Consider the following 60,948-nt stretch of genomic DNA (forward strand, 5'->3'; position numbering starts at 1 on the left):
CTCAGCATGAGAGACCCCAGAGGTGTGGACAAAGGGATTGTGATGACTGATGGTACTTGTGAGGGGAAGAAACCTCAGAGTCTAGAGGTGAATTTTAAGCCTTGTCAGACCTCATTGCCTTATTGATGTTAACTGTTGCAGTTTGTTCCCCTCCCCAGAATGAAGAAGTCTATGTAACACGATTCTAAATACAAGATGTATTTAATTTAATGTTAACTACTTCATAAGTTATCAAAATTGAAAATATTCTGTTACACTGTTATATTGTCTTTATTTGTACCTCCCCTATGATTCTACTGTAGAAGAATATCTTTGCAAAAGCCCACAAACAACATTTTGTTCCTTTTTTGCCTTTGTTAATTGTCATGCAGACCTGATGGATGAACTCCATTGAATTGGTTTCAACCTTTTTAACAGTTTTGGAGAACGTACTTATTTATTAATTTAAATTGATTTTAATGAGTATTCAGACATGGTTTTCAGATATATGGGAGCATCCCTACCTCTGATCATTTATTTGCTTGCCTCTTGAGTTGTTTGTAACAAGAGGCAAGGATCTATTTGTAGTTGAAGTAGAATGCAATGGAATTATTGTATTTTCCCATCTCTGCATTTATTGTAAATGTAATGGATGACATATCTGCAGTGATTTTCACTTTTTAGTCCTTGGCTCCATGTGAAAATGGGGACATATTGGAGACAGTTCTGTTACATTGTCACAATCTCATACCAAGAGGGAGGGAGGTGCCCAAGTGGTTTATTTACCCTATGATGTATTATAATCCCATACGGGAAGTGGGCATGATGGGCATGATTTTTCCTGTGAAGCCTAGTAGCTTTGAAATGGATTTCTTATATTTGTAATTCTTCATCACCAGTACAGAGGTTTTTCTGGGTTTCTCTCCTACCAAATTTTGGAATGATGGTAATAATAGACTTTGTTAAAATTAGCTTTGCCAAAGTTGAAACATTGGCAAAATCTGTAGAACTTGTGATAAGTATTCATGATTTCAAAAGTTGTTTACATGTCATACAGCAAGTCATGTGAATCCTAATGATAGTGGATTTGTTTGCTATGGTCATAAATGGGCTCTTATCATGTTGGGGATTTGGGTACTTTTTAGAATCTGTATTAGTTGTTGTACTACTGTTTTTAAAAGGTTTTTACCTAGTGAAAAACTTATGTACACTCACACTGTGGATCCTGGCCAAGTTAAGAGTGATATACATTTCATTTTTGAGTGAGCACCTTTTGTTTTGTGCTTCTTCTCGGCTAACACATTGTCACATGGAATGTGAACTGTGAAATTATGTTTTTTTAATTATATTTTTCTCCCTTTATGTTTGTAATAGGATATTTGATTTTTTTTCTTTCTTTTTCCCTAATATTGGTGATACTTGAAGTATATTAAATCAGTATTAATGTTTTTTTTTTACTTGAAGGATAAAGTTTAGTATAAGTTTACAGTATCTATTAGCCCTAGTAATATGCATACCCAAAAGGCTTTCATTATGAAAACCTGCCATTTATTGATAAATATTATGGGATTATGTTTAATGATTATGTCTGATTCCAGGAGAAGGGAACAAAAGAGCCACTATACAGTGCCAAGTAACATGAGGTCAAAACAGACCAAATCCAATCCAGGGAAGATTGATGAACTTCTATGCCAATACAAAAGGACTTGAACCTAGTTGCAAATCGAATTTGCAGCATATGACATATGTTAAGATGCAGGACTTCCTTGAACCATACGTTGAGTCAAGTGCCTCAGGTTGGCTATCATCCTGGCTCCCCCTATCTCTGACAGTGAAGGTACAATCAGACCAGGGAATGATTTCTCCATTTGCTGCTGAAACTTAGTCCTTTCTCTTTTATAGTTTGGCAATTTTCTTTAGTCCTGGCTGCAAATGGGTTAGGTGCTATATTGCTGCTATTGTCCTACAGCTTGTGGGACATAAGTGACTTTAATTGGTCCTTGCTGTGATTCAAGAACCTGTTACAGGTTTATATTATTTTTTACTCAGAATCTTATACATGTAAGATTTTTATTTTATTTTTATCATTTCTGTATTTCTTATTTTTATACAGAATTTAATTTTTACTCTTTTATTTGGGATTTTGGGGGGGGTTTGTTTTGTTTTCTTTTAACAATTGTTTCATATGCCTCATAACTCAGTCATATATCCCAGTGTGATTCTGGTGTTGGTCAACACCCTCTGCAGAGGGGATTGGGTAATTATCCTAAAACCCCAAGGTTTAAAATTTTGGGGAAAATTTCAGGAAAAGAAACTTGCCAATACCCCAAAATCAAGAAAGCGGATCCTTTTTGAGAGGGTGCTGTAAAGATGCCTGAAGAAGCTACACACTGCATCAAAAGATCCAGAATGAACTTTGGGATATAATGAACTGAATTGAAAGGGGTTGAACATACTTATTCTGAATGTAAACACTTATACCAAAGAGGACTGCCCCCTAATTGGCATTTTGTCAATGTGTCTATCAATCAGTTTTTGTATTTTACTCCCATCTCTAACTCTTAGAAAAATGCAATATTATATGTACTTTTAGCTAGATGGTATTTAGAGTGATAAGATAGTTATATTTAAATGATCCATGGGGAGACAAGTCTCCCAAAGGATCACAGAGAGGATTGTGTCAAGGAAGCTATTAGCCTCCCCCTCCTAAGTAACTTTACCTGTCTATCAAACATTTCTGACATACCACAGTTGTGCCAGGGTTGCATCAGTGTACATTCTGTACATCAATAAAAGTTAAGGTTTAGGGCAGAATCGGGAGAACCACAGGAGAATTGAAAGGGAGAACCAAGAAGATGCAGAGCAGGCAGGTGAGGGGGAATGAGGAAGAGACTGGCAGGCTAGGCACCATGTGGTCAGGTTACTTATAGGAATGTTGTCTATCCTTCCAATAAACTTTATAATATATATATATGGGTAGAAATATTATTTTAATTATTACAATACTAAGTATTGGTTCTAAGACAGAGGAGTGGAAAGGGCTAAGCAATTGGAGTTAAGTAACTTGTTCCAGGGTCATACAGTTGTATGAAAGTATCTGAGGCCTGATTTGAACCTAAGATCTCTAGTCCTAACCCTCTATCCACTGAGCCAGCTAATTGCCCCTCTTTTTTTTTTCACTTTGCCCTTGTTTTTATATGTCAGGGCACTTTTCTTTCATGATTTTTGGAAATACGATGTCCAGACTCTTTTTTATATAGCTTTCAGATAATCAAATGATTCTTAAGTTATCTCTCCTTAACCTGTTTTCTAGGTTGATTGTTTTTAATATGATGTATCTTATATTTTCTTTCATTTTTTATTTTGATTTTGTTTTAATATTTCTTGTTGTTTTATAGAATCATTAAAATACTAATTTCTGATCATCTGTTACTAAGAGAGGTTTTGTATCTTGTGCTAAGCTGTTAATTCTCTTTTTTTATTCTTTCCTCTACTACTACTTTCATTAATAATGTCAGTGGGAACTCTTTTTTTTTAAGGCTCTTACACAATTTCTTCTAGGATTTCTAATTGATTTTGTGATCAAACTCAGTTTTTCTTCAAAGCTTACATCTTGTAATAAGAAAAAAAAATTGTACAAAAATATTTATAGGCTTGCTCTTTGTGGTAGCAAAAAATTGGAAAATTAGGGGGTGTTCCTCGATTGGGGAATGGCAGGACAAATTGTGGTGATGGTGATGGAATACTACTGTGCTAAAAGGAATAATGAACTGGAGGAATTCTATGTGAACTGGTACGACCTCCAGGAATTGATGCAGAGTGAAAGGAGCAGAACCAAAGAACATTGTACACAGATACTGTGCCACAATCAAATGTAATGGACTTCTCTACTAGCAGCAATGCAATGATCCAGGACAATTCGGAGGGTCTTATGAGAAAAAAATGCTATCCACATCCAAAGAAAGAACTGTGGGAATAGAAAAACAGAAGGAAAACATGATTGATCACATGGGTCAATGGGGATATGATTGAGGATGTTGACTTTGAATGAACACACTGAATTAATACACAAATATTAATAATATGGAAATAGGTTTTGAACAATGATAAATGTATAACCCAGTGGAACTGCTTGTCAGATTCGGGAAGGGGAGAAAAAAGTGGGGGATTGGGGAGATCATGGATCATATAACCATGGAAAAATATTATAAATTTTAAAAGGGAGGAAAAGCTTATGTCTTGGGGATTCCTGAAATCACAATAATTTTTTATCTTTTTTTTGTTTAATCATTCTTGGAGATAGGACATTTTAAGGTCCCTCCTTCACACTTGAAGAATAAATCACAAATTGCAACTCCTCTGGAGCCATTCCCAAAACTTGTTCTTCACCTAAGGAACAAGTCCCAAGACTTGTTTCCTTCAGGGACTGAGGTCAGAGTGATGGAGTAGACTCTGCTCCTCCAGGGACTGTGAGCCACTGATATCTTCTCCACTGAAGATCATGGATTGAGTCCAAAATCTCACTAGGGTTCGTCTCAGATCTCACCAGTTTCAAGTCCCGAATCTCCTTTCCTCTAGACCTATAATTGGAGCCCTGGAGAGGCCTGACTTCTTTGCCTTCAGATCACAGTTCTCCCTTCCTCCAAGCCCAGGATCAGGTGTAAATATCCTGGATGCCCCATGGCACTAGGATTATAATCAATCCAAAACTTGATTTTTATCTGGTAGTGAGTTCCAGATCTCCACTATGGGACCAACATCCATCTCAGAATTGCCTACCTTCAAGCCCTCAGGAATAAATACAAATGAGCAATCAGAAATTACTTCATAAGAATGAAATGTTTGTATTCTAATGGTGGAAGAAGAGGAAAACAGGAAGGGATAGAAGCAACCCCTGAAAGAAAAAAAAAACAAAATGTCAGCAAGGGCCATAGCAGGAATCAAGATGGAGAGCCTAGGAATAAATTTTGTTGTTTTAATTATCTTAAAAGAAACAAAGAGGGGAAGGGTTGGAGATGGGGGAGGATATACCAGAGAAGAAAAAGGAAGGAATGAAAGAGATAATTTATTTTCTCACACAATTAGTGGGGGGAGAATACAAAAAAAAAGAGATCTATATAAATGAAGAAATGGTATGAGGAGCACTTGAATTTCACTTTGAACTGATATAGAATGAAGTGAGAAAAATCAGCAAAACCATTTATGTATTAGATTGTTTCTAGTCATGTCTGACTCTTTATGACCCTGTTTGGAGTTTTCTTAGCAAAGACACTAGAGATATCCCAGCTTATTTATGAGGAAACTGAGGAAAAAAGAATGAAGTGACTTGCTCAGGATCACACATCTATTGTCGGTCATCAGATATGAATCAGAAAGCTGACTCCAGGCCCAGTACTCTATCAACTGAACTACTTAGCTGCCCCTGAACAATTTGTACTACGATAAAAACTTTGTAAAGACAAACTATTTCAAAAGATTTAGGAATTCTGATCAGTGCAAGAATAAACCATAAAGGGGGCAGCTGGGTAGCTCAGTGGATTGAGAACCAGCCCTAGAGACAGGACATTCTAGGTTCAAATCTGGCCTCTGTAAGATTTAAAATGGTTGAGGTTGTAAATTGTGGCAGTTAAAAGAGTTGCGGTCATAAACTGTAGTGAGTAAAATAGTGGAAGATATAAATTATGCTAGATATAAGAGTGGGTGAGTAGATTTGACCGCAGAAAATATGTTTCACTGCAGTGTCTTGGTTATTAAATCAAATATAAGGTGGTCAGCAGGGAAATATTCCCAATTATTCAAATACCCAAGTCAACTGGGTTTTATAGAGATTTTAATTAATACAAATGTGGAAGTAAAGAAAAGAGAGAAAGAGAGAAAAAGGAAATAAGTATGAAGGGCCTTAAGCCAACATGGCCTAGACCTGAGTCTTAAGAGACTCTTAAGAGACAGTCTTTTATCACTCACCACAAGGTCTGTCTAAGCAAGGATTCTAGTGACACCAGGCCAGCTCCATCTCAACTGACTTCACCAGAGAGTTCCAGCCAGAGTCCTCCTCAAAGAGAGATCCAGCCAGAGACTATTTCAAAGGGCCTCTCTCCAGAGCCTCCAGAGGGACAGAGTCCCCTCAGAGGAGCTCCATTGAGACCTCCTTAGAGATTGTCCTCCAAGAGCTTCCCTTCTCCAAAGCCTTTCTCAAGAGACCTCAGACACTTCCCAGCTGTGTGGCCCTGGGCAAGTCACTTGACCCCCATTGCCTAGCCCTTACCACTCTTCTGCCTTGGAGCCAATACACAGTATTGACTCCAAGATGGAAGGTAAGGGTTTTTTAAAAATAAAATAAAATAAAATAAAATAAACCATAATTCCGGAAGATTGGTGATTTAGAATTTCTGCCCACCTCCTAACAAAGGGATGATAGATTAGATCCACAGAATGAGATATCCAGTTTTGGACATAGCTAATATGGGGATTTGTTTTGCTTGGCTATGCATATTTTTTGCAAGGGTTTTGTTTTTCTTTTTCCTTTCCTTGTTTGGAGGTAGAGCTGCGAGGGAGAGAGGAGAGATACTTGTTAATTTTTAAAGAAAAATTTAATTAAGAGAGAGAGAATTTTCCCCATGCCAAGGACATGGACTTGCTGACTTCAGCAATTAATAACTTCTGGTCAGTTTTCACAGGTCAGCACTTAACTGAGTTATGGTCTAACTTGACATAGTGGCACTCTCAGCAAATTTGGAATCAGAGAACCCAGGTCCAAATTCTGACTTTGCTAGTTGCTACCATTGTAACCTGAAGCAAATCATTTACATTCTACATTTGCTCATCTGTAAAATGAAGGTTTAAATGATCAGCTAGGAATGATGATAGTTAGATAAGGGCTAGAGATCAGTTCTCACATTCTGTGTTCTTACATCCCCTTCAACTCTAAGGTTCTATCCTCTAAGGGCCCTCTCAGTTCTAATAATCAGTGTTTCTAAGTTCTTTCCCATTTGAACATATTTTTCTTTTTCTTTTTTTTTTAGAAGCTTTTACCTTCTCATATTCCAAGTCAGAAAAATGGTAAAGGCTGGGTAATGGGGGTTAAGCAACTTGCCCAGGGTCACCCAGCTGGGAAGTCTTGGAAGTTGGATTTAAGCCCATAATCTTCCATCTCTAGATCTGGCTGTCTATGCTGCCCCCTACCTTGACGTTCTAAATTCTAAAATCCTGTCTAGTTCTGACATTCTGTGTTCTCAGATCCTCCCCAGCTCTTTCACTCTGTTCCTTCTGCACAGGTTCCTTCTGCACAGAGGGAGCCAAGGGATTCAGTGCATAATATGCAGGGACTGGAATCAAGAAGAGCTAAATTAAAAATATATAGCTATATAACCCTGGACAAGGCATCTAACTCTGTTTGCCTTAGATTGAGGATAATCATAGCATCTACTTCCAAGTTTTTGTTGGAAAAAAAAATCAAATTAAATAACATTCGTAAGGTGCTTAGTCCAGTGCCTGCCATATGGTACAACCCCGTTCCCTTTAAATCAATTTAGACCCTTTTCCTAGCGAAACTTCTCGCTTGCGAAATTGACAGGTGTCATACCGCAGGCTGACCACACTGTGGCGCCAAAGGCCAATGCTAAATCCGACGTCATGTGACGTCTTTGCCGGCTCCCCAATTCCACTCGGGTCTCTTTCCTTTTGACAGGAAGGGTTCATCTCCACAAGGACTAAATCAACGAGAGACGCTGTCCCGAGGCTCAATGAAAAAGCGCTGGATATGTAGTCAGAAGCTATTGAATTGATCTGGTTTGGAGTTCTATTTTACACTCTTACTAACCGCCTTGATTTGGTCAAATCCTTTCCTCGCCCTTCCTTGTCCGTTTCCTCCGCTGTAAAATGAAACTCTGGGCTAAAGGACATAAACTTGAGGATAACCTCGCTTGGATACTTCATCAACTCCCGTTGCTTTCATTTTTAACTAGAAGCAGATGACTCTCCGGTCTAGAACTCAGACTTCTCCCGCCTACAGACCCCATCTCCATCCGCCTCTTGGACTCTTTGAACAGAATATCTCACAGACATCTCAAAGTGTAACTTGTTATCCCTCCTACCTTCCCACCTCGTGCCTTTCCTCTGAGATTGCCTGGCAATTATTGATCGCTAACCCTTATCATTTTCAACCTTACAATGACCAAAGCACTCTACGAAGATTATCTCCCTGGATGCTCGCAACCCTGGTAGAACGTAAGCGCTTGCCTGGCACATAGTAGGTCCTTAATAAATGTACATTGACTGATAGATTTCCCAGGTCCCTTCTAGTTCTAAATCCCACACTCTTTTGAAATGCCTTCCCCTATCGCTCTTTTCATGGCCTCAAATAGAGTCCCGGCCTCAAAACAGTCCAGCCTACATATAGTTGTGGGGAACTGGAGGAGGCTGATGTGGATCGAGAGCAAGGCACAGCAGGCTGGCCAGAGGGGAAAGGGCTCCCCTTCCCCAGCCTCTGTAAAGGGCATCTGTTGCACCCACCCATGATACCTGGTGTATGGTAAGAGAAACCCTTCATATACTATCAACACAAACACACACAATGGAATACCCATGAACACAATATAATGCACATAGACACACAATGACATTCTCAAATGCAACAAGCAGACACATAAGGCACACCACGAAGGGAGAAGGAAGAAAGGGCATTTGGTCCCGAGAATAATCCAAATGAATTGAAAACTAGAAAAATTCTTCCTCCCACGACCTATGTATGAGTGTTGTAGAGGCAGCTAGATGATGCAGTGGATAGATTGCTAAATGGGAGTCAGGAAGGCTTGAATTCAGATCCCACCTCGGGTACTTACAAGCTGTGTGACCCTGGAACAAGTCACTCAACCTCTCTGTCTGCCTCAGTTTCTGCAACTGTAAAACAGGAAAAAAATAACACCCAATTCCAGGGTTGTTACAAAGAAAAACCTTGATAATATTTATAAAGCATTTTGCAAACGCTAGATATCATTATTAATATACGATGTATCTCATGGAGGCACTATTCTCAAAATTTGTACAGGTAGACAGTTACAGGCATTGTCCTGCTTCTAACACTGATATGCACACTGACCCAGGGATACTAACACACAAACTCATGCTAAGAAAGGAAGAAAGCCCTGTCACAACCCACAGAGGAAGGCAGTGTAGTACGTTGGGAAAGATGCTGTATTTGGAACTAGAGGATCTGACTTTGAATCCTGGTTCTGCTACTTTGCAGCTATATGACCTAGAAGAAGTCATTTCATCTCTCTAGCCCTGTTTTCTCATCTATAAAATGAGGGGAGACCACCTGGTTGTCTTGTGCCTCAGGACTGATGAAGGTAATTTAACCTAGTACCCAGGTGCTTAGTAAATGCTATTGAATTGAATTGACCACTAAGTTCCTTTTCAGCTCTAAATGTAAGGTTCCTATGATCATTGAACACACCAACACCACCACTATCCCCCCAATAACTGGTCTCAAAGAGTCTTTGCACCACCCTTAGTGGTGAAGGAGGGGAGGGGAAACTGTCCTCAAAGTGGGTAAACAGCCCCAACAGGAAAAAGTAGGGACTGGTCATTGTGTCCCATGTCCTCAGAGTTGGGGAACAGGATGGGGAAGTTAGGAGGCAGAAGCCAGGACCCAAACACTGAGTTTCGAGAAGCCAGTACTATAGCAATGGGGGAAAGGGCAAAATGGGTATACAAATTAACTGGGATAAAGAAAGTTAAGTTTATTCATTTCTACAATAACACATTCAACTTTTTACATCTTTTTTTTGTCTTTACCTTCTGTCTTGGAATCAATATTAAATATTGATTTCAAGGCAGAAGATCAGATAAAGACTATGCAATAGGGGTTAAAGTGACTTGCCCAGGGTCACACAATGAGGGAGTGTCAAAGGCCAAATTTAAACCTGGGACTGTCAGTCTCTAAACCTGGCTCTCTATTCTTACATCTATTTTTTTTTAATCTTTAAATATATAGTGTGTCATCCTTTGCCACACTCATTTGTTTTAAATTATTGGCGTTGAATTTTTAAGATTTTAACCCAATTTCTTTAATTCTTCAACATGAAATCACATTTATCACAATGAATAGTAAGCATACAGTTAATAGTCTATTTTTCCAAGTCTATCCTTGATTATACTCCACAGATTTTTTAACATTAAATTTTATTTTATTTTCAAAGATCAACCTTCTCTCCCTTTCACACTTCTTCCTTCTCACTCAAATAAAACCAAAACCCTGTGACAAACATGTATAGTTGACTATAACCCAAGGCCCAAAGTCCATTGGTATGGGAGACTGCCCTCAGTGGAGGAGATCAATACCTAGAGAATATTGATCAGGGTTTGGAAAGAGTTCAGGAGAGAGAGAAAAGCGAGCTCCTTGGTCTTCTTTGGGCTCTGCACAGAAGATAGATGATACCAATCGCACTTCAGGCTGCTGAAGTTAAAGGCTCTGGGAAGAAGACAAAATGGCAAGAGATGGCGTTCTCCATCTTGTTCCTATCTCCAGTTTGTTTGACCTGAGATTCTGAGGAGCTTCCCTTTGGCTGAGATCTAGGACTGCCTCTCAGCAGAGGTGAGTTACCTCATGCCAATAGAAGATCTTCACTCTGTATGTCTGCTATATATTCTCTCATAGATACCTTCTCTCGTTTCTATTTTGCTACCAATTTAGATAAATGGATTTCTTTCCTATGTGTGTTCCTTGTATTCACAAGGTGAGAAGAGAGTCAAGCATCGGATATAACTTTTAGGGTCCTGCTCCCCCTCCCCACTCCCCATTACTCAAACAGCAATCAGAAGTTAGTTTCACCTGAAAAACCACATCCTCTAGATTGGCAATATTTAAAGAAGCATAGATAGAATTATAACCCAGTACCCTCTCTCTAAGGAGAGTAAAGTGCCAAGCTTTGAGCCCCAACCTCCTGCTTCTCCTCATTGCAGAAATGAAAAGCTCCTTTGGAGAAGAATGAGGGGAGTAGAGGCTAGAGATATCTATTCTGCCTCCCCTCAAGCTGCACTATGTTATCTGTAGGGGATGGCTCTCACTACACAAGGGAAATGAAATTTCTCATTGGCCATGTCTAAAAATCCCAACAGATCTCTCAAATATATAGAATATATCTCAATCTGCCCTCTGAATTCATCATCTCTCTGGAAGGCAGTGGGCAACATGTCATCATGAGTCCTCAGAAATTGTGCTTGGTCACTGACAGAATTCCCAAGTTTTCTTTTATTTCACATATACACAAAGCAAGCATTAGTGTGGAAGTCAGAAGAAGCTCTAAAAGGACACTCTCAAGGTCTCTCTGAAGAATTTTGGTATTGATCATGAGAAATGGGAGACAAGGCATAGAACTATTTTTTATTTGTATGTATGTATGTATACACACAAAAATATATACAGGTGCATATGTGTGTGTATAATATATTATTATTTTAGTCAGCCAAAATCTACCTTCACTCTTCCCCATCAAGAATACAAGAAACATAAACCAATGAAAAAATATGTATAGTCAATCAAAACAATCTTCTATATTGCCTATGTCCTAAAAATGCTTGTCTCCTTTTGCATTGAGTCCTTCACCTCTCCATCAAGAGAAGGGTTTCATGCTTCATCAGTAGTCCTCTGGAATCCTAGTTGATCATTATGCTGATAAAAGTTCAGCCCAATAGTATTCCATCATATTTATGTGTCATCATTTGTTCAGCCACTCTTAATCTACTCTCCTAATTTCCCATCCCCATTTCTCCTTCTTTCTCTTCTATTTCATTGTTGAGTTAATCATATTTCTACATCCAACTATGTATATGTATCTACATTCTTCCTTCTTTTGCCCAGTTCAGATGAGAGTGAGGTTCAAGTGTCAGCTTCTTCCCCTTCACCCTCTCCTCCTTATTTGAGCACCAATTATTTAAGACAGTATTCCCTAACTTTGTCATGATTAAAAATCTCTGGAGATTGTACCTTAATTATATAATTATTTATTAAATAATGAAAAGCAGGCCAGAGAAAGAGATGACAGCAGCCATGTGTGGCCAGCTGCCTTCCCTTCCCAGAGTCAGCCCTGATAGCATACCTGCTCATTCTGATTCTAAGGAAAATGCCCCCACTTCTTCCCAGTGCTCCAGTTTTATGCTCTTTCCCAAGACTCTTTGGTTGGTACACTCTGGTCTCACTCTGGACAAGAGATGGGTCTTCCAGACACCAGGAGTCATGAGACCTTTAGAATGTCTGCACAATGTACATGCCTATTTTTTCTCCACTATACTACCTTATGAGGTTTGTTTACAGATTAAAAAAAAAAAAAGAAGTTTTTTCTCCATCATTATTCAACAAGGGGGTAGAGGGAGATGCATATTGTAGCTTCAATTTTAAGATTCAATCTTAAGATTAAACTTTTTTCCCTTTAAAATCCAAAAGTTGTCTTGGGATACAAAAAAGGGGCACAGGTTAGTGTTAAATTTCCACATTTCCCTAAATCTAAGTGAATATACCTCTTCCACTCTTTCAGTTCTTAAGATTATCAAGATATAACAGAACTGTTATTCCCAGGCCTTGTCTAATTAGACTCCTTCTATGAACCCTAATTATAAAAAGTTCATATATATCACTTCACCATATTTGAATATAAACCATTTCTCCTTGTTTTGTCTTTTATCTTTGTTCTTTCATGTTTTCCATATTTCTTTTTTCTCTCCTGTGTTTTTGCTTCAAAATTTCTCCAAAGCTCTAGTTTTTTCCTCAGGAATGATTAGAAGTTCTTTTTCTCTATAACATTATACTCCATTTTGCTGAATAAATTATTCTTGGCTTTTATACTAGTCATGAATTTCATATTTCAAGTTCTCTCATCCTTTATAGTGATGGCTGCTACATACATAATCCTCACCCCTTGGTAGCCAAAATCATTCTAGCTATTTGCCATATTTTTTCTTTGACCTGAAGACTCTGGATTATGTCTATAATGTTCCTGGGAATCTCACTTTGGGGTTTCTTTTTTCAGGAGGTCCTTGGTAGATTTTTTTTTGTTTCTACTTTGTACTCTGGTTTTAAGAGATCTAGGAAATTTTCTTTTAAGATTTCTTGAAACAGGATATCTAGGCTCTCTTTTTGATCATGGCATTAAGATAGTCCAATAATTATTTTTTTCTCTTTGATCTGTTTTCCAGATCAGTTGTTTTTGTTATAAGATACCACACATTTTCTTCTATTTTTTTCAACCTTTTGACTGTTTTAATATTTCTTGTTGTCTAATGGAGTCATTTACTTCTGTTTGATCTATTCAGATTTTCAGGAAGTTTATTACTTGGGCAAGGATTTGTAGCTCTTATGAGCTTTTAATGCCCTTCCCAATTTTTTCTTCTATAGGTATTATTTTTTCCAATTTCTCCCTCAAGTGCTCTCATTCCATTTATAAAAATCTTTTTTAAAACTTTTTTTTATTCTTGCTTCATCTATTCCAGGAATTCTAACTGATTTTGTGCCCAAGCTGTGTTTTTTCTCTGAGGCAAAGCTTGTAGATGTTTTGGAGTCGTTCTTGCCTTTATTTGTGTCCTGAGTGTCCCTGTCACCATAATAAATAGCTCATTATGTTGAGGTTCTTTCTTTGTTTGCCCATTCTTCCAGCCTATTTCCTGACTTAAGATTTAGTGTTAGGGCCAGGCTCTGTGGCACTTCTGGAGGGAAAGTCTGGGCTGATTTCTTGGGGAATTGAGTGTGGTGTTATTCCAGGATGGGCTGGGGATCTATAAGCTTTCAGTGATCCCACAGTGGTCTAATACAGGACAAAATGAGATTGTTGCTCCTCTGATCTGATCTCTGCAAGTTCCTAACCTTTGGTTTGGGTCTAATCAAGAACTGCCTGCTGCTATTCAGAATTGCAAGCTCTCTTTTGATCTGTTATTCCTACTCTAATTATTCCTCTTCAGGTTGAACAGGGATGGAAATGAGATCCTGCTTTGGGCCTGAAGTCTGGACCATGAAGCTACTACTGCTGTTGATTTTCTGAACTTCTTCCTTTCTCTATAATTTGCCTGGGGATTTCCTGCCAAAAAACATCACTGCCCTACATAGATCCCCTACTCAATTTAGTCAGAATCTTTGACCTGAAATGAAATAGTGGGCAACAAAACTACTAATTACCACTTGTCCCTCTCATGGTGCCCTGGTGTGGGTCTAATGATGCTCCTCTAAGGATCTGAGGCATCCTCCTGCCCTGGTACAGGGCCTCTCCCTGGGAGTGTTCCATGTGGTGAGTGCTTATAGCTAGACCCATCATTGGTGTCTGTAGACCTCTCTGTCTCTCTTTCATACTGTGCCAAGATGGACTAGACAAAGGACTCATTGTGCCTTTTTCTGGATTTCCCCATCATAATTCAATCTGAGGCATTTTTTAAATTTGTTGGGAGTCTATAGAGTGGAGGAACTCACTGAATAATTTTCTACCACTCTTCCATCTTGACTCCTAAATCTAGCTCAGAGGTTTTCAATGATGTTTAAATCGGGCAAGTTCCCAGGCAAATGAAACATGTTTCTCTCTATTGCTTAGGGTTTTTTAACTTTTGTGATATGTGGGATTTTGTAAGATCACATTGTGACATTCTATCTCTACTTAGGAATATCTATAATTCTAAAACAATTTTGTTTCTCAGCACATCAATGTATTTTTCAGAATTTATCATTATCTCAATAAATAGAACTTCAAGATCTACTGGAAGTAAAAAATCTTCCCAACTTGTTTTTAGGGGGGATATTTTACAATCTAATGAAAATGTCCAGAACCTTTAGGTTTACCTGTATTTATTCTGACAACAGTTTTAACATATCTTTGCATGATTAAACTTTCACCAGCAAAAATTACCTTTTTCCAGCCTTCAATATTCTAGTCTTATATTGTCTTACCCATGAAGATTGGGGAGCATTTCGTTCATAGAATGCTTAGTATCCATTTTTTTTCTAGTCAGTTTCTTGGGTTTTAAATATTCATTAAGCAACTATGTACCAGGTACTCTGCTAAGTACTATAGATATGAAGAAGATATTCTAAGTATTCATCCAACTTCAAGAAACCTATGCTTAGGGGCAGCTAGGTAGCTCAGTGAATAGAGAGACAGGCACAGAGACAAAAGGTCCTGAGTTCAAATTTGATCTCAGAAACTTCTTAGCTGTGTGACCCTGGGAAAGTCACTTAACCCCGACTCCCTAGCCCCTACCACACTTCTGACTTGGAACCAATACACAGTATTGATTCTAAGACAGTAGGTAAACAAAAAACACTTAGAAGAATATGGAGAATAAAGGCTGTCTGTCATTAGTGCCAAATAACTGTATAAAGATCAAAGAATCACAATTGAAAAAATACACTAGTTTTAGCAATTAAGATATCACTGGTAACTTTAGAGAGGGCAATCAGAAGTCAGACTTTAGAGATTCTTGAAGAAAATGAATAGAAAGGAAGTAGAGACACTAAATGTAAATGACTTACTCAAGGATTTGACCTAAAAGAGGAAGAGAGATATAGGATAATAGATATCAGAGATGGTAGGATCAAATAAGAGTATTTTTAAGGATAGGGAAAACATGGACATGTTTATAGGCAACAGGAAAGGAGTTAATAGATAGGAAGAGATTAAAAAGAAGAGAAAGAGTAAGCATATTAGTGGGGGCAATTTGAAGGAGAAGCCTGGAAGGGGATCATGTGCTGAAAAGTTCTTCTTTGGAATATGTGTGGCAAAGGTGTTGATGGACATGAGCATTGGACAGTGATAAAAGCAAAACCCTCATGTTCTCAAATCTTGTATTTCTTACCAGTTAGCACTATTTAAGCACTAATTACAAAATTTGCAATTTCAGCATTAGTCAGTCATAAATTATAGAATCTGTATTATTAATCAGTTAACCCTTCTGTATTATTAATTGCTCATAATGTTTCTGTACTGTTCTGTTCACCAGCTTTGTGCTGTTCTTTATTATTAATCACTTATATTGTTCAGTATTTACCTTAGTTCTGAACTTTTAGGCATTTTGGATTACTTATAGTGGTTTTCTGCTGTACTATATCCTCCCTATGTTCCTATCTTTTATGAGACATTCCAGAAGAATAATGAAAAGTCTCCTATGCTGACAAATAATGGCAGATGGGACAATGTGAGGAACAGGGGACATGCTCACTGAGGATGCTGGCAGTCCAGGGGAATCCCCCAAACTTGCACATGCTCTTTATTCCCTTTCTGGTGTTCTCAAGATCACCTCTGATCTGTCAGATCCAAAATCACACTGCTCCCTAGAATTGGACCCACCTTCTCAATGCTCATTTTCCAGGATTTTCTGCCTGTAACACCTTATAGTTCCCATGAGCAGACTATTCTGGGGAAAAGTAGGCATTTCTCTGGAATGGAAGGTTACAAGTCCCAGATCTTCAATAAATATGCAAACTCTGATCCACACTTAAGGCTGCTCTTTCAGCTCCAGGGCAATTTCATCAGTTCCAGGATTATTCCAGAAATTCCAAGGCTGTGCCACCAAGCACAAGGCTATCCTACTAGCCCCCTAAGCCATTTCACCAATCTAGGCTATCATACTATCTTAAAAATTTCTTAAAATAAAATTCTTTCATACTTCTGAATTGAAGGAAATTTTGAGCCTCCCATTCTTAGAGAGAGATGTTGATACAAACTTGGTGATGTTTTCTAACAACAGTGTGACCACTTTTATGTAGCTGAGGTAGAATGTGAAGAGTAAGACATGAGAATTTAATGGATTGGAGACCTGAAAAGTAAAGGTATTTGAGGAGGTATTGATGTTAAAATCCTCTAGTATAAGAGCAGAAGTTGGAAAGAAGAGAAAGACTGTGAACAAAACTCTGAAATCATTGAGGAAGGATGGATAATGTCCTAGGATTTATAGTTAGCAACTACCAGGCTTTGGATAATATGCATCCCAAAGGAGAATAAAAATGGAAGAGGAAGGATCTGGATGTGGCAATGAGGAACAAGGAGTATTCAGACTATTCCACCACAACATCAGTGAGTGAAGGGATATAAGACAAAGAATAGCTAGAACTTGAAATAGTAGTTAATCGTGTCAAGGAAAGAAATGTATTCAAGAGGGAACTGTCGCACTGAGGGCTAGAAAACAAAAGGAATGAGAAAGAAAGAGGTTTAAGTTGAAAGAAAGTTTGCTAATTATGGAGCAGGCATTCCAGAAAGTGTAATACAGTGGGTGGACAGATCTAGAATGGGGCTCTGGGAAAAAAGGAAGAGGTTTAGGTGGATAGGCCAAAGTCAGTTAAAAAGAAAGATAACTTCTGGCTCAATCTATTCCCTGAACTTTCCAGGTGAGATCTTCTAATTCCAAAGCTTCCAGTAAACTGGCCCTTCTTCAAAGCCAACACCATGGCTTGCTCAGATAGCAGCTAAGTATAAAGGAAGTATACAGGTCTTGGCTGCCATTTTGGCTTTTGTGGTGTTGTGTTTTGTTTTTTTATCAGATGAAGATGTACCTACTCTGAGTTGAAGTTTATCCAGGCATTAAGATGACCTTGTCAGTTTGAAAAGTTCTAGATCCTTTGAGTTGGAGTTAAATGTAGCTTAGGGGAAGCTGTTCCCAGAGACTATATAAACACTCTTGGAAAAGATGACCACTTCAAGAGGACTAGCCCAAGCATGGCCCATGGTAGAATAATAAACTTGCAGGAAGTTGTTTGGCTAGTACAGAGACAGAGTGAAACATAAATCCTCTAATCTGCTGTCTTCTGGCAAACTTCTTTTTGTACTGAAAGAGTTTAAATATTAGCCACCAACAATTTGGAACTATGCCTAAAGGACTTTAAAAGGATGCATACCCTTTGTTCCAGTCATACCACCCCTAGGTTTGTACCTCAAAGAGATAATAAGGGGAAAGACTTATATAAAAATATTCATAGCTGCGCCCTTTGTGGTGGCAAAAAAATTGGAAAATGAGGGGATGTCCATCGATTGGGGAATGACTGAACAAATTGTGGTATATGTTGGTGATGGGATAGTATTGTGCCCAAAGGAATAGTAAACTGAAGGAACTCCATGTGAACTGGAACAACCTCCAGGAAGTGATGCAGAGTGAAAGGAGCAGAACCAAGAGAACATTGTACATTGAAAGGGAAACATTTTGGACCTATCCAATGTAATGGACTATACTACTAGTAGCAATACAATAATCCAGAACATTCCTGAAGGACTTATGAGAAAGAATGCTATCCACATCAAGAGAAAGAACTATGGGAGTAGAAACAAAGAAGAAAAACTTATCACCTATCTATATGGATATATGATTTGGGGTTTTGACTCTATGGTAAAAATTAATAATGTGGAAATAAGTATCAAGTGATAACATTTGTACAACCCAGTGGAATTGGTTATTGGCTCTGAAAAGGGAGAGAGAAGAGGGGTGGGAAAGAATAGGAATCATGGAAACGTGGGAAAATATTTTTTAAAATTAAATTTAAATTAGATTAAATTAAAAGTATTAGGCTCAATGAAAGCCCAAGGGTTGTTCCAAGTTAAACCACTATATTTTCTTTCCTTTGTCAAGGTGCTCCATGAGTCTTTGTGTCTGTTGGCATTTTGTGTGTGTGTGTAGGAAATAAATTCCTGTCCCATGCTTGATTTACATTATCAAATATATCTTTTTAATTTTCACTGACTAGAGCCAAACCCTAACAATAAGTAATTTGTCTCCAGGGCTCAGAGGTGAAGGTTTAATGAGCTGAAGGTATGAGAAAAAAGCTATTCCCCTAGAACTGATCAGCAAGGGGCCCTTTTGTTGGTGAAAGGAATGGGCAAGAGCAGTTACATGGCTCAGTGAATAGAGTGCCAAGGCCCCAAGATGAGAGGTCCTAGGTTCAAATCTGGCCTTCAGACACTTCTAAGCTGTGTGACCTTGCACAAGTCATTTAACCCCAATCACCCAGCCCTTACCTACTCTCCTGCCTTGGAACCAATACTTAGTATTGATTCTAAGACAGAAGGTAAGGGTTTGAAAAAAAATGGAATGGACAAAGTACTCCAGTCCTATGAGCCTAATTCTGGTGCTTACATTGGCTACATTTGCTTTGACTAGGTCTACAGGTTACTAGTAACTTATTTTTGGAGGAAAAGAACTAATAGCTCATTTAGCCAGGTGAGGGAAAGTCTGGGTCTTTGAAATACCAAAAACTTGTTTTAGGAGCAAAGGAAAGAGCTAGATCTACAGAGTCCCAATAATTCATCTTCAGAAGGATGAAGGAAGGGGGAGGCTCTAAATGGCACCAATAACTCCTTTTGGGAGGGGATCTTTAGGTCTATAGGGTGACCAACTCTCCCTGTATAACAGGAAGGTGCTGGGTCTAAAAAGCTCCAATGATTCACTCTGGGCACTGACTGGACTAGGACTACATAGTACCAATAATTGACTTGAGTTCCAAAAATAGAAGTTCATCCTTTCTAGAGTCACAGCTCCCATGTGCCTCCACCCATTTCACATTGTGGAGGTGGGGGTGTCCAGGAAGGAAGGACAGACTGGACAAGGGGTTCACCACACCCAAGTCACAATGACTGATGACTCCAAGCCAGCTCCACCCCCTAGTCTTGGCCCAGGCCAACTCCTCAGCCTCTGATCCCCAGCCCTACCTCCCTCTGGTTCCCAAAGCCCCAATGGGTAGTTGAATTTAGGCATCAGAATCTGAGGGTCCTACAGACCATACCTCCCACGTGTTGTGGAGTTTATTCTCCCAGCAGGCCAGGAATAGGGTGAGAAGGGGGCCTTTGGGAGCCCTGTTCCTGCCCCAGTGAGCAGATCCCTAGGGGGAGGAGGGTTATGAAGAGGGGTGGGCAAGGTGCCAAAGCCTGAGGCCCAAGGTAAACACCACTGAGCTCAAAGGCCCAGAAATGCACATTCCAAGAATGACTGGGAATCTGCCCTCCTCCATTCCTGACTAAAGCTGGAGGCCCCACGAATGGTCAGAAGTTCCCAGGTTTTAGAACAAGACGTGGCTAGAGATGATCCAAACTGACCCTTTTCTTTACAGATGAGGAAATGGAGGCTCCAAGAGAACTTCCAAAGATCCCACAGATAGGAACACAGCCAGAATTCAAACCCAGGACTCTAAATCTTGGAACAGAACACTTTTCCCACTGATTTGACCTCCTTTCAAAGAACAGAGCAATTTAGACAGAGATCTCCAAGCTGAACCCCCGATTAAGGAATATTCTCCTTCCACCTCTCCATCAAACTTCTAGGAGAATATAGGGCTTTGACACCCTGACATGGTGAGGAGAAGGTGTTATGGGAGGTGTAAATGTAAAGAATGAAACAATCCCCACACGCAATGAGCTTACCTTTGAATGAGGACAGACCACAATTACATATCAAAATAGTACACGTAATAACATAGATGATTACACATAAAAATAAAGATGATATAAATAGGAAGTTCAAAAATTCAAAGTACTCTAGTTTAATATAGTTTGGGAGTGAGGACAGAAGCAATTAGAAGGTTCAGAAAAAGGCTCCTATAAAATAAAATATTTTTACTGCATCTTAGGGCAGCCCAGCGGCATAGTGGATAGAGAGCCAAGTCTGGAGTCAAGAGAACCTGAGTTCAAGGTCAGTCTCAGACACTTACAAGCTGTGTGACCCTGAATAAATCACTTTACCTTATCTGCCTCAGTTTCCTCACCTGTAAAATGAACTGGAGAAGGAAATGGCAAACCATTCCAATATCTTTGCCAAGAAAACCCCAAATGGGCTCACTGAGAGTCAGATAGGACTGAAAATGACTGAACAGCAATACATCTTTAAGAAAAAGAGAGACACTGAGGTAAGGAGGCTCTGCATTTCAGGCATGGACAGTCAGAGCAAAGGCATGAAGATCTAAGGCAGAATATCATGCAAGGTTTTATCAAGAATGTAGAAGAAAAGGTTCAATTGGTTTCAGATACTTCCCAGCGTGTTACCCTGGGCAAGTCACTTGACCCCATTGCCTACTCCTTACTGCTCTTCTGCCAACCAATACACTGTATTAATTCTAAGACAGAAGGTAAGGGTTGTTGTTGTTTTTAAGAGTATGGGAGAAAAAGCAATATCCAGTGAGAAAAAGAAGTCAGGGCTAGGTGGAGAAGCATTTTAAAAGCTAGTTCTTCTTGTTGTTGGGATGGTGGTGGTGGTGTGGCTAGTATGTCCAACTCTTCAGGACTCCATTGGGGGTTTTTTGACAAAGATACTGGAATGGTTGGCTATTTCCTTCTCCAGTTCATTTTACAGGTGAGGAAACTGAAACAAACAGGTTAAAGTGACCTAGTAAATATCTAAGGCCAGATTGGAACTCAGGTGTTGACTCCAGGCCCAGTGTTCTGTCCATTGTGCCACCTAAATACCCCATTAAAAGCTAAGCAGAGTGACCGTGCCCAAGTCACTTAACAACCATTGCCTGGCCTTTAATACTCTTCTGCCTTGGAACCAATACACAATATTGACTCTAAGATGAAAAATAAGGGTTTAAAAAAAAAAAGCTAAGTAGAATTTATATTTTATCTCAGGGGCTATAGCAGTGATGGCAAACCTATGGCATAGGTGCCAAAGATGGCACACAGAGCTCTCTTTCTGGCCACTCAGTCACACTCCCTCCCCACCTGCCACCCCCAAATTCATTCATAGAAAGGCAGAGGGACTTGGGCAGAGCTGCTCCCCTCCCCATCTCCACTGCGCCTGATGACATTTTTTCATATCAACCACCCGTCTGCCCAGTAGCGCAATGGGAGTGCACAGGGAGAAATGTGGGCAGCTCATAGGTGGCAGAGCTGGAGGGTTGCAGAGTCCTCAGGCACTCCTCTCCCCCTCTCTACACTCACTGAAGAAATTCCTCACTTCACCCCACATCTGCCCAAGGAGGGATGGGCACATCCAGCATGTGGAGAGGACAAGAAGGGCCAGGGAGAGCACTCAGTCTGGGGTGGGGGTGGGGGTGGGGTGGAACGGGACCCGGCACTCCTCTCTAAGAGGTTCACCATCACTAGAATATAGGAAGCCATTGGAGTTAGTTGAGTTGGGAAGTCATGGTCAAATTTGCACTGAAGGAAAATTACTTTAACCGTAGAATTATAGCATGGACTTCAGGGAGAAGAAAGGAGATAAGGAGACCATTGAGGAGGCTGTTACAATAATCTTATCAAGAAGTAACAAGAGGCTGAATCATTGTAGCAGCTCTCCGAGTGGACAGATAGAGTCAGATTCAAGATGTTGAAAAGAAAGAAACAGAAATGTTTGTCAGTTGATTGGATATATGAAGTGAAGAAGAGGGGAGATTACAAGTTAATGCCAAGACTGAATGATGGCGACACCTTCAAAAGAAATTGGGACACTTGGAAGGGAGGGGGGGATTGAGGAAGAAAGATGGTTAGTTCAGTTTTAGACATGTTGAATGTAAGATGTTTCAAGACATCCAGTTGAAACATTCAATTAGCAAACAGTAAAGGAGACTGAAGATCAGAAGAGAGACTTGTGCTGGATATATACAGCAGTATTATTGGTATATGTTTAATAACCAGCTCTCTGGTGGAAAAAAAAATGTAGGACACCCTTTTAAGTATAACTACCTTTTGCATCATTTTCTTAAGTCTAGACAATCAATGAAATAATAAAATCAAGCTCTGATTTGTAGTATTTGCCCATTTCTGAGGTATAAATGACCACACTGAAAATTTAACATCCCACTTTCAAGAGCCAATATTAGCAGGCTTCAGCATACCTCCAGTTGGGTATAGAAATCAATTGCATAAAGATGATAGTAAAACCCATGGGATCTGAAGAGGTGACTATCAAGAGAGATTACAAAAGAAGAAAAGTAGGCCTAGGATAAAACCTTGGGGGTTACCCCTACTTAGGGGTGAGTGTGATGTAAATGAGGAGCCAGAAAAAAAAGACAAGAAGGAACTTTCAGAATGGTAGGTGAGAGTGCAAATTCACAAAAAAAAACAAAAACAGGGTGGTCAATAGGGTCAAATGCATCAGATTGGTTGAAAAGGATTAGGACTGACACAAAAAATCAGATTTAGACAGTAAGAGAGCATCAAAGAGGCAGTTAGGTGGCTTAATGGATAGTCACTTCTGGAGATGGGAAGTCCTGGGTACAAGTCTGGTCTCTGACACTTCCTGGCTGGGTGGGCAAGTCCCTTTACCCCAATTGCCCAGCCTTTACTGATCTTCTGCCTTGGACTTAATACTTAGTATCTATTCTAAGATAGAAGGTGAGAGAGAGGAAGAGAAAGACAGACAGACAGACAGAGACAGACAGACAGAGAGACAGAGAGAGAGGATCTGATGAGGTTTTTTGTTTTAGAGAGACTTGGGAATATCTGAAAGCAAGAAGTAAGGACCAATTTATAGGGAGAGATGAGAGGTGGGGGGATAATTGGATTGGAGATGAGATCTGATCAAGGAAGTGGGATGGAATGGGCTCAGGTGCATGTGCAGAGGGATTGGCCTTGGCAAGAAGACGACACAAATTATCTGTCATTTATTCGGGTATGAGAAGAGAATGAGAGATGATGTCAAGGGGTTTCGAGATGAGAATGGAAGAAGATGGAACACACCAAATGGCCTAATTTTTTCCCCAGTAAAGTAAAAGGTGAGGTATATAGATGAGAGAAAGAAAGGGAGCAACATAAAGAGGAAAAGAAGGTTTGGAATCATTTCTATGGGAAGTAAGAGAGTCGATTAGGGAAGAATAAGAGGGTTGTTTTGCTTCAGTGAGGGCTCAATTGAAGTTAGATAACATGAATTCTTAATGTCCCCAATCAGGAAAACTGTGACATTTCCTCCAGCTCTGTTCATTGGCACATGAGTAGAAGGAGAGAAGGCATGGAAGTGACTTGCCCAGATAGTTACAGCTAATTTCCAAAGTATGGCTGGAACTCATTTCTTTTTGTCTCCCAATCCAAAGCTCTTTCCATCACATTACATTGTTCATTCAATCCCTGAGAGGCATGGGATGGAGGAGTGGAGACCTAGTATAGATCCAGGAGGCTTTCCTCTCCCAAATCCCAACTTGGGATGGGAGTGTGCCCACCCCAACCCCAACACACACACACACACACACACACACACACACACACACACACACACACAGCCTGGGGAAAAAGAAAGAAAGGAGATATAGAGTTTAGAGAGAGAGGAAGAGGCTTCTTTATCCCTCTCTGCTACCGACAACTTCACTGAGTCCCCATCAGTGCTTTCTCTCTTGGCCTTGGATCATACACATGGATATACATATGGAAACACATCTGTAGAGGAAGAAGCTGTTCTCTTCAAAGGCACCAATGATCTCTCCGTGGCTAAATATGATCTGCATAAATACCACCTGGAACATGGACATAAACACCCAAACCCATTGGTACAGACATATGAAGACTCACATAAGCTCCTAACATTTGGAGCTAGAAAGGACCTTTGCTCTCCTCAAGTGGCCAGTTAAATGCCTTCATTTTAAAGATGGAGGAACTAGCCTGGGAAATGGAAATCACCTATTCAAGATGACACAGTTTAGTCAGTTGTACCAGAGAAATGACTGCAATTCTAGTCCTCTGACTGACTCCCAGCCTATGCTTATAGCACAACTAATTCACACGCAGACATAAGCCAGGCAAAGTTGGTCCCCAAAGTATGAGCCCTTCCTCTTCCTACCTTCCCCCTTCCCCCATCTTTGGCTGTCATCACATGTCCTTCCCTTGGGGCTCAGCTACCCTTGCACTGACCCCAGCCTCCTATGGGCTCCTTAATCATACTTCCTGTGTGTCCCATCCCCCAAGGCCAGGGCCTCACTGCCTCACACAATTCTTTGTATATAGTTCACACTTCATACTTGTTTTTTCAATTGAATTATTTAGTTCTAAGTGGCACCCTACCAACCAGAGAAGTGAATCTAGGCTAAACAGAAGAGGACTAGAGGACCTCCATGTTCACTGGACAAGTTTCCCAAGTCTGTGTGTCTTCAGAAGACAATGCTCCCCCTGTTATCAAAGCTGCTCGTAATTCTTAGGGTGCACGATTCATGCCCTGTTTGGGGAGACACTAATTTGGGGACCCTTGGTGAATTCATTTGGAGGTTTTCTTGGCAAAGATACTTAAATGGTTTGCCATTTCTTTCTTCAGTTTATTTTTGTTTAAACCCTCATCTTCCCTCTTAGAATCAATACTGTTCATTGGTTTCAAGGCAGAAAGAGCAGGAAGGGCTAGGCAATAGGTGTTAAATGACTTGCCCAGGGTCACACAGCTGGGAAGTGTCTGAGACCATATTTGAACCCAGGACTTCCTCTCTCTGGGCCTGGCTTTCTACCCACTGAGCCACCTAGCTGCCCCTTTCTTTTCTTTTTCTTTTTTTTTAAATCCTTACCTTCCCTCTTGGAATCAATGCTGAGTATTGGTTCCAAGACAGAAGAATAGGCAATGGGGGTTAAGTGACTTGCCCAGGGTCACACAGCTAGAAAGTATCTGAGGTCAAATTTGAACCCAAGACCTCCCATCTCTGAACCTGGCTCTCAATCCACTGAAATACCCAGCTGCCCCCATACCCCTTTCAATTTATTTTACAGATTGAAGATTTGAGTCAGAGTTAAGTGGCTTTCCCTAGATTATATGGTTAGTAAGTCCGGATTTGAACTCACAGAAGATGCCTTCTTAACTCCAGACCTAGCACTCAATCCACTATGCCACCTTGCTGACCACATTAGGTCCCAAATCACAGCCAGGCCATCTGACTAATTTACATGGAAGGCCAGACCTTGCTGCAAATGTAGCCTGAATATCAAGAGGAGAGAAGCCCCATGCCTAGGAAAATAGTGAAGTACCTGCAAAATATTCTGGGTGGAAAATGGGACTCCTGGATTAAATATTCAAAAAGGAGTTGGGCAATAATACATCTCATTCCAGAAGGGAGGGAGGAGATGGAGAAAGGGAAAATTCCCCCAGATCCCAGTTGTGGAGAGAAGGGGAACCAATTTTTCTTATTTTCTTAACTCTTTTGCCTTAGAATCAGTACCAAATATCAGTTCCAAGTCAGAAGAGTAGGAAGGGCTAAGCAATTGGGATTAAGTGACTTACCCAGGGTCACGCAGCTAAAAGTCTGAGGTCACATTTGAACCTAAGACCTCCCATCTCCAGACCTGGCTTTCTATTCATAGAGTCACCTAACTGCCCTCATTTGTTCTTTATATGCACAAGAGTTTGGATGAAGGAAGCTAAGCTCCTCCACAGAAATAGTGGCTCTAATGGAAACATCTGTAGAATTGCTGAACTTAGTTTCAAGTTCTGGGTCTACTTTTGAGCTATACACCTTTAGGCAATTAATGTAACCTCTAAACACATTTTCACGTCTGTTAAATGAAGAGATTGGACAAAATGATCTATAAGATCTATCCAGTTTTCAGTCTAAAGAGATTTAGCCTGGCAATGGGAAAGGACCCTGACCAGTCCTTCACTGGCTTTCATAGAACATAGAATATTAAAATTAGAAGGAACTTTGGGGCTTAATTAATCCCCCCTCTACAAAGGAAGAAACTGATATCGAAGAAAGGAAATGAAATGTCAAAAGTGACCCAGTAAACCTGAGGCTAGAACCCAGATCTCCTGACTTCCTGCCCTTGCTGATTTTCAAAAAACCCTATAGAGTGGATGGGGTTCCTCAGTTAAGGATTTTGGAGAAGCCAAGGGCCACTAGGTCTCTCTGACCCCAATGGGATAAAGGTCAGAGTGTCATCACCAAGGTTTGGGAATGGATGACAATAGTCTCTCATCGATGGCCAATGATGCCCTCCATCAATTCCAACAGGCATCTACTGCTTGCCAAGTACTGTGTTATTAACTAGAAATAGGGATAGAGCATAGGGGCTAGACCCTGGTTTCACTAGCAGAGGGAAGTCTCTACAAGTAGAGGTCTGCATCTTCTTTGAAACAAAGTCTTACAGACTTGTCTGAAGCACTGAGAAGTTCAGAGTCAGGCAGTAAACTAAGGGGCTGGGTGGCCCAGCAGATTGAGAGGCAGCTGTAGAGATGGGAGGTCCTAGGTTCAAATCTGATCTCAGACACTACCTAGCTATATGACCCTGGGCAAGTCACTTAACCCTCATTGCCTACTCTTCTTCCTTGGAACCACTACATAGAATTGATTCTAAAATAAAAGGTGACAGTCAAAAAAAAAAAAGCCAGGAAGCCAGTGCATGTCAAAGATGGGATGTGAACCTAGGTCTTCTTGGGATTAAGGCTGGTTCTATATATACTCTGGCACTGGGGATACAAGAGCAAAACTCAAAACAATCCCTGTCCTTAAGGAACTCCCCTACTATCAGAAGAAACACCATGTGCAAAATATTTTAAACATTGCAATAAATATGAAGTAATTCTAGGAGGAAGGAAGAGACCCTGTAATATCAAGAAAGGCCCCAGGTGAATATGGAAATCTATATTGCATGACAGTACCAGTACAGCCTGTAGCAAACTATTTACTGTCTCCAGAAGAGAGGAAGGGAAGGAGAGAAGGAGAGAATCTGTTACACAAAATGTCAGATGATTGTTTTAAAAATTGTTTCTACATGTTGGGGGGGATTTTTAAATTAGTAAAAAAGGGGACAGCTAGATGGCTCAGTGGATTGAAAGCCAGATTCAAAGATAGCAGGTCCTGGGTTCAAATCTGACCTCTGACATTTTGTAGGCAAGTTACTTAATCCCATTTGCCTAGCTTTTATTGCTCTTCTGCCTTGGAACTAATGCATAATATTGAGTCTAAGACAGAAGGTAAGGGATTTTTTTTTAAGTTAGTAAAGAAAAAAAAAAGAAATGCCCCAGGAGGGAGAAGGTATTTGAGCTGAATTTTAAGGAATCGAGGGATTCTAAAAGGTGGACGTGATTGTGATTGTTATAGGAAAAAGAATAGTAAATAGGCTAGTCCTCCCATCTCCCATAGCCCAGCCAGACTCCAATCCAGAGCCTGAGCCCTCTGTACACACAACTGTGTGGGGAGGAACACTTATATCTGGAGTTCCACTGGCTCCTAGCACATGTCTGTGTGTTCCCAGTGCTTGGACCTATGAAGGAGAGCACCTGGAAGTCATCCAAATTCCCAAATTCATTGTCATCCTTAACTCCTCACTCTCACCCCTCCCCATCAGTTGGTAAATCCTGTTGTTGCTACAGTCATAACATCTCTCTTGCTTTCCTCTGACACTGCCTTTGCTCTGGCTTGGGCCCTAATCACCTTACATCTTGATTATCAGAGTAGTCTCCTGGTGGGTCTGCCTGCCTGGAGTCTCTTCTCCACTCCAATCAGTCATTCGCTCAGCTGTCTAATTTATCTTCTGCGTCCATCCATCACAAAACTCCAGTGATTGCCAATCATCTCCAGGATTAAATGGAAAGTCTTGGGTTTGGCTTTTAAAATCCCTCCATAACTTCCTAGTTGGGTGACCTTGGGCAAGTCACTTAACCCCCATTCTCTAGCCCTCACCACTCCTCTGCCTCAGAACCAATATAAAGTATTGATTCTAAAATGGAAGGCAAAGGTTTAAAAAAAATCCCTCGATACCCTGAAAAGACTAATATGAAGTGTTGCAAAATGAAGTGAGCAGAACCAAGAGTTCACTGTATACAGTTAGCGCTAATAATGTACAATGATGAACTGGGAAGGACTTAGCTACTAACAACAATGCAAGGATCCCAGACAACACCAAGGAACTCATGATGAAAAAAGGTTATCCACCGCCATAGTCTGACTACAGATCGAAGCCTACCATTCTTCATTGCCTTCATGATTTTTTTCTTATATAAACCATATGTGTCATTTTTTTCCAGGATATGATGAATATAGAATGATGTATTGCATGATAGCACATGTATAACCTATATCATATTACCTGAGGTCTTAGGAGGGGAGAGAGGAGAGAGGGAGGAAGAGGACATGGATGGCAAAATGTCAGAAAATGATTATTAAAAATTGCATCTGGGCAGTGATACATGTAAAACCCAATTGAATTGCTCGTTGGCTATGGGAGGGAGGAGGAGAGGGAAAGGATATGAATCATGGAACCATGGAAAAATATTTGGTCTTAAATAAATAAATAAATAAAAGTTTTAAGATTGTATCTGGGGCAGCTAGGTAGTTCTGTAGGTAGAGAGACAGCCTAGAGATAGGAGGTCCTAGATTAAAATCTAATTTCAGACACATCCTGGCTGCATGACCCTAGGCAAATCCCTCAATCCCAATTCCCAGCCATTGTGGATTTTCTGCCCTGGAATGAATATTAAGTATCCATCCTAAGAGAAAAGATAGGAAAAGGGTGTTTTTTAAAACTGTATCTACATGTAATTGGGAGCAAATATAATTACAAACAACCTTAGCCAAAAGTTTTCAGTGAATAAAATTAGTTTAAACTAAAAAAAAAAATGTTTAAATTAAATCCATCATTGCCTGGATCCTTTTTACCTTCTCAGCCTTCTTACAGCTCATTCCTTTCAGCATGCTCTGTGATCCAAGACCAATGCTCTTCTCTTACACAAAACTCCATTTCCCAATTCTGGCCATTTTCACTGGCCATCCCCCATCCTTGAAATGCTTTCCATTATCATCTCAGCCTCCTAGCTCCCTTCAAGACCCCTAAAACTCCACCTTCTACAAGAAAGTTTTTTTCTCTATTCAAGCTAATTCTTGTGCCTTCTCTCTCCAACTTATATATAATTGGTTTGTACATCATTAGTTGCATGTTTTCATCTCCTCTATTGGACTGTGAGTGCTTTGAGATCAGGGTCTGTTTTCCCTTTCTTTATATTCCCAGCCCTTAGCACAGTACCTGGCACAGTGGAAAACCATGATAAATGCTTATGGAGTATTCTAGTTCTGGTTCTGATATTAACTAGACTTTCCTTTAAGCAAGTGCCTTCCCCTGCCTGGGTCTTACTTTTCCCATTTATAAAATGAAGAGTCGTATGCAGATGAGAGAAGGAAAGCCAGAAAGAATCATATATAAGCAGAACATCTTTGAAAGTTACATTTTAAATTTACTTAAATACTTGAAAAGCAAGCTATATGATTTAGGGATTCATGTCCTCGAATTCTCAAAAATTCTTTTGGTTGCCTTTTATTGTATATGAAGAATTATTTTTATTTATTATTTTATTTGATGGTATATCATAGATTCAGAGCTTGAGGTATCCTTAGAGGTCATCAAGACCAAGAGTCTCATTTTGTCGTTGCTGGAGTCTGACAGTTTCAGTTGTATCCGACTCTTCATGACCCCATTTTGGGGTTTTCTTGGCAAAGATACTAGAGTGGTTTACTGTTTCCTTCTCCAGTTAATTTTACATATGAGCAAACTGAGGCAAAGAGGATTAAATGACTTGCCCATATAGTAAGTGTCTGAGGCTGGATTCAAACAGTCTGCCTGATTTCAACCTAGAACTCTATCCACTGCACCACCTAGCTGCTCTCCACATTTTTCAGATGGTTAAGCTCAGAGTTTTAAAAATTAAGTTTAAAAAACTGTAAAGGGTTAGATTAAATTAGTGGTTCTTGATTTTCTTTGAGTCATGAATCCTTTGATTTCCAGTCCAGCCCAGCCCTCACAGATATCATCCAGGGAAGCAACTCATATGGAGAAGGGGCCAACCCTTCCCACCAGCTGCCAGACAACTGCCACCCACAGAGTAGGCCAGCCAGCTGGGCTAAAGCAACAAGGCACCCTGAGGGAGAGACAAGAGGCAGCATGTGCCAAGCAAGTCAAACCACTCTTTCCACCTTGACCACCATGTTCCTTCAGATCCTGATGGAGCTAACTCAGGAGCCTGGACCAGGGCCACAGTCATAATTCTGGGAAGCAATCCCTGTGCAGATATAGCCTGGCAGCTAAGCCTGCAGGTGCTATAGCCAGAACTCCTGAAGAACAGGAAAGGAGAGTTCTTGCCCCCAAAGTCCTTGGCTCTGTCAAATGGTTCAACAACAAAAACTAATGTCATTTTGTCAGTGGAAATGACCTTAAAGAAGAGGTATTTTTAAATTATTTTTGTTTCTTATGTTCTTATTTTTTGTTTTGCCTTTGTCTTTATTTTTCTTTCCTTTTTTTTTTTAAAGAAAAGGTATTAACATCTGCTTGCCACTGTACCCTATGGATCATGGGACTCTTACTGATTAGCTGAAACCTTCCATGTGTGTTGTCCCTCCCTTTCACATATGAATGCTTTGAGAAAAGAGACTGGTTAACTCTTCTGTTGTAACTCCTAGGCTTAATACAGATCCTTGAACAAAGTTAAGTATTGAATAAATGCCACATCCATTGGGGAAGAAGTGCTTACTTAGTACAGCGCCTGGAACTTTTTTTTTTCAGTCATGTCTAACCCCATTTGGGGGTTTGCTTGGCAAAGATACTGGACTGGTTGCCATTTCCTTCTCCAGCTCATTTTACTGCAGAGGAAACTGAGGCAAACAGAGTTAAGTGACTTACCAAGGATCACACAGCTTAAGGCTTCTGAGGCTGGACTTGAATTCATGAAGATGAGTAAGTACTTAGTGCTTTTGGACTGACTACTCCTCTTCACAATAATGTTTAAAGGAAACCAGTTATATTGAAATAACTATGTATTTTTCCTTTTCTAGTATACACAACCCCCTGAAATCTACCCATTAGCCCCAAGTTAAGAACTCCTGGATGAAATGTTTTAAATGCAAAAGCAACCAACCAAAAACCCTTAGCTTCTATCTTTAGAATCTAAACTGTGTCTGTTCCAAGGCAAAAAGCAGTAAGGGCTGGGCAAGTGATATTAAGTAACTTGCCCAGGGTTCCACAGCTAGAAAGTGTTTGAGGTCAAATTTGAACCCAGGACCCCCAGTCTCCAGGCCTGGCTCTCTCTATCCAATGAGGCACCTAACGGAGAGATGAAATCATTTTTGAGGTCTGACGGTTCAGGGACAAGAACCCCGTATCTGGAGCACTGGCAGTCCCAGCTCTCCCCCTTACTACCATTAGGACTGTGGGCAAGCGACAGTCTAACTGGGGTTGGACTAGATGGATGTCAGTCCCTCCTAGCCCTAATCATCGCTAATTGCTCGACTATCGCACACCCGGCTTTTTGATGGGCTCAGCACACGAGCGGCCTGTGCGCCTGCGCAGAGCAGGAGTGGGGGCGGGAGTGAGAGAACCGGCTCCGCTAAGACTCTCTAGGGGAAAGATGTCTATAAATAGGGCGGTTGGGAGGGATATCTTTATAACTCACGTGCCCCCACCCCCTTCCAGGCATCACGAGTTAGATTTGGCCTGAGGCCATAATTGGGGAGATCACCGAGGGGCTCGGGCCACACTGGAGGTTACTGAACCCCTCCACCCCCAGACGGGAGTCGGCTTGTACAAACCAACCTGTCTGCTCCTCACTCTCCGCTTTTACAGATGAGGAAACTGAGGTTGGGCAGTGGACGCGCCGGAGGCCAGGGCACCTCTGGATCTCGAGGGCGGTCCGGCCATTTGGGCTCCTGGCTGAGTCCGGAGAACTGCGCCGGGAGACGTGGAGAGTAGCTTCCCCAACTTCAGAATTCTGCACTCTACCCTCTCCTGGACTCTGAGTCCCACTAAAGACCTTCCCTCTTCCTGGGGCCTGAACTGAGGTTTATTGTCCTAACCTAGCTGGGTAGGAGTTACGAGGGAGTAGGGACTGGAGGGCATAGACTGAAGACAAAATAGAAGGGTTAGAGAGAAAGGAGGAGAGAGGAGGCAAGGATGGAGAAACAGTCAAAGAAAAGAAAGATGGCTGAGTCAGAGGGAGAGAGTCATTTCCCCATCCCTGCCTCCCTCCTCCCTACTAAGGGCGTGCGGGAGGATTCAGGGTCCCAGACTTAGAACCTGAAAGGGCCTGGTGGGTCCTCTAGTTCAAATCCTTCATCCAGGGACCAGAGAGGGTGTAATTTGTTCAAGGTCACAGACCAGCACGCTAAGCTAGACGGTGTCTCCTGATGAGGTGGCCAATCTTGGAGTTGGGTATCAACCCCACCCTACTCTCCGGCTGGGTCTTAAGGAGAATTCCTCTCGTTCCCCCATTCCTGAGAATCCAAGGTGGGGAGAGTTCCACCAAGTCCACAAACACTGGAATCAGCTTAGAAAAAAGCGCATGCCTCTAGAAAACTCCGGAGGGGTGGGTTGGCTGCTGGGTTAGCCGTAGGGGCAGCTGGGTGTTTCTGGTGCACAGCTGGTGGGTCTTGCAAACACTACCCCCTACTGGGAGATCTTCCATAAACATCAGTGCCTTTGAGGAGGAACTGATCTTCCCCTCATTGCGGGGTCTTTAAGGCACGGATTCTCTCCCTTTCCTTGATTTCTGGTTCTGGGAGGGAGTTTAGCTTCTGGTAATCTGGGGTCCGGGAAGGCCTGACCCGGAGTGGGGAGGGCGGGAGGAAGCCTCTATCCCTAACCCAAGAATGGGTGGATTGGGGGACTCCAAGGGCCGCCGTCCCTCCCATTGCCCCGGATGGCGGTGGAGGGGTCGGGGAGGGGCGGGGGGGTAGGGTGAGCTGAGAAACAAAACTTGGGGGCGGTGCAGCAGCGCGGGGCTGGGCCCAACCGGGCTGAGGGAGGAGCAGAGGAAGGGGGAAGGGGGAGCAGGGGGGGAGACTGGAGGGGGAGGAGGGAGGGGCCGGCGCCGGCTTTAGCTGCGGCGACGGCGGCAGAGGAGGAGGCCCGGGCCGGGCGGGCAGATCGGAGCGTCTGGGCCATCCGGGCCCAGCGCAGCCCAGCGCGGCGGAGCCATGTGAGTGGGGGCGCCTCGGGTCTTGGCCGAACCGGGGTCTGGGGCTGAGGTTTGTGGAGCGTGTGGGGCTGCTAGCCAGGCCGGGGTGGGGGGATCCGATCCGACAGGTCCCGCCCCCGCCCCCGCCTCCTCCCCGGGCGCCGGAGGGGTTAACATGGGTCTAGGCAGTGGTATCTGTCCCCAAATCTACCCCTCCCCGTTTGTCTGTTCCCCCCACGTCCGCCTATCTGACTCGGGCCCTGCCACAGAGGTCTCCTCCGCTAGGGCCTGCGATCCGCGCCATCAGCAGCCTTCAGTCCCAGTGCCCGAGAAATCTGTGCAGGGGAGCCTGGGACATGGGACTACAGCCTGGTCCTGGCCTCCCCCACCCCATCCTGGGCTGGCTTCGTGGGTCCTGAGCACCCCGGAATCCCTCCCTTGGGCACCTAGCCAGGCGGCTAACGGGACTGCTCTGGCACCCCACGAAACTCAGGGCCTCCCGGCCGGTCCGTCTCCCCCACCCCAACCATAAGCACAACTCCCTGCCCTGCCAGACCGGCCGCGCAGCCGGAGTGGGGGTGGGGGACCCATTTCCAAGTGCCCCAGATCTTAGACCAGCCGGTTGTTTCCTGGGCCCGGCCTCCTCCCCCTGTCGTAGGGTGAGGAGGGGGATCTGAGCCCTACAAAGGCCCTGTTGGGTGAGAGGAAGCCTAGACAAGGGTCTGGAGCTGGTGGCCCCCACGCTGCCTCCATAGCCGCCCCCACCCACTGCCGCTTGTCGTAGCAGCTGCTTCTGGGCATGTGGGAGGCAGAGACCTGGAGATTGGGGGGAGGGAGGGAGAAAGAGGGGAGTGGGGGAGGCAGAGAGATACAGGGGTTTGGGAAGACTAAGCTACAGGAAGCTGTTTGGGAAGGGAAGAGATAGGAGGGACTAAGGAAGCAAAGAGCAGAAAAGAGCTGGAGGAAGCAAAGAAAGAGAGGGTGATGGAGAAACAGATAGGGGAGGTAGGTGGCAGAAGCAAGATGGGAGACGAGGGGAAGCAATGATGGGGAAACTGAGGGAGCTACCCACTTTTATGTCTCCCCACAGTATTGCAGTTAGTGTTCTCCCTGGAGGGACAGTTGTGAAGGAGTAGGGAGTGTGGGGTCTTGGGAACTTTCCCTGCTAATGGAACTCTGATCTCACTCCCCACCCAAGTTTTAAGCAAACTGAGGTGACCCACCCCAGGAAGTCAAATTTAGACCCAGTAATGCAAACTGGAGGTCTTTAGCAGGGACTGAAGCTTTGGGGAAGAGTTGGACATTGTTACCCATCCTGTTTTTGCTCACCATCCTGACCCCCAGCCACAGGGTCTGCAGCAGCAGTAGGATTTCATAGGGTTATTCCAATAGCAGGAGGGAAAACTTCCAGCTCACTCCTTCCCATGGATGTGTGTGAATTTATATTTTGGTGGCTGTGTCAAGCTGCAAGTCCCAGTCATTCAGCTACTTGTATGTATGTAGTTATTTCACAGTCTATCCAGAAAACAAAACAGATGTGGTTTAATTTGGGGGGGAGGGCTGACCAAGGAGAGCCTGAAGTTGTACCTCACCAGTCATCCCCTCTGGAAGTTGTCCTTCCTAAGAAAATAGCTCCCACTGAACCCCCTTGGGTTTTGTTTGTTTTGAACTTTAGAAAGTAGGAGGACTTCTTCCCTTGAATCTTGGGGATGAAGGAAGGGCCAGTCCTGGCCTGACCCTCTAGGCTAGATCAGATCCAAGCCAGAACTGGAGATTAAATTTAGCAGAAGTTCTCCCTCTGTTTGCTGGGGAACAGCCCCCACTCTACTCCTATGGGAGTCTATCCATCTGCTCTGTTTAGTGCAGAAAGAAATAAGGAGCTTGGTTATGCCACAGGTTAAGATCTGGGGTACATGGCTCAAAGGAACTAGGGCAGTGGCTGATGGGGGACCAAGCCCCCAAAACTCTTAGAGCACATTAAGGTAGTTAAACACTGTGTTTGGGCCTAATCCCTGAGGCTCCAGCACCCAAGCCCTGCCCTGGGACAGATGGCTCTCTCTGCCCAGATGGAAAAACTGACGGAAGACAGGAGGGGTCCGAGGCTGAGTCACTGCTTTTCAGGCACCCCTCCTCTTGCTGCCTGATAGGGAGGGGGTGCCTCATATAGCTCCTCAAGCCCGGCCCCTAAGGAGGGTCCCTCCCACACTCCCTCCCTGTGGCCTAATGGGGTGAGCCACAGGGTCCCTCTGCCTCCCTCCCCAAGTACTCAGTGTGCCTACAGCCTTGGGAATGTGACCAGCTGACCCTTGGGAGGGGAGGGCCCTGACCAGGATGTACAACTGACCCTGTGCATGGGGTGATGGCTAGAAAGAGTGGCGGGTCCAAAAAAATTGAGGCCCTTATGGTGAAGGCAAAGCCACATCCACCCTGTCCGCCTGCCTCCTCTCCCCGTGCCCTCCTCCCCATGCCAGGGCAATAAAGCACCTCGAAACTGCTCTGGTTCCGTTTGTTAAGGCTGAAGGTGCTGCATTTCAGATTCGAAATTAGCAGTCTCTTTCCTGGACCTCAGGCCTCTCTCAGGTCAGCGCTGACCGCCCAGAGCGACAGCACCTCCTTGGACGGAGAGAAGGCAGGGAGGAGACTCCCAGCCTCAGGCCTGGCAGCCCCTCTGCCACTCTGAGCGCCCAGCATGGGGGAAGGAAGGGGGTGCTGGGGAGGAGCTGGAGGCGCCAGCCCGGGCTGTACGTCAGCTCCTGGGTAAGGGGCTGTTGTCTAGGGGGATAAGGGGGAGGGATAGCGGGGGGCGGAGCTCCGGGACAAAGGGGCTGCCAAGGCTCTGGAAAGAGGAGCGAAGGTTCTCTGAGGATGGGACGGGCGGGGGGCACCTTGGGGGCATTGTGACACTGATCTAGGACCGGGTTCGGGAGTCCTGGCTATCCGGGAAATGATCCATGTCGTGCCGCCTCGAATACCTCGCCCACCCCATGTCCTCCTGGCCAGTGTTTACATCCTCTCCCCCGCCCCTTCTAGGGAGGGGCGGCCGCCAGGCCCGCCCTGAGGCTGGGGGCTCTCGGGACTGGGGATCCGGGTAGCTAGCGGGTGTGGGCGGGCGGTCGTGCCAGCTGGCGGCTTGGTCCTAGCGCAGGGGACGGGCGGCAGGTGGCAGGGCTTCTGGCTCAGCGCGTGCGGTGGCCGCAGCCCGGGCTCGGTGCCAGGCTGGGGAAAGCATGGAAAGGAGGCCCTCGGACTTGGGTTCCTGACTCTGTCACCTCCCCAATGCCGCGGCATAAAGGTAGTGGGGACGTAGGTCCGAGAGATACTCCGGAAAAAAGAGGCTGGGAATGAACTAGGAAGAGGGTACAGGGTTCCTTCTTCCTGCCTGTGCCCTCCTCGGGACACCCTTGCCCAAACTACTCTTAATAAGAATAGCAAACATTTTTTAAAACCTGCCAAGGCTTCCTCACAGGGAAAGGCAGTGGGCTAAATGCCTGATCTGCCTGTAGATCGTCAACTTGACACACGGCTGGCTGGGTGACCCTACGCAAGTCATTTAATTTCTTAGAGCCCCAGGCAACTCTATAAAACTGTAAATTGCATCATAACGGCCTGGGGATCTGCTTTGGAACAGGGAATTTCCCCAAAGGGAGCTCCCTACTGCATCAATGAAATCATGAGTCAGGTTAAAAAAAAAAAATCAAACTTTGTGAGGTGTGCTGTGCCTATCCCTATAGGTAAGTAGCATCAGTTGCAATTTATAGATGAGAAAAATGGGCAAAACCCTCGGGGTGGAATAAGACTGAGAGCCCAGGAGCACAGGATTGGGCTGAAACCCAAGTGGGCTTGGATGAAAGCTCAGTGCTCTTTCCCGTAAACCAGTGGGCAGTCCCCTCTGCTCCTGCCCCCTCTGCCAGGTGTAAAAATATAATCCACCAGTCTATAGGGTTTTAGAATAACAACCACAATAACTTCAAGGTCAAATCAACAAGCAATGGGGATACAAAGAAAGGGGAGAAAAATCCAATTCTGGCTCTCAAGGAGCTCACATTCGAATGAGAGAGACAACATGCCAACCTGGTACAAACCCTCCTCTCCCCCCCTCTTTTTTTCAAACAAGTTTTATAGGGGAGACACTAAGACTTAAGGAGTTCTGACACAGGTTTCTTGCAGAAGGTAGGGTTTTAGTGGGGATTTCAGGGAAGCCAGCAGGTTGAGATGAGGGAAATGAACCCAGACATGGGAGAAAAATGTCCAGGGTTGAGAGATAGGTGGAGGGACCGCAAGGAGGCCAGTGTCACTGGACCGAAGAGTATTTGGAGAGAAGCAAAGTATAAGAAGTCTGAAAATGCAGGAAGGGGCCAGGTGATGTTTGGCCTTCAAAGCCAAACAGGTCATGTGATATGTGATTCTGGAGGTGATGGGGAATCCCTGGAGCTGATTGGACAAGTTGGGGTGACAGGATCAGACTTTAGAAAGATCAGTTTGACAGCTGAATAGAGATTGGACTAGACTGGAGAGAGACTGAAACAGAGAAGCCTATGGCTATAGTCTGGGGATGACATGAGGAAGTCCTGAACAAGTGGCAGCAGTGGCAGAGGAGATGAGGATGTAAAAGAGAGACATTATGAAAGTAGAAATGACAGGACTTAATGACATATTGGATATTGTGGAAGTGAAGAGTGAAGAGCTGAGGATGATACCAAGGTTTTGAGTCTAAGTATCCTCAAAGGTAATAGGGAAGGGAGGCAGCTGAGTGGCTCAGTGGAGAGAGAGCTAGGTCTAGAGATGGGAGGTCCTGGGTTCAAATGCAACCTCAGGCTCTTCCTAACTTGTGTGACCCTGGGCAAGTCATTTAACCCCAATTGTCTAGCCTTTACTATTGTTCTGCTTTGGGAACCAATACTTAGTATGGATTCTAAGATGGAAGGTAAGGAGTTTCTTTTTCTTTTTTTTTTAAGTAATTAACTAGTCTGTTTTGGACAGCCAGGGAGACAGAGAGGAAGAAAGAGGGAGAGACAAAGAGACTGCTCCAGCAGATTCTGGATAACTGAAGTCTCCCATCATTACTTATAATGCTTCTTGTCAAGGTTTAGTACCTAGTCTAAGACAAAAAGGTAAAGGGTTTTGTTTTGTTTTTTAAGTAATAAGGTAATTAGGAAGAGAGAAGCATTTGGGGGGAAAGATAATTGGTTTAGTTCTGGACATTTTTGAGCTTAAAAACACTTTACATAAATATATTTTGCTGTTGTTCATCCATTTTAGTCATATCGGTCTCTTCCAAACCCCCTTTGGGTTTTCTTGGCAAAGATACTGGAGTGGTTTGCCATTTCCTTCTTCAGCTCATTTGACAAATGAGGAAACTAAGGCAAACAGGATTATGTAATTTGCCCAGTATAACACAGCTAGTAAGTGTCTGAGGCCAGAATTGAATTCTGCTCTTCCTGTCTCCAGGATTGATGTTCTCTCCATTGTACTATGTAACTGCCCACATAGATATACACACATACATATATGTGTGAATGTGTATGTGTGTGTATATATATATATGCACCTATATGTTCAATATTATTGTCTCCATCATGCAGATGAGGAAACTAAGGCACACGGAGGTTAAATGACTTGTCCAGAGTCACTGAGCTAGAGGTATCTGAATCTGATGTTCCTGACTCTAAGACCAGTGCTCTATCCACTGAACCACCAAGCACTTTAATTATAAAAAGTCTTTGATGTATTCAATCAATAAAACTTTAAGGGCTTGATATATCCAAGGCATTATTCAAGGTTCTTAAACTATAAAGACAAAAATAAAGCAGACTCTTCCCTCAAGGAGCTCAAATTCCATCAGTCAACATTCATTAATGGCTTGCTAAGTGCCAGGCACTGTGCTGTGTCATTTACCTTTTGCCTTTTCTTTGCATCTCCAGTGCATGTCTGGCACCCAGAAAGATTAGAGGGGAAATAGTGTTACCACTTTCCCCAAATTGTTATTCAGAGCCAGTCAGTCCATAAAAATTCAGTAAGTCCCTACTATGTGCTAAGCACTTGGGATACAAAAAGAGGAAAAGACAGCCCCTGCCTTCAAGGAGCTTAATCTAAGGAAGGAGACAATATGCAAGCAAATATATACAAAGTAAGATATATATAGTTTAAATAAGAAATATTATTTATTTTTCTTTTCTTATATATTCTTATATATGCTATATTATATTTTTATTTCTAATAAGAAATGAACAGAGGGAAGGTACTAGAATGAAGGCCTGGGAAAAGCTTCCCGTAGAAGATGGAAAAACCCTTCAGTCTTAGAATCAATACTAAGTATCCATTCCAAGGCAGAAGAGTGGTAAGGGCTAGAGAATAGGGGTTAAGTGACTTTCTCAGCATCAGATTTGAACTCAGGACCTCCTGTTACTCTCTAAATGGAATTTTAGTTGTGGCTCAGGACTTCCTTACAGACCCCCAACTCATCCAGGAAAGAATGATGGACTTGGAAGTCAGGAAACTGGGATTGAAGTCCTGGATCTGCCACTAACTAGTTGTGTCATTTCTCTGAGTATGTTTTCTCCTTTATAAAATGGGGGCAATATTGCCTTCACTGCCTTTCCCAGAGGAAAGGATTGTCCTGAAGATCAAATTAAATAGTAGGTATGAAGAACTATATTTTGTGCTGTAGAATAATGAGCTGCTCCTGGTATTTTACTATTATTTCCATTCTGAGGGGCCCCATAGGGGTGGCATATCTGATTCTTTGTGGCCCTATTTGCTTTGGCTACTTCCTTCTCCAGCTCAGTTGACAGATGAGGAAACTGAAGCCAACAGGGTTAAGTGACTTGCCTAGGGTCACACAGCTAGTAAGTTGTCTGAGGCTGGCTTTGAATTTAGGAAGATGACTCTTCCTCATCCCAAACCCCGTCGCTGTCCATTGTCCCACATAGCTAGTTCCTCAAATTCAAATAGAACCAAGGCTGCTCAGGTGTACAAGGACCCTGCAGCCCTACAGTGCCTTAGTTCTAAAATGAAAAGTTATCTCTCTTTTACCATATTTATATTTATATCATTAACTACTTCCCAGTTATATTTAAATGTGGTTCCTGTGGCACTGAGAAGTGGAAGTGGGTAGGGAGCCTGTCTCTGAACCAGCAGGACCTTGGTTCAAGTCCTGCCTCTGACACATACTGGCTGTGGGACTCAAAGCTAATCCTTCAACCTCTCTGTGCCCCCCAGGAAACCTTCTATGATGCTACGTGGAAGACTCCAAAAGGTATCTCTTATCTACCTTGGCAGAAGGGAAGGGAACTAGCATTTATTCAGCACCTACTATGTGCCAGGCACTGTGCTAAGACCTTTACAAGAATTATCTCATTTTTCAATGCTATTATTAGTGCCATTTTACAGTTGAAGTTATTAAAATTTGAGGAGACCTGAAGACAAGTTGATTGACATGTCCAGGGTCACACAGCTAGGACGGGTCCAAGGCCAAATTTGAACTCGGGTCTTCCTGATTGTAGGACCAGAGGTCTAATTGCTGTGCTGCCAGTTTCCTCATCTTAGAATGCCCATTACCAATGAAATGATCTCTAGCCTATTTCGCTTCTATCCGTTCTCCTGTTCCTCCAACTTGGCCCCTCAGCCCCCTGTTAGACGTCATCCTAGGGCACTTCCTTGGCTTTGGGTCTGAAAAAAGAGCTTGGGTAGAAATTGTGTCTGGAGCTGAAGATCTTAGCCATGGAATGGGAGTTAGGGGTCAGTTAATGACAATAAGAGACTTGGGTTCTGGTTCTGGTTTTTGCCACTCACTAGTTATAAGAAATTGGACAAATCACTCCTTGTCTCTGATCCTCAAGCTATCTCCTCTGTACAAATGAACTAAGGTGTTTAAATCAGAGTGGCACATTAGAGGGCCCTTAGTCTCGACCCTCCCCCCATTTTATAGATGGGTAAACTGAGGCCCAAGGGGTGCAGTGGATATTGGATAGGGTAGTCAGGAAGACCCAAGTTCAAATTTGGCCTCACATACTTGTTAGCTGTGTGATTCTAGGCAAGTCATTTAACCCTGATTGCCTCAGTTCCTTATCTGTAAAATGAGCTGGAGAAGGATATGGCAAAGCACTCCAGTATCTCTGCCAAGGAAACCCCAAAACAGAGTCACCGAAGAGGCTGAAATGAATGAACAGCAATGAGCTGAGGCCCAGAGAGGCAAAGAGACTTGCTTTTATCTGGTTTGGGTGCTCATCTGTTTCACACTGATAGTAACTGAGTGAAGTATTCCAAAGGAGGATTCCTTCCACTAGCCCAGGCTATCTCGAGATGATCTCTGAAGGCCCTGCCAAACCCAACAGTCTTTGGCAGCTCATCTGTGGCCCAACCAAGGTCCTGGAATTAGGAAGTGGTGACTTCGAATCCAGCCTCAGACATTTCCTAGCTGTGTGAGCCTGGGCAAGTCATGTGTTTCCTTAACTGTAAAATGGGGATAATAGTACCTCCTTTGAAGGGATGTCTTAATTAGAACAGTGACTGGCAGGTAGTTGGGGCTATATAAATGCTTATTCTTTCTCCTTCTCTAGAGATCATGTTCCAGTTTCCAGATTTATTAACTTTGTGATCATTGTTATTGCGGAGTCTTTTCAGTCTTGTCCAACTCTTCATCCCTTTTGGGATATCCCTTTGGGATATTACTGGGAGTGGTTAGGAGTACAGCTGGAGGGCTCGATGGATTGAGTACCTATTTGCAAAAGGTCCTGGGTTCTAATCTGGTCTCAGACACTTCATAAGTGTATGATCCTGGGCAAGTCACTTAGTCCCCATTGCCTAGCCCTTGTGCTTTTCTGCTTGGAACCAAAACAAGTTATTGATTCTAAAATGGAAAGTAGGGATTTAAAAAATAAAAGGATACTGGAGTGGTTTGCCATTTCCTTCTCTAGCTCATTTTACAAATGAAGAAATTGTGTCTGAGGCCATATAGCATGTACCATATACCAATAAACCTAGCAGCCCAGGCCAGCTCACTCCAAAGGGGCCATGGACATTGGCTGCTCTTTCCTGGATTTAGGGTTTATCTGGGCAAATAGTCTAGACCTTTCTGCCCACTCCCCATCTGTTTCTAGGGTTCTGGTCTTAGATTTTAATCCCCACTGCCTCAGTTTCCTCTTCTGGGTAGGGAATATAACCTGTAGGAAATGTTGTCCTCAGGCTTCTTAAGATTGCTCCAGAAAGTACCTCTTCCAGTGACTAAGAGGAAGCTAGCCAAGGGTTGTTGTTGTTGGGGCAGGAGGTTCCACTGGGCTTAGAACTCAGAAAGACCTGAGTTCAAATCAAGCCACAGATGCTTACTAACTGTGTGACCCTGAGCAAATCACTAAACCCTATTTGCCTCAGTTCCTTATCTGTAAAATGAGCTGGAGAAGAAAATGGCAAACTAGTCCAATATTTTTCCCAGGAAACCCCCAAAAATGGGGTCACAAGGGATTGGACAGGACTGATAGAACTGAACAAACTCCCTAGTTGAAGAAGAGGCTCAAAAATTCCCCAAGAGTATTCAAGTCCTGAAGGTCACAAATATCAATTAGCCTCAAAGCCCCAGACTCCAGAATGACCAAGGCAAAGTCCCTCTGACATCCAAGACTCTTCTTAATCCTAGAAAACTAGGGCTGGAAGGAACCTCTCATTTTATAGATTTTTAAAAGCCCTAGCTAGGGAAGGAAGTGACTGGCTCACAGTCACCCAGCTGGTCAGTTTCAAAGCATGGAATCTAGACTTCCTGGACAGTTCCCTGCCACCCTGGCTATTCATTTTAACCCAACTTCCCTTGAATAACAAAGAGGGGAGGGGAAGGGGGAAAAGGCATGAGCCTCCCACTGGAGATGTCCCTGGTGGGAGGGAAGGAGACAGAAAGTGTGTTTTACTCAAAGAACCATATAGCTCCTTTCCCCAGAAGGCAAAACAGACTGAGAAGGGTCCAAACCCCATTGAAAAGACTTGGATTCAGATCCTACCATCTTATCTCTGAAGCTTGCTACTTACATTTGTTCTTGTTCCTTTGTGTCCATTTTCTTGGCAAAGGTCCTGGAGTGGTTTGCCATTTCCTTCTCTAGCTCATTTGACATATGAGGAAACTGAGGTAAACAAGGTTAAATGACTTAACCAAAGTCCCACAGCTAGTGTCTCAGGCCAGATTTGAACTCAGGAAAGTAAGTGGGAAGACTCCAGTCCCAGTAGTACTACTGTATCCAATGTGCCACCTAGTTGTATAACTTTGGTCAATTCATTTAATCTTCCCTGACCTCCATTTCCTCACCGTAGAATGAAGAAACAGCTAGATTTTCCCAGAACCCCCTTCCAGCTCTATTGAACCAATTTGGAACCAGCTTGAGTGGTCTCCACCCAGTGGGGGGTGGGGGTGGGGGGGAGTGCCATTCGTTGTTCATTCATTGGTGTAAAGAACGCCCTGTGAGGAGACTCCCTGGACTAGTCAGATCTTTCTGGGGGTCAGTAGTTGGTCAGCCAGTGTGGGATCCCAGGTAGGCCTGGGGCCCAGTCTGCTTGCCCCTATGGTCTGACCTCTATCCCGGATGACAAACTGCCCCGGTGGGCATAGAAAGGAACGGTAAAACGTTTCCCTCTTAGACCCCCCCTGGTTTGTGGTGCACTAGCTGGCTGCCACTGATCTTGCATACCCCTAATCCCGAACCCCAGGGAAGCTCTTGGGGGCAGAGATGGGTGTGTGCCCTACCCTCTCTTTTCTTATGTCGGCCGGGACCCCCGGCTAATGACCCCATGAAGGGGCGCGGAGGCCAGCCCTCCCCCCACCCCATTCCCATCTGTACTGGAGACAGGTCGTGGGAGCCCACCCCTGGCCCGCCCAGTCCCCCTCCGCCTGCAGGAGGGACTCTGAGTCAGGCACTAAACAGCAGGAACTGGGCGGGGGACCCGGCCAGGGCCGAGGGGAGGAGCTGGAGTTTGAGCCTGAGCCCCAGCTGCTGCGAGAGCCCGAGCAGAGCCCAGCCAGGCCGGACCGGGGTACTGGGGGGCTGATTAGGCCCGAGCAGGTCCGCTCCACCGGGCGGGGCCGAGCCGAGGTGCCGGTGCAGCAGAGCCGCCCCCACCCACCATGAACGCGAGAAAGAGAGGTAATCCCCTCTCCCCCCACCCCCACAGACACACTGCCTCCTGGGGAGACTTGTCAGGGATTTGGGGTGATGAGCTAGGGCTGGAAGATCTGAGTGGACAGAAGGGGGGATGTGGACTAGGCAGTGGTTTAGTCGGGACTCGGTTTCCCTTCCTGAAACTCTGGAAAACCGGCGGGGGCGGGGCTTTTCCCGTCATAGCCCGCGGAGCCCAAAGAGACCCCTCCTTCCAATGTCCGCTCCCCCCCAACCTGGGAATCCCCTACTGCGATCTGGCCTTTAAAGCCCGCCACTCCTCAGGATCTGAGGGATCGGGATCGGGCAGAGTGTCCCGGGGAGCGCCCTTGTCCCCCTTGAGCGGCCACATTTATATTTATTGATCCTCCTTGAAGCTCCCGGGCCTTTCCAGGCTCTCCCCAGAACCCAAGCGTCCGAGCTCCCAATTAGGGGTGGGAGAGAGGGTACGGGGGCAGTCCCAGAATGAGGAATCGTATAGTTTCTTGTGTGTCAGCCGGCCCGGGATCAGGGAGAGGTCAGATTAGTTTCGGGGAAGCAGGTTCAACGCCTCTGCCCTGGGTCTGGCTACCTCCCACCTCCCACCTCCTGCCCTGCCCTCCTGAGCCAGACTCGTGGCTGTCATCGTTCCTATTATGATTACTAGTAAAAATTAATAGCTCACATTTCCATAGCCGTTTAAGGTTGGAGGGACTCCGACCCTCTGAGCGCCTGCTCCCTTCCCCCGGCTCTAGTGGGGAGGGGCCGAGTAGCTCCGCCTGTCTGCCAGCCCCCAGGGGCGCCTTAAGTTCAGAGTGCCCCACCAGGTCCCTGCGCCCTCCTTCCCAGACCCTATCCCCTCCCCGCTCCTCTCGAGCCCTGCGATCTGAGGGAAGGGGAGAGAGTTTGGGAGGGGGGAGTTGGAAATAGAGGGCTGGAGAGGCCAGAAGGGGCAGCCCCGCCCCCCAGTGTCTCTGGGGTAAACAGGCCGCTTCCTTCCATTCTTCGGAATCTGTTCCTTCCCTTTCCTGCTCCCTCCCTGGACCAGGCTTGGTGGGTGTGTGCTTGTGTGTGTGTTGGGGGCACCCGCGGGGGAGGGGGGGAAGGAATCTCTCAGAGATAAGGGAAAGAGGGCCAGCTCCGGCCTGAGTCAGTCCCTGGCCCGCCAGCTGCGATTCTGCCATGCACTTTTTGCCAAAGTTTTTCTCCTGTTTTCCCTCCTCCTCCCCCTTAACCCCCTGAGGCTTCACCTATTCCTGCCATCCTTCCTAATCCCTTCCGCTAGTAGGTTGGGCTGGGGGGGGGGGTGGCGGGAGGGGGCTGGACTGCCTGCCCCAGACTGACTAGGTGGAATGTGGAAGCTCTGAAGGGATGGGATTGTTATTTGGGAAGTTGGAAGGAGTTCAGGAAGTGGAGCCCAGAAGCTGCCAAGCGGAGTCCCCACTCCACCTGCCTTGCAGGCCCTGTGATTACCTGTACACTGAGCTGCTCTCATTACCTCCTCGTGTTTTGACTAGGAATATCCCTGCTGAAAGATGGAGTCTCAGTGTGGCTCTCTCTTCTCCCTTTTCCCACCCTAGTTAGCCCCCGGTGCAGTGAACAAGAAAGGAGCCCTAGGATTTGGATTTAGGGGTCCAACTGAGGATCTCTCCCTCCTATCCTCGTTTTCCCTGATCCGATTACATTTCTAATCCTATGTGAAGGGGGAGGGAGTAGAAAGCTGTTGTCACAGAGACAGAAGGCCCGGATGGAAGGGGGGTAGGATCGCCCCTTTCACCCTAGCCTTTAAAACTCGGCCAACTGAAACAAGCTGTGACAGTCAGGAGTTGGGAATCTGGACCCCTGGGTTCAGTTATAACCCTCTGTTCCATTTCTGTTGTGTCTCTGCCCTGCCCCCAGCTTCAGAGATGAGTTGGAGTAAACCCTGGGACTCCCACTTCTGGGAGGGTGGCCCTTGCTGAACTCCAGGCTTAGCCTTTTGCTCCCTAATTGTCCATAAATTTATCCACCTACTTCTCCTCTTATGACCTTCCTTGTCCTATCAGGGAGCCCCTCTCGGACTCATTCGATGATGTCGCTGTCTGTTCGGCCCCAACGTCGAATCCTCAGCGCCAGGATCAATAGGAGCCAGTCCTTTGCAGGTGTCCTCAGTGGCCAAGACCGGGGGGGCAGGTACTGAGGGGAAAGTTGAGGGTGGGGAAGTTCTAGAGTGGACAACTGATATGAATTTGGTTTGTGAAGAAGGGATGTGATATGAGGGAGACATCATACCAGTGAATTTGTGGGTTAGGACTATTACTGTTCTTGTTGTGAATGGCTACCTCCTCTCTCTAGGAGCCTAGCAGCCTTCAGCCCCCCTGTGGCCCCCCGAAAAACACCTGCCATTGTCAGAGTTTCCAGGATGTTCTCCATGGCACACCCACCCCCAAAGGTGCCTCAGCCAGAACGGCTGGACCAGGTGTATGAAGCCCTGAAGAGGGGTCTAACGTAAGGATACTTTTTCTTCCTTCCTTCCTGCCTTCCAGCCTTCCTTCCTTCCTTCCTTCCTGCCTTCCTGCCTTCCTGCCTTCAAGCCTTCCTTCCTGCCTTCCAGCCTTCCTTCCTTCCTTCCTAGACCAGTCCCCAGATGACCTATGGGACCCTCTCATATCATACTTCTGGAGGACTTCCCCATAGAAACCCCACTCCTCCATCCACAGAACCTCAATACTTTGGAAGGCATCCCTAGTCCCTAAACTGCTTCTCCCATTCATGTACCCTTTTACCAGCAATACTACTTAACCCCTTCTGTTAGCCAGGCATGACTTGGAAACTTGACCCTTAACAACAACAACTCCCCAACCCCTGTCGCCCCCAATCCCAGATCCCCCCCCCCAGATTACAAATACAGGACAGACTGTGTTTTGGTTTCCTCCTTGAGAATTATATGTGATTCTACCTGAGAAGAACTGGTGGGATCCCCATTCTAAACATTTTCACACACCTACCCAGGGCCTACTTGGAGGTACATCAGTTGGAACAGGAGAAACTCCAAGTTCAGATCAGAGAATCCAAGAGAAACTCTAGGCTGGTAAGTGCTTTGAGACCCTTCTTTCCCTCTAAACTACAAGCATGAGTAGGGAAGAGACCTGTGCCCTTGGGAGGATAAGGGAAGGAAAAATCCATCTCTCTATAGTAGAATGTGTGTGTGTGTGTGGGGAGATTCCTGACTGCTCCATCAGTGAGAAAGATTCTCTCCCTACCATTGCCCAAGATAGCTCAAGAGAGTCCACTCCTGCAGTCAATAGTGCACCTAGGAAGAGTCTATAGCTTTCCTGATTATAAAAGTTTGAAGTATTGGTCACAGCCTTCTAAATATTCTCTTTACATCCATTCTCTTTCCACATTTCTGCAAAACACTCTTTCCCAAACATTGGACAGAGCCTGAACTTCCAGTGGCTACCTAGTGCCATACAAATATAGAGCTCTCAGGCTAGCTGTAAGGCCTTCCCCAGTCTAGCTCCAAACAAGTTTTATTTCACATTTCTTTAATTCACACCCGCTGCATTCTAGCCAAGTGGGACTACTAGCTCTCCTCCAAATCCAGCATTCCCTGTCCATACATTCATACGTCCAGGCCTTCCCCCATACCTAGAAGGCACAGCCTCCTCCACTTCCTTTGTCATAACCTTTGTATTCCTTCAGAGCCTAGCTTTGGCATGTTACCAGCTTCTCTGTGAATCAACCTTTCTCCAGTTATTAGCATTCTCTCCTACCCTAAATTACTGTTGACATTTATCTCAATACATATTATATTGTTTTTCAGTTGTTACAATTGCATCTGGCTCTTTTTAGCAAAGATACTGAATCAGTTTGCCATTTCTTTCTAAGGGTCCTTTGACAGATGAAGAACTAAGGCAAACAGGGTTTAGTGAGTTGCCATGGGTTATACAGCTAGTAAAGGTCTGAGGCTAAATTTGAATTCAAAATTTCTTCTTGACTCCAGGCCAGGTGTTCTATCTACTACAGCACTTAGCTGCTGAATATTGTATCCTCCTAATTTTGTGTATGCTTCTTGAAGGCAGAGAATGTTCAATTTCTGGCTTCATACTGCAAACATCCTAGCTCTGACTCCTGAACATAGTAGGTGCTTAGTAAGTGTTGATGAAATTTAATTTAATTATTTCAAGACCTATTTCTTCCTATAATGTTTGGGTTTCTCTCTCTCTCTCTCTCTCTCTCTCACACACACACACACACCCCCCTCTTCTCCACTGAAGTCCTAGTTCTATCTTATTCTACTTTGCTACAGACTGTAAAGATTAAAATTTGGGGAAACTGAGGCAAGTAGAAATTAGTTTCTCTCTGCAAGGAGTATGATATTTTTAGAGGTTTATTTAAGGTTGAGAATTTCAAGAAAATACAAGTAAGAAAGGCACATGCCAGGTGGGCCGAGAGGCCCAATTCAATTTCACTCACATCATGAGCGTCTGATTGCCAACGGAGACAGGAAGAGAAGAGAGGCCCAGAAGCCTTTCCAATCAGGTTAAATACCCCATCTTGATCTCGGCCCAGGTGAGAATTCAGTGATATGATAAAGCATTCTGGGGAAGTGGAGCAAGGACTTCTGGGGATTGAAGTCCTGCATTCAAGTCTCCATTTTTACATTCCTGCGTTTGATCCTCTGGGAAGAAGGACTTCCCCAAAGGATCATAAAAACATAATCAATTTAAAGATTACAATAATTTGAGGATAAGAGGGGGGAAAAGAACAAAACCAATAATTGCTGGACGCATTGACAAAAAGCCAGTTAGGGGGCAGTCCCCTTTGGCATGAGAGTATACATACAAATAAATGTTCAATCAACCACACCCAAAGTTCATTTTTGTGCAGCTTGTGGTCTGGAGGCTTCTTCATGGTGTCTTCTCCAACAGTTCAGTTTCTGGATTCAGGGAAGTAGCATCTTTCTTTACCTAAAATTCTTCTCAAAAGGAATTTAAACTTTGCAATTTAAAATAATGATATTTTTTACATTCCCCCATTAAGAGGGTGATTGAAAAATACAGGATCACTTAGGGATGCATGGCTGAGATATGAGGTATATGAATCAATTGGTAAGAGAAATGAAAAAGACATCAGAAAAATCCAAAAGAAAAGAAAATACTGGATGAAAATATAGAGTATCAAAGTCTTATGTGTAAAAATTCTAAGTAAAAGAAAAATAAATCTGTAACAGGTCCTTGAATCAGGGCCCAATTAAAATGATCTAAGTAATGATGCATTTACCCAGTCAGTAGCTAGGACTACAGAAAGTTACCACATTATGAAAGACAGAAAAAAGGGACTAGATTATAGGAGCCAAGTAGGAGACAAGTTTGAGATACTTGGTAGAATGTGGAACAAGAAAGACCTTCCTTCAACACATGTTAAACAGCCACAACCTCAAACCCCAAACATGTTCAAGTCCTCTTTGTCTAGGCTCAAAATTACATCAATCCCACCAGGATTGGTTGGTCTCTTTGACCTTGTGCTTGATTGGCACTATGCAGTTTAGCTTTGTGCTTCTTTGGCACTGTGCAATGGCTCTTTTGTGTGTATCTTGTCCTGGAATTAAACAGAATCATTAAGTAAAGTCCCATAATTTCTTTAAACAATTATTTTTATAGTCACAAGCATCATTTTTATAGTCACAAGCTTTTGGGGCATACATTAGCAAATGTATCTTAAACTTATATTATTGCAAAATCAAAAAGTTAAAGAAAATCGTAATGCTGGTGACATGTGCTTCAAATATAAAAAGGAGAGAAAAATAAAACAACTGAAAAAGTATATTGCACATGCAAGAAAAATATAATAAAAGAGTTTTAAAGAATTCAAAAATGTAGCTTATAATCATTGACACACTGTGTCAGCTGAGAAAATGTAGAATACAAGGCTTTCTCACCAAAAATGAGATCCATTTCCTCTTCATATCTGGCCATGATCCACTGTGAGTATGAGCAAATGAATTGAGCAAGGTAACATTTTTCATTGTTAAAGAATAGTAGTACAAATATGTAGTTATCAAAATCCCCAAAATTCTCAATAGCCCAATTAATTACAATAGCAAACAAACACACTATCATATTTCACATAAGTTGCTGTATGGCATTTTTAAAAAAACCTATGAATTGATGGATATTTGTCACAAGTTTTTACAAATGTAGCAAATCTTTCAACTTTGGTAATAAACATTTTTAAAACAAAGTAAAACACATCTTGGATTTAGAACATCAAGAAATCTAGATATTCTGATGGAAGTAAAGTAGTGAGCTGAAGAGTTTATGAGAGGTGCTCCTTTTTTTGGAAGCTTTTTAGGGATACGTGCCCTGAGATTAACTGCCCCAGTTCCCCCAGCCCACTCCTATGCACATTGATCACAAGTCTTACAGAGCTATGAAAGAGTCCTCTCTGGTGTTAATGACACAGAACAGGATGCTAATTTAAGTTTAAAATAATACACAAAGAGCCATTTCAGGACATCCCCCTATCCTCAAAGCCCCTCTCAGTCTTGAATATGGGTTAGAGAATAAAGAATAACAGAATAAGAAGGAGCTACAGCAACAGAGTGCTGATAAATGTTACTGATACTAGCTAGAGTGGGCCAGAATGTAAAATGACACACTTTTAGATTTAATCTGCATTATCAATATTTTCTGCCCAAATTTCTCATCTAGACAGTCAATAAAACAATAAACCATACATTGATTTGTAGCATGCCCATTTCTGAGAAGTAAATGTCACACTGAACATCTAATAGTATGTGGCTAGTGAGTTGGAGCTGGTTCCTTTAGATCCCTTCCCTCTTCTTACAATCATTTCTAGAAGGGACTGGTGAGAGCCCAAGCTATATTTGATACCTTGTTTATTTCCTCAATCAAGTTAAGATAATATGTCTGGCCTCAGACACTCCCTAGCTGTGTGATACTGGACAAGTCACTTAACCCTCATTGCCTAGCCTTTACTCCTCTTCTGCCTTGGAACAGATACTTAGTAAGGGTTTGGGAAAAAAAAAAAAAGCTAAGTCCAATAGGTTTCCATCCCCCGCCACCATTTCTCTCCTTACCTTATTCACCCACAAGACAACCCCAACAGCAGTGCAAAGAATGCCCTTCATTCTCAATGTTAACACACTCCTGCTATCCAGGACCCCATCTCTTTTGCTCCTCATCCTGTCTTATTTTTCCCCATACAGGGCTTTCTCTATGAGTTGGACAAGGTGAGTGGATCTGAGACTGAAGTTGGGGGCTGAGAAAGGTATGAGACATTAGAAGGTTGGGGAGAGGAATCAGGAGGAGGCACTCTCATCTACCCCCCCTTCCCCAGCCCCAACTAGCAGTTCTCTTAGTCTAACCTTGTTTATTTCCTCAGCAAGTGAAATCCATTGAGCGTTTCCTGCGGCGCCTGGAATTCCATGCCAGCAAGGTAAAAGCAGTAATGGAAGCTTGTAGAACTATGATGAAAACAGATAGGGGAAAACAAGGGATGTATTGAGATGTCAAGTTAAGATACCAGGGCTGGCCTCAGACGCTTCCTAGCTACATGATTCTGGACAAGCCACTTAATCCTCATTGCCTAACCCTAACCCCTTTTCTGCCTTGAAGTTGATACTAAGTATTAATTCTAAGACAGAAGGTAAGGGTTAAAAAAAGAAAAGGCTATCTGGGATGGTGCTTCTCTCCTGGGGGTGAAAAGGACCACTGACTATTGGAAGAAGCAGTTCTTGGAAGTTCCTAGATTATAGAACTGTTGAAGGTGAAGTCACTCTTGTCCCCTGGGGCTGCTTGCTCAGATGTTTCTCCCTTATCTCCACCCTGCTCTGATCCCTTCCTGATCTTCCCCTCCAGATTGATGAGTTATATGATGGATATTGCATCCAGCGAAGGTTACGGGATGGAGCACACAACATGGTCCGGGCTTATACTTCAGGGACTCCAGGGAGTCGAGAGGCCAGAGACAGCCTGGCTGAAGCTACTCGTGGGCACCGAGAATACACTGAGGTGAGTAGATTGATCAAATTTGGAGGACAGAGGAGGGGAGTAGGGTTTCATAAGAATTTTGAACAGGTTTAGAGGGTGTACTTCCTGATAGCTCTCTCGTCTCCTGTCTCTAGAGCATGTGTTTGCTGGAAAGTGAAATCGAAGGACAACTGGGTGAATTCCACCTCAAAATGAAAGGTGTGTGTAAATGATGGGGAAGAGGACATTCATGCTTAAGAAAAAGATATAAGGAAGCATCCAGGGAGCCCCCAAAGAAAGCTCTCAGACTCCCTTTTTCTTTTTTTCAGGGCTTGCTGGTTTTGCCCGGCTGTGTGTTGGGGACCAATATGAGGTACTATAGGAACAGTGAATGGGGTGGGGAAGGGAAGTCTTGGGGTTCAAGTTGTTTTTCCCTGTGGATCATCTCTGTCTCTGGTGGAGAGTGTTTTAGAGGTCACCTTCCTCATCTGGTGGTTGCCATCACTTCTATGTGGGGTGGTGGGTAGTGTGAATTTGTAGAATGGATAAAGTCCTTCCTCCTCAGATCTATATGAAATATGGGCGTCAGCGCTGGAAGTTACGTGGACGAATTGAAGGCAGTGGGAAGCAAGTGTGGGACAGTGAGGACATGGTCTTCCTGCCTCTGCTCACAGAATTCCTCTCCATCAAGGTGACTACAGTTCCCTGCCCCATGGCCACAACCTTCTCCCCCTCCTGAGCCACAGTTCTGAGAAGACATGAGCTCTTGTCTCTGACTCTCCCTACTTGTACTTGGCTGACTCTCCCCCTGACCGGTCCCCCAGGTCACAGAATTAAAGAGCCTGGCAAACCACGTGGTTGTGGGCAGTGTTTCCTGTGAGACCAAGGACCTGTTTGCTGCTCTGCCTCAGGTTGTGGCTGTGGATATCAATGACCTGGGCACCATTAAGCTCAGCCTTGAGGTCACTTGGAGGTGAGTGCCTGGGAGGGGGCTGCCATATGAAAAAAGGAAGAGGGGAGAAAGATGTGGTTCCTGTCCCTAGCAACACCCTGGCTTTTCCTCCAGCCCCTTTGACAAAGATGATCAACCTTCAGCAGCTTCCACAGTTACCAAGACTTCCACTGTCAGCAAACGCTTTTCCACCTACAGTCAGAGTCCTCCAGACACTCCTTCACTGAGGGAACAGGCCTTCTATGTGAGTGATTCTTAACCTCCCCTCCTTGAGGGATTAGACCTTCCATGTGGGGGACTCCCAAGTAACTTCCTCAGATTTCCCAAGGCTGCCCCATAGTTGCCAATTTGTGCAAGACCATTCTGTCTACAGACCTGTCTTCGGTGGGTGGGGTATCATCTCAGACCTCCAGGGTCTTGCCTTCTTTTCTCCTCTGATCTGCACCTAGCCAACAAAGTCTGGTTGGAAGGAAGGGTATGAAGTTCCATGGATGAATTGGGGGCTCTCCCCAATTTTTCTTGCCCTGATTTTGTCCGGTCTTCTCATTTTCTTACTCCTCTCCTTGCTTCTCCCTGCCAGAACATGCTCCGTCGTCAGGAGGAGCTAGAGAATGGAACAGCTTGGTCTCTGTCCTCAGAGTCTTCAGATGATTCCTCCAGCCCCCAGCTCTCAGGGGCTGCCCGACTCACCCCACCCTCTAGGCCCTTCGTGCAACAACCTGAGGCTCCCCCAATCCAGATTGCCTTCTCTCAGCCAGAACTTCCCCATCCCTCAGGGGAGGCCCTAGAGGAGGAAGGGGCCAAAGTCCCAGTCATGGTCAATGGACACATCCCCTACAGCCGAACACTGAGCCATATCAGCGAGGCAAGTGTGGATGCCTCATTGGCGGAGGCTACCAATGAATCTCTGGCCTTGGAGAGCCATGCCCAGGGCCTCACCGCCTCAGCCCATATAGTCAGAGGTCTCACCTCCTCAGTGCACCCAGACTCTAGTCCACCCTCTACCCCAGATGTACAACCAGACCCCTTAAGCCCAAGCCCCATCCTATCTTGTTTAGACTCAACCACTTTGCATGCAGGCCTTACCCCTTCAACCTCTGAACCAGTCACTTTAAACCAGAACTCCCTTCCCTCACATCCAAGATCCTCTGACTCTGATTTTCCCCACCCAGATCCCATCCCCTCCCAGCCAGATTCTACCCCCTCCCATCCAGAGCCTGCCCCTTCACCCTCAGACCCTGCCCCTCTGACTCCAGCTAACAGTCCCAAATCCACAAACCATGCTACTCCTTGCCCAGGCCTAGCCCTGTTGCACTCAGACCCTGTGCCCCCACACTCGGATTCCTCTTCTCCCCATTCATACCCCAACTCATCACACACAGAACCCACCCCTCCCACAACCACACAGTTACCCCTCACAGACCATACCCCCAGTCCCCCTGTGGTGCCCCAGGTTCCAGTCCAGGAGGCAGCTGGTATGCCCCTAATGGAGGCCAAAGCTCCTCCCCAGACGGGGCAGCCAGAGCAGGGAACAGGGCTGAGGGACACGGGGCTGGAAGAAGCCCTGGTGGCCTTGAGCTCGGCCCTGGATGACTGTCGGGGCCAGTTTCCAGAACTGCAAGGATTGGAGCAGGAGGTGACTCGGCTTGAGAGTCTCCTGATGGTGAGAGAGAATAGACATGGGGAGGAAAGGGAGGTGGGAAAGAAGAGAGGAATGACCAATTGTCCTCTTCTCTATGTGTCCGCAGCAGAGGCAAGGCATGTCCCGAAGCCGGGCGTCTAGCCTTAGCCTCACCGTGGAACATGCACTGGAGAGTTTTAGCTTCCTCAATGAGGATGAAGATGAGGATGATGGGCCTGAAGACAGGTGAGGGAAGGACAATGAGAGATTAGGAATGTGGAGGGAGAATCCAAGGGGAAGGAAGTTAGAATTTACTGGGAAAGGGACCTGTATCCTCACCGATTTTTCCGGCTCTCCCCTCTCTGTCTCCCTTCCTGGGGCTCCCAATAACCCCCTCTCTTCAAGTCTTTTTCCTCCTTAGAGTCTTCCAGCCACCCCCTTGTGGTACCCCAGTCTGTCTACCTCTAGCTCTGCCTCTCTCCCTCAGCCTCATTTTGGACCTGCCCTTTGGACATGCCCCCCCAACATCTCCTCCCTCTCTCCTGGCTAGGAACTGGCCTCATCGACTTCATCTCTCTCCTTTGGTCCTCACTCCCCCTGCCCAGCATAGGCAGAAACTGTGGTCCCTTGATGAACTCGCTCAGAGCAGCTTTCGTTCTATTCGCCTCATGGACCATGTTTTCCCCCTCCTCCCCTCACGGCTGCTCGGGCCCCAGGCCTCAGCGTCTCTGCCCTCCTGCCAGAGCCCCCATGCCTTCCGTTGGAGCCCCCTCCGCTCACTTCATCGACAGCCTTCCCATCTCCAACCCAGAAACCTTTCTTCCCAATACTCGAAATGCCAGCACAAGTCTTACATCCTCTGACTATGGTTGCTCTCTGCTCTCTTTGAGACCCATCTCACCCATCTCCAGCACTCCCATCACTACAACTCACGTTGGCCCTTGATCCAAGGCCCCCACCTCGACGAAGTCCAGTTATCAGAGCTCTGTGTGTGTGTGTGTCTGTGTGTTCATGCTCTATCTGCCCAGCCATTTGTTGTCCTCCCATCCACCCATCCTGTTTGTATAAAGAGGTGGGAGAGGGGAGGATGGGGCTAGGTCAACAGCTCAATAAATGTACACTGGGAACAGTGATGGGAATACTTTGCCTCTGGAGGTCTAGACAACAGGCGCTCACTATTCAGGTCTCTCCTGCAGGACACTGAGCAGCCCAGGGCCTGGGTCTGAGGCTGGGGTTAGCTGCGTGTCTGAGGATGCCCTGGACTCCTCTACGCCTGGCCCCCTCAGCACTGGCTGCCCTGCCCTGGACACAGCCCTGGTCTCCCACCTTCAGCACTGTGGTCACCTCTTGCTGGTGAGGCCAGCAGCCCTCCCCCTCAATATGTTAACCCATTACTGACCCCAAGAGTCTAGCATAAAGGACCTTTAGTCTCCATGGCCCCATTGCATGCTTGTAATCTCCACTGGCATTTTTATAAGCTCACATGCACACACCTGCCCTTTGCATGTTGAGAATTGTAGTCCCTGGGCTCTGTACCATATTTCTAGGCCCCCTATGCTACCCACTCAACCCCAACCCTGAGCAGGGGGCTAGTAGAACCCCTCCTACTCCTTGTGTCTGAGGTGGCCCTGGCTGGTCTCTGCTCTTCAGAAACTAGGCACCTTTGGGCCCTTACGATGCCAGGAAGCATCAGCATTGGAGCGGCTACTTCGGGAGGCCCTGGTACTGGAAGTGGTGTGCCAGCTTTGTGGGGGGCAAGTGGGCAAGGCCACCTCTGCTCAGGAAGGTAAAGGCACCAAGTCCCTTGTACCCTGGAGCAAGCCTGGGAACTCTACCTCCATCCTCTTTCTCCAGAGTTTCTGCCTTTATTCCTTCCCTCCCTCCCCAGAGACTTATCTCCACTCTCCATGTCTCTTTAATACCCCAGTCCAACATGCCCCCCCACTGACCCAATCACTGCTGACCTTCTCTAGTGACCTACCTCATCCCACTGACTGCTCCCCCCAACTCCTCCCTCCCCCCAGTGCTACAGTTCTCTGTTCCCCGTCCGGGCTTCCTGCCTTTCTGGGACCAGTGCACGGAGGGAGGCAATCTCCTGGTCTGTCCTGTGGAACGAATACTCTTCACCTTCTGCAGTCAGTATGGAGCCCGCCTCTCCTTACGCCAGCCTGGCCTGGCTGAGGCTGGTGAGTGCGTCTGTCTCCCCCAAGCACTGGCCAAGCCCTCTTGACTTCATTCCCTCTCACGGTCAGCTCATAAATATTTATTTAGTGCATACTATGTTCAAGGTGAAGAATTAACCGAGAGCCACAAAAAATGTAGGGCATACTCCTTGACCTCCTCAAAGAGTGCAGGCGGAGACATCGTAACGTGTCCAGTGAAAAGCCAGACTCACATGGGAGATCAAAAGATTGGCTCTGGAATGAACATAAGAGCCCAGCTTTTCTGACTTCCCCATTTTAGAGAGGATCAAACTCAGCCCTCAAGAGCTCTCATGATTTGCCAAGTTCACCCAGGTAGTGGGTAACAGGTGTGGCTTTTAAGCTCATCTCCTGATTCCAAATCCCAGTGTAATTCCTGTCCTAATTCCGGGCAGTTTATAAGGGAAGAAGAACAGTAGAGACAGCAAGTGCTATAAGAGTTCAGAGAATGGGTTGAGCACTGAGGATAGATCTGGTCAGGAAAGATTTCATGGAGAGATGGGAATTTAATGCCCTGGGTATTTTGATCCTCCCAGAATGGGAAGCAGGCAGGTTCTCTACCCCTACACATGGGTGCTCATGTCCGTGGGCTCAAGGCTTTCCATGGCATCCCTCATGAGTGCCACACCCCTCATAAACCCTCTCTCCAGTGTGTGTAAAGTTCCTGGAGGATGCTATGGGGCAGAGGCTGCCCAGGAGACCTCGACCAGGACCTGGGGAACAACTCACAATCTTCCAATACTGGAGCTACATCGAAGCCTTGAACAGTCCTTCCATGGAGGCTTATGTCACAGAGACAGCCGAAGAGGGTGAGTAGTAATGCTTAAGAGATAGAGCGAGTAGGTGAGCACACCCACACACTCTTTCTCTCTCTCAGTCTACTCTCAACGGGAGCATCAGTGGGATGATCGGGGGCTTTGCCTATATTGGTGGGCTCCTGTCTTCCCTTTACAGTTATGATGGAGCAGGGTGTGAAGCACAGTGGAGAATTTGGTCTGTGATGCCCTGCGCCATTGTTCTTAGGCATCATTGTCCATGAGGAATCTTTAGATCCCCTTTCATCAATAGAAGTGCTCACCTAAAACCCTGGACCTTTATCCCAACCTTCCTCCTGGAACAGTAAGCTCTCCCTTTCCTCCCCACCCTTCCTCTCCTTCTTTCAGTGTTGCTGGTGAAGAACTTGAATTCAGATGACCAGGCTGTGGTGCTCCGGGCATTGAGACTGGCCCCTGAGGGGCGGCTCCACCGGGATGGGCTCCGGGCTCTTAGCTCCCTTCTCATCCATGGCAACAGCAAAGTGATGGCTGCTGTCACTGCCCAGCTTCGAAGTTTAGCCCTGGGCTCAGAATTCCGGAAGAAGGTCAGGGGGCAGACCAAAGGGCCTAGAGAAATAGTAAAAGCACCCAAACTTAACAGAGTGGAGAGAATGGCTCATTTGCCCTTTCTCCTTATATCCCCAGGCCCTACTTTGTTTTTTGGAACAACTAGAGGATGAAGATATACAGATACGGGTGGCAGGGTGTGTGGCGCTGGGCTGTCTCAAGGTAATGCCCCTCTGCGCTTCCCATTCTGCCTCTCCAAAGTCCCCACACTGTACTGGCCATTCCATTCTTCTATGACTATTCCAATTCTCCTTTCTCGGTTTCTGCTCTCCTGACCCCTCATCCTTTTGGGAACCCTTACCCCTGACCTCTGTCAATGCTTCCACCAACCTGGGGTCCATTCCCACTGTTGCTTCAGCTCTTTTTTTCCCTTTTTATGCTTTTCCTTTCTCCAACCAGGCCCCAGAGGGCATTGAACCACTGGTATATCTGTGCCAAACAGACAAGGAGGAAGTAAGGGAGGCTGCTCGGCAGAGCCTCCTGCAATGCGGTGAGTGTTATATGGCTCTGATCTGCTCTTCCTGACCAAGTCCAGAAGGCAGAGATGGGGGAAAGGAAGGTGGTCACACAAGGCAAGTAGAAAGGAGAATAACTGGGCCAGAGGATAATGCCTGAACATGAACATGTTATACCCTTTTCTAGGGGAAGATGGGCAGTCAGCTCATCGACGGTTGGAAGAGTCTCTAGAAGCTCTGCCCCGGATCTTTGGACCAGGAAGCATGGCCAGCACTGCATTCTGAGATCCCTGCCTGCTCCCTGGGTTTCAGGAACACAGGGGACTCTGGAGTCACTGCCTATTCCCCTGAGCCCCTCCTCTACCACCACCTTTCAGGGTTGGCCCTGCCCTGGGAGCTCCCAACCTGATGGGCCCAACTGACAATGGCAGGGGTAGGCTGGGTATCAGGACCCAGGCTCCAGGGTTCCCTCCCATCCTACAGATTCCTATAAATATAAATCTCTTTAATATATTCTTCTGCTACCCCAGCAGAGACCGCCACCTGCAGTCAAGTGCCTCCCCAGCCTCCATCAGGCTTCCCCTACCCCACTGGTGTCTGGGATCCCCTTCTAATCCCTGGTCACCTTGCCTCTCCCCACTGTGTCTGATTTTGTATTTTATTTACAATTTTTCAGAAAATAAAAGGCAAAATCTCTTTCCTATGTGCTGTGGCCTTGTCGCCATCATTTTGCAGCACCGTTTCTCAACCATCCTCTTGTTCTAAATTCATCAAGGGAGAGAGAAGATTGGGAGGACCCATGTTTCTTACTTCAGCCATATATTGTCACATGTATTTTTTACCTAGTATGCATTTCTGCCTATACAGCTGAAGTGTGTTAATACAGAAAGAGGGGTAGACCGATAAGAGCTCACAGTAGCATTTACAAAGCATTTCCCTTACAAAAAAAACTGTACCCATATTTTGTAAATAGGAAAATTGAGGCTCAGAGATTAATTTGCCCAAGATGACCCAGCTAGTAATTGGCAGAGATGGAATTTGAACCGAGGTCATGTAGACCAACCAAAATCCAACTTATACCTGAACAGAAATCCTTTGACTCCAAATCCAGGGCTGCTTCTATTTTAACTTGATACCTCCAATCATAAACCATTCTAGCAAGCATACTCACATAATTGTATAAACAGGCATGGAAACCTGAGTTCTTATTCCCCCACCAGCTAGTCCTGGTATGAGCTGTTGGGACAGGAGGAAAATGACAGCCCAGCAAGCTAGTGGAAAAGGTGGTCTTCGACTACAGGTCTTTAATTTTGTTTGAACTTGTTTGCAGACCAGGCCTGAGTCTCCAGATCCCTTACTGTAGCCAATACTAGGAGCTCAGGACCTTGGACAAGGCTGGAGCCCTGGAGGCTGAAAGATAGCGGAGAAGGTGGGGAAAAGATTGGGAGTAGTGGGGAAGAAAAGGGAGGGAAGAGGCAAGGTACGGCC

General features: G+C 44.7%; 1 protein-coding gene and 2 long non-coding RNA genes across 8 annotated transcripts in view; 1 reads left to right on the forward strand and 2 right to left on the reverse strand.

The window, feature by feature from the left end:
* LOC103103809 (uncharacterized) overlaps window positions 1–6,516 on the reverse strand; it is a 21,502-nt gene extending 14,986 nt beyond the window's left edge. For 2 of the 3 annotated variants that reach the window (XR_008913662.1, XR_001626134.2), the window contains exons 1-2: window positions 5,944–6,515; window positions 4,759–4,873 (exon numbers count right to left, since the gene is read on the reverse strand). This is a non-coding gene — a long non-coding RNA (uncharacterized LOC103103809). Of the gene's footprint in view, window positions 1–4,758; window positions 4,874–5,943 lie in introns of all 3 variants that reach the window. The other variant, XR_008913665.1, reaches the window with a different exon arrangement.
* Window positions 6,517–33,633: 27,117 nt separating this feature from the next.
* On the forward strand, window positions 33,634–60,163 carry RIPOR1 (RHO family interacting cell polarization regulator 1). 4 transcript variants are annotated; one of them, XM_007477170.3, is made up of 22 exons: window positions 33,634–33,783; window positions 46,919–47,045; window positions 47,208–47,360; window positions 47,865–47,943; window positions 52,087–52,110; window positions 52,263–52,316; window positions 52,739–52,891; window positions 53,005–53,068; window positions 53,179–53,222; window positions 53,415–53,540; window positions 53,674–53,822; window positions 53,916–54,045; window positions 54,382–55,464; window positions 55,550–55,668; window positions 56,619–56,775; window positions 57,073–57,208; window positions 57,447–57,608; window positions 58,274–58,432; window positions 58,787–58,983; window positions 59,084–59,167; window positions 59,405–59,495; window positions 59,648–60,163. In XM_007477170.3, exons 2-22 carry the CDS (start codon window positions 46,942–46,944, stop codon window positions 59,743–59,745), a joined length of 3,366 nt encoding a protein of 1,121 aa, XP_007477232.1. In that variant the 5' UTR covers window positions 33,634–33,783; window positions 46,919–46,941; the 3' UTR covers window positions 59,746–60,163. The 4 variants fall into 4 exon arrangements, with proteins under 4 accessions (XP_007477232.1, XP_056662327.1, XP_001373301.2 ...); XM_056806349.1 differs by lacking the exon at window positions 33,634–33,783 and adding an exon at window positions 40,986–41,017; XM_001373264.5 differs by lacking the exon at window positions 33,634–33,783 and adding an exon at window positions 44,715–44,882.
* Window positions 49,230–54,385, reverse strand: LOC103103929 (uncharacterized). Its single transcript, XR_008913702.1, has 2 exons — window positions 54,177–54,385; window positions 49,230–52,344 (listed from the first exon to the last, which is right to left on the reverse strand). It is a non-coding gene; the product is annotated as an uncharacterized LOC103103929 (long non-coding RNA).
* Window positions 60,164–60,948: the final 785 nt, after the last annotated feature.

This window comes from Monodelphis domestica, chromosome 1 (genome assembly GCF_027887165.1).
Source record: "Monodelphis domestica isolate mMonDom1 chromosome 1, mMonDom1.pri, whole genome shotgun sequence".
Lineage (NCBI taxonomy): Eukaryota > Metazoa > Chordata > Mammalia > Didelphimorphia > Didelphidae > Monodelphis > Monodelphis domestica.

What these genes read in the sequence shown, in the direction of transcription:
- RIPOR1 (XM_001373264.5), top strand. An exon ending in GATGATGGGCCTGAAGACAG is followed by an intron (nt 55,669 to 56,618) that starts GTGAGGGAAGGA and finishes TCTCTCCTGCAG; the next exon opens with GACACTGAGCAGCCCAGGGC. An exon ending in ACTGTGGTCACCTCTTGCTG is followed by an intron (nt 56,776 to 57,072) that starts GTGAGGCCAGCA and finishes TCTGCTCTTCAG; the next exon opens with AAACTAGGCACCTTTGGGCC.